Here is a 60,948-nt window from a genome sequence, read left to right on the forward strand (position 1 = left end):
AAAAGAATGTATTATTATGGGGGACTTTAATACTGATATACACAAAAGTATAGGGGATAATTATAATTCTCTGCAGTCATTATGTAAATTATTTTACACAAATGGTAATCAATTCTATGAGAGTATGGGATGGTGGAGAAAGTACTATAGATCTTATTCTGGTGTCTGATGAGAAGCATATTTCTCAAAAAGGAGTAATAGAATATGGCATCAGTGATCACTATATTATCTTCTGTTCAAGGAAACGTAGTAGATTCAAATTTAGTAATCATAAAATAATACGGATTAGATCATTAAAAAATTATAGCATTGGATTATTTGAAGAACATCTTAGACAGGTGAGAGTTAAGCAAAGATCCAGTCCATGGATGAATCAAGAAATAATGGAATTATTAAGAAGTAGGAATAAAGCTCTTTCGATTTTTTGAAGAACAAAGAAACAAGAGGACTATGAACAATTTAAAGCACTTAGAAACTTTGGTCAGAAGACTATAAAGGCAGCAAAAAGTAATTTGATAAAAGAACAAATTCAGATTAATAAAGAAGATCCTAAATCTTTGTGGAAAGTGCTGAATAGGTTCCAGTCAGTTGGTAAATCGAAGGTTATAGAATCAAAATTAGGATTAGATATAGATGGTAAGATTGAATTTGATAAAAGTAAAGTTGCTAATAAATTTAATATTTTCTTTTCATCAATTGCAAAGAGCTTAGTGGATAAGCACCCTTTGTCTAAGGGATTTTATGGAATAGATTTTGTTTAGAGTTTTTATTTAAAAAAGGGGATATTACCTAACTTGGTGTCTGTCACAGTGTCTGGTGGTTCCCTGGGTTAAACACTAGAGGTCCTCAGTTTTCACGGTGTCTATGCATTCTCACTACAATTCCCATGATCCTGTCTGTCACTAATTGTTCATTGCTTTACAGCTGTTTCTCGTCACCTTGTTAGCACTTGTGTATATATACCCTGTCTGTTTTAGTGTTTGTCACGGAGTCCTTGTCTTTGTCCCCACACTTCTGTTGTTATTCTAAGCCTGTTTGCTTGTGTTTACTTTTTATGTTTTGGATTGCTTTGTTGGATTTGACCTTTGCCTGGACTGGTTGTGAGTATGGATTACCCTTAAAATAAAACACTGCTATTGGATCTACCTGTTTCTGTGTGTGTTCGTGACAGTGTCCAAGTCCACTGGGTTAGATGGAATTCCAGCGAGACTTTTAAGAGATGCTGCAGATATTATAGCTCCAATTACATTTATTGTGAATCTTTCTTTTGAAAAGGGTATAGTTCCATCTTACATGAAAATAGCCAAGATCATTCCATTATACAAGAAAGGTAATAGATATGATACTGGAAATTACCGTCCAGTCTCCATTCTTAGTGTGGCTTCACAATTTTTAGAACAGATGTATCAATATGTATGCAAGAATGGTTTAATTTATGATTTTCAATCAGATTGATCGAGGTAAAATGTGTGGAATGGTACTCATGGATCTTCATAAAGCTTTCGACACAGTGAATCATTCGATATTGCTAGAGTGTCATGGGTTTTTCAAGTGTGGTCATAGCCTGGTTGAACTCTTATTTAACAGGGAGAATTCAAAGGTTAGAAATTGATGGGATACTCTCTGAAGAGACAATTAATAATGGAGTTCCTCAGGGAAGTGTCCTAGGCCCCCTTTTATTTCTCTTATACATAAATGACATGCAAGCTGTTTGACTGCAATTTATTTTTATTTGCTGATGACTCTGCTGCTCTACTGGTTTTGGACAAGGATGTTCTCAAAATACAAGTGATATTAGGTGAGCAGCTTTGTAGGGTAAGAGACTGGCTCTCTGATAATAAACTTTTATTGCATTTACGAAAAACTGAATCCATATTATTTGGGAAGAAAACTAAACTGAACAAAGCTCCTATTGTGTAATATAAAATAGAACCACTGTTAATTATCTTGGATGTGTTTTGGACAATGATTTAAGTGGTACAAGTATGACTATGAACATTTTAGGGAAGGTTCATGCTAGGACAACATTTCTTGCCAGATGTGTTAGTTTTTTGGATAAGAAAAATGTAAAAATACTTGCATCATGTTTAGTGGTATGTCATTGGAGTACGCATGCATTTCTTGTGTAGCACCAATCTAGCTTGTTTCACTATAATGAGAGGTGGCTATCCTGAGTTCTTTAAATTTCTTTTCAGTCAAATATGTGAGTTTCACTAATAAATGTATCAGTATTCAACTTGTGTGTGTGTGTGTAATTATTAACTCATTGTGTGAAATACTCTTTCCCTCTAAATCACTATTTAAGCAGTACTATACACTTTAAACAGAAATTAAATGTCTTTCAAGTACTTTTATCTTATACCTTCACATTTAACTCAAAAATGACTCTTTTTCCTTAATCAACTTAAAATATCAGTCAGTAACCACAACTGTTTTATAAAAAAAATATGACAGATTTAGTTAGAAAAAGTGTGTCAGAAAGTAAAAAGGTATTGATAAACTCACTTTTCAGATCACAAAGGCATTTAAATTCACATTCAAACAATAGGGCCCAAGAAAATAAAATAGCCGGCAAAACTCTAGTTTAAATTTGAAATACCCTTCAAATGTTTAAATGATGCAGGCCTGAATGTAGCTCGGGTACGTTGTAGCCTTAAACGAAATGGCTGCTTCACCACACAGGCCAAAAAATAATAAAATAAATGGTACCTTATATAGCCTACTCAATGTAGATGTAAGCTCACACGGACAGGATCAAAGGCGTCAGTAACAGGAAACAGGACGAAGAGAGTTAAAGAGAAGAGAAGATGGTTGACGAGGAAAGTCACATGGTTGACGATACGGGCAAAGTCCACCACTCGGTAACGCTATCCGGCTCCGTCAGGGTCTTTGATCATCCAGTGGCGGTTCTAGACCATTTCAACTGGGGGGGCCAGGCTGGGGCCAGGTGTACTGTTAGAGGGGCCAGTTACATTTAGACCTTATTGTTGTCATATCATTTGCTGCACTGCAGGCATTAACAGGCAAAATACCATGGATATAATCATTCAACAATGAATTTGCATTTCCATTTTATTTTTTACATTTGCATTACATATTCAGTATTAGTCACAGTAACTATTTGCATTTTAATTATTTTTTACATTTTACATTACATATTCAGTATTAGTCACAGTAACTGTAATTGCATTTCCATTATATTTTTACATTTGCATGACATATTCAGTATCAGTCACAGTAACTTACATTTTAATAATTTTTACATTTGCATTACATATTCAATATCGGTCACAGTAACTTGCATTTTAATTATTTTTACATTTGCATTACATATTCAATATCAGTCACATTAACTGTATTCTACGATTTTTGTGTTTTTTTGCAAAAAGATCAGCAAATTCATCTAGATTTAAGGCCTTTGCCCTCCTTGACTCAATACTTAGAACACCTAAATTGCTTAATCTGTCATCTGACATTGTGGACCTGAGATAGGTTTTCACCAGCTTTAGTGCAGAAAAACTCCGTTCACAAGATGCAGTACTAACAGGGATTGAAACAGCTATCTTGCATAGTTTAAAGAGCTCAAAGAAAACTTCTTTATAAGGTTGAAAATGAATAATGCCAGCTCTACTACACTGGAGGGCTTCTGCATGCCACTCTGTATTTTCCTTTCTAAAATTCTTCTGAACTGATGTAGTTCATACCCCAAGTCCTCAATATTTGATTCATACATTCTAGCAAATGGAAACAGGGACTTTTCTTTGAGAAACACATCACTTGTAGGGTTTAGAGTTTGGATGCCAGTCATTATTTCACAGTTTTTTTCTAGAAAACCTTCTGTTAAGCTCATTGAGCATCTGATCTAAAACAGGGCAGAAAAGGGTTGTACGAAAACTATCTTTTTCTCGTTCTGAATCTGACCTCTGACCCACTGTACTGAGTACAGAGTCTGCATTAAATTGAGAGCTCAGCTTTTTTGGTCGTTTTGCAGGGGGCTATATTGCAGTATCACATTGCTCAGCTGTGTTCAACACTTCATTCCATAGGTCATCAAAAAATGACTCATCCCTGTAGTCATTCAAAGTCTGAACTAAGGCTTCAACTAAATCAACAGCCTTTGATAGGTCAAGTGATGAAGACTGTAGCATATCTGATAGAAATTTTGCTTCTCCAAACACTTTATGGAGGGTAACAAGGCACACAATGAACTGTAAATCTATCTGTGCAAGCAGACCTCTAGCCTCAACAGATCTGTCACCACTGTGTTCTTGGACTATGTCTTGCAAGACTCGCTTAATGGCAGGCAATCTATCCATAATAGTATGTAGAGCCATATATCGACATGCCCAGCGAGTGTCACTTAGCCTCTGAAGCTCTCTAGCCGGTGCACCTGGGTACATTTCTTTCTGTATGCCAAGCCATTTTTGATGCACATACTGTATGACCCAGATGTGAAGACATACAGTCTTTCTAGTAAGGAGAAGAACTCTCCTACCTCAGGGATAGCTTTGACTGTATCCACTAAAACTAAATTTAGACAGTGTGCATTGCAGTGGATGTAAAAGGCATGCTTTGCTTGTTCTTTAATGCGTGCCTGGACACCTGAATGCTTCCCACTCATAACTGAAGCACCGTCATATGCTTGGCCTACTAGGTTGTTTTTGTATTCAAGACCATGACTTTCTAATATGTGTATGATTTTGTCAGTAAGCCCTGCTGCATCTAGTCGATCAGCCGATTCAAAGTGGAGAAAGCTCTCATGGACAGCTCCACTGAAATAGTACCTGAGTACTAGCGATATCTGCTCCTTTTTTTTACATATTTTGTTTCATCTGCCATTATGCTATAGACCTCACTGTCTGTCACTTCTTCTATAATTTTAGTTTGAACCATACTCCGCCAAGTAAAAAAGATTTAAGACTTTAGGAGGGCTAAAATGCCTGCAGGCATAACAAAACACAGAGTCTGATTGTTTGGAATATTCAAGCCAGGGGTGGATATGGTACCAGGCTGCTTTGAAGCTCCTCCTCCGGTCTCCCATCAGAGTTCTTGGGTATATATTCATCATTGGCTGCACCGGTGGTTCTTCCCGGGATTTGCTGATATCTGCCAAAGAAAAAAAAAATTGTATTAAAAGTATGTATACCCTTTTCAGCAAATAGTTTTCATTTACATAAATATTGAGAATTAAGTGCACTTATTACTTCGTTTGTCTAACTTAGTATTTTTCAGTTTTTCATTATTTGCTGATGAGAATATATTTATATATTTATTTTACCACCTTCATTTTTACTCTGTCATGTCTTTTTGTTGTTATTACTACTGTTATGATTACTTATGCCTGTTTATTTATTTGTTTACTGTTTTTTTTTCTTCTTAACCTGAATGTATAATGTAAAAAAAAATGGCTAATTTTAGATATACAATTGGTATCAGACAACTTCTGAAATCCACCTGATATCACAAGCTCATAGTATGTTAAATAAGAATTAATTTCAATCACAAATTGATTAATTTCTATACACCATATAACCTGACTTATTGCACTGCTTTACATATGTATTCAACAGCACAAACCTGATGGTCCACTGCTAGTGGACGCACGTGGCTCCTCTGTAGGTGTATCACTCTCACTTTCCTCCTCTAATATTCCTTCACTCTCCGTCTCTCCAATGGACAACTCCTCCTGCTCTTCCTGCTCTCTCTCTGCAGGCTCTCTGCTCTCTCTCTGCAGGCTCTCTGCTCTCTCTTGCTCTCTCCACACCTGAACCATTTGGCTCTGTCTCACTGTCTACCTTATCTTTTCTTTGGAAGAACGACATGATGTCCTTCTTTCTCTTCATTTTGGTGAGAAGCTGAGAACTATAGAGCAAAAGCAATGGGGACCAAGAAGCTTATGAATTAATTTACTGAAAATAACTGACTTGCTAGGAAAACTGACTATGTCTAAACGTTTGATGTTACAACTCGTTTGTTTAAAAACACTCAGAACCATGAGTTTGTTGATCATATATTTGATCCCTTTTCAAACTGCCACACAATAACAAACGGACAGGTTAAAATTAGCTGATCTAACGTTATGCATTTAGGGGTGTGCCGGTTTCAGAATTGGTGATGACGGTTATGACGTGAGTCAAATGTGACGGTTCGTAACATAACCGTCGTCCGGGGGGGGGGGGGGGGGGATTGGATGTTCCGACGTTCGTCTGTTATAGGACAACTTAGTTTGAATAAAATTTATATTTGTGTAGTGTTCAATGTTGTTATCAATAGAGATACGCGGATGGGGTATTAGTTCATCCGCAACCTCATCACAAAGAATCAAATACAGTTGGAAACGACGTAGACCATTAATAACACAGACTGTTAACAATTGTTTTTAAAAACTAACATTCTCTATGATAAAAAAAAATGTTTGTAAAAAATATTTTAATAACACGGTTTTGGCGGTTATAGAGTTGTAATGACGTTGTTCAACTATAACCGTCGGACTCACGGTTATATACTAACCGTCACACCCCTATATACATAATACAACATATTAACAACTTTACTTACCTCTATATTTCCTTCTAGTCCCGAGGTAAATACAGATCGTCAGCTCCAGTTTGTATCCAGCCTCTCATGGAAACTACAGATTCTCCAACACCCGTGCAGAGACGACTCGGCGCCTGTGAAGAGACGACTCGACGCTGGCGATGTTTATGCCCTAAATCAATACATGATTAACTAACTGTATTTCTCTGTGTACATTTCTGAAATGCACTTTCTGTAAAGCTGCTTTGAAACAATATGTATTGTGAAAAGCGCTATACAAATAAATTTGAATTGAATTGAATTGAATTCTTTGCTTGAAGTCTTCAATTATAATATTCGCGCAAAACTTTCACCAACTTCTGAGTAGAAAAAAACCTGCAGATGCATGTTCTACCAGAGAATGTCTAACGGGTTCTGGTTCTACGCACTGTTGTGTTACTCTTTAAAGGGTAACTAAATCCCTGGTCAGAGCCTGACTCCACCCACTGGCAATATTTGAAAAATGCTAGAAAAGTGGGCAGTGCCCAGCGGAGATAGAGGGGACGAACCGTGAGCGGAGGGCGTGCACCTGAGACCTGCTGTCAGACTCTCTAAAATGGAGAGTGACTCACAGGGTCGCAAGACGACGTAAAGTACATGCATCTGATGAGTTTTATCGAGTTGATGTCAATAGCGCGCACTCTCTGTAGGCATTTTCATATTTTGTCGCTATGTGAAAAAATCCAACAAAATGCGTTGGCGCGTTTGTTGACCCCAGAGGATTAACTTTAGCCCCTCTAGAAAATGTGTGGGTGACATTTCTGTTCCGCATTGCCACGGTTTAATAGGTCTAATAACGGATGTAAAAAACTATCGCGAAAAAAAAGAACGGCAGAGATGCGCTGTTTACCACAACTTGCAAAAAGACGTTTAAATTTGAATTGCGTTTCTGTGTGTGAATGAATGTTTCGCTTTTAGCAAACTATTTTGTTATACTGAGTAAAAATCGACTGAAATATGTTGAAATAAAATGTATTTGTATAAGCAACGTATTAAACTGCAAATTAACATTTGTATTCCTTATAATAAAAACGAAAGACCTATGTTACAGACATATGAAAAACAACATTTCGTTGACTAGTTTTGCATAGATTACACATTTTTACTGTAAAATATCTGGCACCTCAAATAAGCTTTTGTTTGCCAATTTTTGCTAATATGTTAAATATGTGACCCGCTCTAGCGAAATGAGTCGGAAGTCGCAACGTTCCATTTTAAGTTATGGGCCGATTATGTGGAAAAACAATGAAATAAGATTTTTTTTTTTTTTGTGCTAATTTCAAAGAACAGACATTCAAAAATAATCTCCCAAAGTTTTGTAGTCCAGATAATTGAGTAAAGGTATTTAAATGACTATTAAAGTTTACAAAGTTTTACTAAATTCGCTGGAAATGAACATTCTCAACTCTCGTCACCTCTGAGGATTTCCCGGGTATCCCCTGAAACGTCACTATCTCTGCTCTCCAAATATGGTGTTGCACGTTGTATTGAACCAATCAAAAAGCTTAGAAATGTACACAAACGCGCTGATCGGCACGCGATTGGTCCAGCCATCCTCCTGTCAGACTCGCGGCGCTCTGTATAAACAGCAGATCTCCTCAGAAAGATAACCGGTAAATAATATTAATAATTTGAGAAATGTCGCTGTCAAAAGAGAGCAAAGTCGCCACAGCGTTAAACTCACTGGAGGCTTCTAACCTAAGCTCTGCTGCTGGTCAGCAAGAGTGGCTAAGGCTTGTCAGTGATTTTTTTGGATCTGGAGACGTGTCATCCTCTGATGACAGCGACAGAGAAAGTGACAGCCCTGTGGAAGAGGATCACGATGATGATGATGAAAACGTTGAGCAGCCTGTGACTGATGTCGGGGAAGTTAATAGGGTTATGTGTGGTTGTGAAGCAGTTAGTAGTGAGCGAGATGACGAGTTAGCAAAAATACGTGTATTTTGCTGTAACGGGTGTAAACTCAACGATGGAGAGCCGTGTTTTCGGTCATTTGATGAGGAGTTCGTTTACGAGATACGTCTGTCTATGGCCTCTCTCACCGAATACGAGAATACCTGGTCCTGTTGGGAAAACTGAGTTGCCACTTTCACAATTCCAAGATGACAAGATGCTCAAAGAAGAAAGTGCAGCAAGAGCGTCAGCACCAAAGGACAGAAAATTACGTTAATGGAAAGAGAGTCTGTCGAGAGACATTCAAGTTTTTACATTGGTAAGTAACTTAAAAATGTAAGCAGCTCTTAATTCAGAACTAGCTATTATGGCGAAATGCATTGCTCTGCATTTTAGTGACAGTGGGTTGTTCTTGTTTTTATTTTAGCATAAGCCAAAACAAGCTGACAGCTCTCCTTAAGCATTACAAAGAACATGGGTTGACCCCCCGTGTAAAAACATCCGGTGGCCGTCAGAAATCAGACAAGCGCCTGCTCACGCATGATGACATCTGTCGTGTGGTGTCATTCATCGTAAACTTCGCGGAGCTTCACGGACTGGTTCTTCCAGGTCGAGTCCCTGGCTACAAGCGTTTTGACATCAAGTTGCTGCCCTCTCATTACACCAAGGCCACAGTTTTTCGTGCCTATGAACAGGCAGTTAGGTCAGGAGGTATGTATTCTTTATTAATGAGCATTTCAGTGTTGAATTGATAAACCTATTATGTTGAAAAATAACATAATGTGATAATGAATGTTATTCATTAGTTTTCACATGTAGCCTATGCTTGCTGAGTGATCTTTAGTGAAAGGCTTGTCAGTTAATGATAGACTGCAATTGATGGAAAAGTTTTAAAGTGCATTGTTTTTTTTTTTGTTTTTTTTACAGTTGCTAAGACACATTGCTCAATACTTAAGTCACTTTTTCAAAACTCTCCACACAGTTCTCCTAACTAACTTTCAGCTCGCCACAGCAGTTAATTTCACATTCAAAATGCAGTAACACTACCAAATCACTTCATTCATGTCTCAAATCAACACATTCTTACACAACACTAGCAAAGGTTTACAGCCAACAAACACTTTGTCACCCACAACACAATGACCTAAAACACTAACAAAAGGTAACTTTATACAATGTTTTCCTCTGTAAATGCTTTCTTTCTTCTACCTCTCCACTGTTTAGAATTCACTGTAATATGTTACTAGAATGAATCAGACATGATGCAGTATACTTTATATATTTTGTCTTTTTATATGTCAGATTTAATTAGTAATTCCAAAGTACAAAATAGTAAATAGTATTTAGTAATTCCAATGTACAAAACATTTTGAGTTTTGAAAAAGTGACGTAAGTATTGAGAAATGTCTTAGCGACTGCAAAAAACTGTAATAGTGCATCAAACCCAAATTGAGGAAGTTCTTCCCAAACTTTTTTTTATCAGAACATCGGGTGGTCAACATTGTGACCTTTCGGCGCCTGTGGAAGACCCTTGTGCCCTACATAGTCCGGACGAAGCCAATGACTGACTTGTGTTGGGAATGCCAAAAAAACAACTCGACCATCTACAAGTCTGCCAACCTGACCGAAGCAGAGAAATCAGAGCGATGCAGAAAACAGGAAGACCACCTCATGAAAGTGATATTAGAACGCTCACTGTACCAAGACATGGTTCAGAAAGCCAAGGATACTGTAAAAGACCATGGCATTCATGAACTCGGTCCCTGTGATCCATGCTCCCGAGAAATCACAATGCATTACTCATTTGATTTTGCCCAGCAGGTGCATTTTCCCTCCAATCCACTTCAGCCCGGTCCTATGTACTTCTTGACCCCTCGAAAATGTGGCTTGTTTGGCATCAACTGTGAGGCTATTCCAAGACAGGTTAACTACCTTATCGATGAGAGTGTATGCATCACCAAAGGGCCAAATGCTGTGGTGTCATTCCTGGATAATTTCTTCACTCAATATGGCATGGGTGAAAAGCATGTCCAGCTACATTGTGACAACTGTGTAGGCCAGAACAAGAACAATACTGTGCTACAGTACCTACTATGGAGAGTTCTCAATGCATTCCATGAAACAATTTCATTGAACTTCCTCATTGTGGGCCATACAAAGTTTGCACCAGATTGGGCATTTGGCTTGGTGAAACAAAACTATCGCCGAAAGATGGTATCATGTCTGGACGATATTGTTGATGTTGTTCGAAGCAGCACACTGACTGGAGTTAACATCCCGCAACTGGTTGGTAGGGAAGATGGGGAAGTCATAGTGAAGCAGCGTGATTGGCAGTCATTCCTGAAGCCATTCTTCCGACATCTCCCAGGAATAACCCGACATCAGCATTATCGGTTTGTAATTTATGGTACTATAATACTAATGGCATATGTCTATTATGCTCAAGTGCTGTGTGTGTGTGTGCTTCTGTGTTACATGGGTATTTGTGTATAAAAGTGAATGGATCTTTTACAACTAGTTTTCCCCTGTGTTTTTCAGAATGAGCAGTGACCATCCTGGCTGGGTATTTTACAAGGCCTTTGCCACCTCTGAGGAACAAGGAATATGCTTGCTCCAAGACGACGCACCACCAATCCAGAGACCCCCTGTCATCAAGCCCCCTGGCCTGGATTTGAAAAGAAAAAGTTATCTGTACCAAAATATCCGTGAGTTCTGCACAGATAATACAAAGGACATTACATGCCCAAAACCGCCAGTAAGTTGTCCCTCTCCCTGCCCAGCTAAGAAGAAAAGAGCTTGAATCTGAGTGAGTGTATTTATTGTGTATGGATGTACAGTAAGTGAGTGCAATTATTGTGTGAGTGTATTTATCTGCAACAAGAATCCATTACAATGTGTTTATTATTTATTTTAACCCAATGTTTAACTGTTGTTATCTTCGTTATGAATTTGTTACACTGTTATTGTCAAATAACTCTCACTTTCTCTCTCTCTCTCACACACACACACACACGCACGCACACGCACACACACACACACACACACACAGAGACACACACAGAGACACCACACAGAGACACACACAGAGACACACACAGACACACACACGCACGCACACACACACACTCTCTCTCAAGCAAAAATGTAGCACCTCTGTTCAATTTTTCTGATTTTTGTAAATTTTTGTAAAAGTGCCTTTTTAATTATTTATTCAAATAAAAACTTAAAAAAAAAAATTGAGCTTCAGCCTGGTTTAATAGCATTTATATATATATTAATGTCTTTGGTCAAATTAAGCTGTAAAATAAATAGTTTATCACTTTAAATGCGATGGATTTTGAAAGATATCAACAAAAAACGGGCAAAAAACTTTAAAAGCGATTTTCTCAGTTTTTCATTTGGAAAAAGAGGGCAGACGACCATAATTCAAATGTGTATATCTTTACAACCGTTCAATGTATGACTTTGACTAGGATATCATTTGAAAGCTTATGGTCTCCTCTTTCCATTAATATCAAAATATCAATTTGTCAATTTGGGTCACTGTGACTCATTTTGCTGGATCAGGTCACATATAGTATATTTTGTCAATGTAGGCTATATTCAAAGTAATGAATCCTTAACTTTGAAATATGTATGATAAAATGTATACTTTAGTTTTTACAAAGAAAGATTACACTTGAATTGTTGTTGTAATTGTAACCTTTTTAATAAAAAAATATATACTTACAAGGTAGATGTAAACAAATTTTAAAAGGTAAATATAAGCCTTTTCTTTAAATAATTTTTATTGTGTTTTATTATTGACAAATTTGGGGAGAGGATACATATTCCAAAACTGAAAATACAGTATGAGAATTAACTGCTCAATTACTAGACATGTTTTCCTTGGATATTATACAATTTGCAAGTACAATTTGTGGAAAAAATAAAAAAAATTTGAGATGCTTCCAACTGTGAACCAATTTGGTAGAATATACATATATATATATATTGCTCTTGCATTCTTTCTTGTGGCTATAGGTGACACACCTGAATGAATGGCTCATTAAGTATGCGGGCCCCATTGTCTCCTCAGGTGTGAATCACTAAATATGCATGATGGTGTTGGATTGTTGACGCCCCTTGCGCATATTGCCTTTACAAACAAAAAGTGTTTTACAAGATTTAAATCAATGTATTGTTATGTGAATGATTAGGCAGGATGATTTTCACATCATTTTGAAGAAAAAACTCTAGGCAACGACATCCATTTGTCAAAAGTCTTATTGACACATATTTAGTATGTGTTTTGTGGCCTTATTTCAGAAACTTTAGTTTTTTGTTTTTTCAAAAACCATGCATAAACATTATTCTCTCAAAAATACAAACATGTACATGCAAGTTGTTCACATATTATGGTAGCCCTGTTTGTGCTATATAGAGTGTAATTACACCTTTGCCATTAATATGTTTATAAGCAACTGAAAAAAGCACAAATGTCAGGGCATGTCAGAACATCTCAAGGACCCCAAAAACCCCTCAGACCCCAGAGGGTTAACATTAACCACGTTTCTCTTATCAGTAAACACACTCATGTCTCTCGCTCCTCTTCCTCCCTTGTACTTTGACCTCAACCGTGATTGGCTCATTAAAAAACTTTCAGAAATAAAATAAATTTACAAAACATTTCTGTAACTCTTTCTTTCTATTCTTACCGGCATCATTAAAGCATCTTCACAAATATTATTAACCAAAATATTTAACCTTTTAAATGTAAAACATGAACATAACACAATATGCATTTTTCTTATTGAGCAAAATCACAACTTCATTGCTGGTCAATGATTCTTAACTTTTTTAACCTCAAATTCTATTTATTAAATTATTTATTGAAATATGAAATTATTTATTCCAACTTATCTAACTTTTACTAATGATAATGATTTCAACAGGGTTACACTTGGATGTCCGATTTGTCTCGTTTATGGCTGGTTAAGTTACAGAGATCTCAAAATAAATTGATAAGGTTGTTTTTAGGTTTTAATAGTGTTACACATGTTGATGCTTCCCATTTTAGACATCTAAAGTGGTTACCTATAGAAAGCAGAGTTGTGCACTTTAAATTAAAGATGGTACACAAGATAATTAATAAAAGAGCTCCTTCATATTTTAATATGTATTTTTCTAGGGTAAGTGAGAAACATTGTTATAATACTAGGCAGAGTCTAATGGATATTACATTGTCGTTTCAAAACAATGTACGGTCGAAGGTCTTTTGAATTCTCAGGGGCACATGAATGGAACAAGTTGCCTCTAGATGTAAAGAGTATGTCAAATATGGTTGGTTTTAGTATGAAGGTTAAAAGTTGGCTATTAGATAAGTTGTTTTTTTGTGATTCATGTTGTATAATGTAGTGTTGTAAGTATAACAGTATGCAGTGCCAAGGTAACCTGTCTCTAGGAGTGAAGTTGTGCTTTACACCAAGAACAGAAATGGAAATAAGTTTTTTTTAAACTTTATTGTGTTATCCTTGACAAATGAGTGTATTTTTCACTATTATTTTGTCTAATAAATCAAATAAAAAATGGCACTGCCATGAAAATCTTTAAAATTTTCACGGCTTTAAAAATCTTTAAAATCTTTAAAAATGGCATCAGCTTCTTCTGACCCACAATTTTTTTTTTTTTTTTTTTTGAAGTTGTGCCTTTCACAAGACTGACAGATCCCTCTGTTGGGGGCAGTTACACCTGGCCACTACTGGATATAAATCCGTCTCAAATGCGTTTCTGAGAGCATTTGGTCTTTTCACGATCGGATAGCTATCCGATCACAGAAAATGCATGAAGTGGCCAGGTGTAAACAGCCCCTTGAAGTTCAAAAAGGGTAATCACATTTTCTGGTCTGCTAAGGCACCTAATAGTACTATTGTTCTTATAGCTGTTTTCACATGGATTGATTCTTGATTGTGTAAGGCCACCCATCGGCCCAAGGACGGAACCCAATAATTTGGGTGTGCGTGTCTTTTCAGCGCTTCAGTGAAGTTCACCTAATTTATTAGAATTTAGTTCCAATATTACTTTAGCTCTACGGTAAATCTGACTCCAATTTCAAATGATAATCAAATTTAGATTGTGATTCTTATTAGAAAATAATCATAAATATTGATTATGAATTAATTTAGATTTTTGATTACTCTAGGTATCCCATATTTTCAATTATTCATTCATAAGGGACCCGGTGTCGCTTTGAGACGTCACGTCATGAATGTGCGCTCACGATCACAAACTAGCCAGTTCTGAAATAGTCAGAGAATGCAGTGCGACCTATTTTGTGTTGTGCACCATGCTCCATTCATTAGTGCCTTTGGTTTGATCTATCCTGGAAGAGATTTGTGGAAACACTAGACTCCACATTAATCCATACTAAAAAAATGATTTCAGAATAATGCAGAATAAATCAAATATAACATTTTAAGAATTGGAAAAAAATCCAGGTCCAGGCACTGAGTAGGATGCAAACGTTAAAAAGCCTTTATTGTTTTAGAGGGCTAAAGCATTAAAACACCAACGCGCCCACTGGCCTTCATCGGGGTGTTGGTAACAAACAGATAGAATCAGGTGTGCCACTCTGGCACTTGCAACACAATTTCTTTGCCACTAGAGGCAATAGTTCAGGTCATGTCTAATAGGCCTATGTCACACTTCCTGCTTCCGGAACGCAGAGTAGGGATTCAGAACTTCCGGTCAACAGTATTTCTCGATAAGGATTTAGATTATCAGCCATAATGTCTAAACCATCCGAGGTAGACTGACCACGAGCTATGAGGTTGTGAAACTAAGGTTTTTGCTCCTGTAGAAGCTATAAGTTCGTATGAAATCAACCTTGTTTTAAGAAAAACATGTTTCATCCGCGATCTTATGAAAAAAAACCTACACTACCCACAATCCTAAGCGTAGCAGCAACGTCTGCTGATTGGTCCAACTCACTGTTACCATAGAAACGTTTACCTTACTGGCGAACGGCTAGAGCTATAACAACAATGGCACGCTACACCCGCAGCTGTTGTTGTAGTGTACCGGGATGCGGTAAAAAAAAAGGATGTTTTATCTGACACACGTATTACACTTATCTGATACATTCATGTGCTAGCTTTATAAATACACTTTGACATTCAAGCTAGCTAGCGACAGCGTGTCAGCGGAATTCAAACACTTACCTCTGTAATTGAAAATGAATTTCTCCCAGAAGAACTTGTACCCTTTCCTCAGTTTTGACGTTTCCACTTGAGAGTTTTCATTTACCATCAGAACCACATCGTCATATGTGACTTCAGGCAGGTTGCAGAGAGATTTTATCCAGCGGTATCTATCGGACTCCGCCATTGTAAAAAGCTAACCGGAAGAGCCGTATCCCTACTAAAAGACGTACTTCCGGTCTTCAATTTTTTCGTGACATAGGCCTATGCCAGAGGTTAAAACATACAAGACCAAATGAGAGATCTCCAAGTGGAAAAACAGGAGTGACACCACTGCAAACATCCAATGTACGCCACACAATATGCACCAAAAGTTAATAAACCAGTTACACATCATAATTCTTAATTCATAGTCAAGATGGTATAAAACATCATGAATAGTGTACAAAAATGGCTATTGGGTCTATTGCATTCAAAAACTAGTCATCATTTACAAACAGCAATATACTGTCCTTATTGAGACGCAACAATTACAAAAAGGGTGAAAGGTCAAAACCTTCATTGAGACCTGGATGACTAGTGGCCCTCAAGGATGTCTCCCTCTGTTTAAGGCGTTTGATTATATCCCCACCCCTGGCATCAAGGCGAATAGCCTCAAATGCCCACTACTTGAATCATTTTATTTGTCAGGTAAAATTGTATCATGCAAATTACACAAGTAAATGATTAAAAGCTAATTCAGAAACAATAAATACATGACATCAATTGCTCAAAGATGAGTCTAAGAGTAAGAAATGCATTCCTGACAAAACCACACAGTTGTGTGTGAGTAGGGTTGCCAACTTATGGAAAGGAAAATAAGGGACAATCGTGGTTCTTTATAGGAAAATAAGGGACAGAATAAGGGACACTCAAAATATTTGTACAGTACCACAAAGTGCATATCATTTCAGCATATGCAGATAAATATGTGTACAAAAGATGTATAAAGGTTCTCCTCCCGAACTTTGTTAATAAAACATCATTTCACGAGTTCACACACATACAATTAGAGGGGGTAAAGTTTAAAGCGTATTTGGCGTGTTGTCCGGGGGGAGGGCTCCGAGCTCTGAGTTCGGCATGAACCCAGAGTACTCCCCCCAAAAGGCTAAGAGCAGAGGACAGCCGCCGGACTAAAGACCCCCCAAAAACTTTTTTGATGTGGAACCGGTTGGTCTCCGAGAGGAGATGCGATATGAAGGGCCAGCCCTGCAGAATGATGCAATGCAAAGTTTAAGTGGCCAAGCAGGGAGAGGAGTTCACGTTTTGAACAATTTATTTTTTTAAGAAAAGTAGATGAGACTAGAATTATTCGGTCGATTTTCTCTCTGGGCGGGGACGCTTGGAATTTAACTGAATCCAAATTAATTCCTAGGAACTCGATGGATGTTGCAGGGCCCATGGTTTTTTCCTGTGCGATGGGAATTCCGAGCTCAGAAAAAACTTTTTGGACTGTGAGGATGTGGGCGGCTGGGATGGCATTGGGAGGCGAGATTATTAAAAAATCGTCTAGCAGGTGAATGAGGTGGGGAATGGCGTAGTTGTTCGACAAAATCCCAATAGCGTCTAGCTGCAGACTTGCACTTGCACTCTCAGACTTCATCATATACTGTTGTGTACCAACATTAACACAACATTTCCCCAAAATCATGTTTAATCTGAGATATGAGATTTATGACTCGGGAGCATATACTGTAAAAAAAGATTAACGACGCCCCTTTGCTCTCTTCCATTGGTGAGAACTGAAGCCGCCAGTGTCCCGATATGGTGCTGAAATCTTGGAACTTGAGTCTGCGCAGTAGTGATCTCGGGACCAGACCTGCGCTGTAATGAGCAGGAAGTAAAGCCGCGAAATTAACGCTCCGCCCTCACTCACGCAGAAGGCACTCTCCCTGAGTGCACTTTTTTATAAATTGATTGCAGTACGACAAGAGGCTTGTTAAAATAAAGTAAATACAATCTCCTCAGTCCTCCAAAGATCCCGAAAAAAATGTCAGTTCTTCGCTCAGAGAACCTGTCAATCACAGCTGTCAATCATGAAGTTACACCACCGTTTTTATAGCATCACGTAACTAACTAAAAACCAACTTATTTTTGAAACAGACACTTGAACTTACATCAGTGTGATAATAACGACAGCAAATGAAAGAAACCAAAAAGATATTTGAAGTGTAATTTAATTGTTTAGTTGGCCTCACGTCCCGTTGAATAACACGGGGAGGCGGGGCTTATGACGTATACTAGGACCAGTCACCGGGGGGGCGATCGAGACGTTTTGGCTTCACTTTTCAGGGCTTGTGCGGCACGCTTGCTTGGGAGCTGGGAGATACGAGGTTACTGTAATGATTCATGTCTGTGTTCCTCTGTCTTGTCCCGTGTTTAGCAGTTCTCCGTTATGTTGATTAGTCTCCCCAGGTATTTCTTATTTACCACGCCCCCTTGTTATCTTGTTTAGCTTGTTTGCATTTGTATTTAAACCTCTGTGCTTCAGTTGTTGTTTGTCGGTCGTTGTAGCTGTTTCCTGTCCTGAGTTCCGTGTTCTGTTGTCTGCCTGGATTTCCTGTTTGTTCTATTAAAGGTCCCGTTCTTCGTGATCCCATGTTTCAAACTTTAGTTAGTGTGTAATGTTGTTGTTAGAGTATAAATAATATCTGTAAAATTATAAAGCTCAAAGTTCAATGCCAAGCGAGATATTTTATTTAACAGAAGTTGACTACAACGAACGGCTCGATTGGACTACACCCCTCTACTTCCTTCTTTAGTGATGTCACTAGAACCGTAACCTCCGCCCACAGGAACACAGGCGTATTGATGGCGAAATGTCAACAGATGTGGTTGATGTTTATCTATAATCGGATACCGCAAAAGTTTAATTCGAAGTTGTTAGTTTGCTCTGTCCATTTCACCACGGACTGTTTTTCTAACCTGGGATAATATCAAGCAGGCTTCTCTCAGCGTTTCATACTGACGAAGGGGGCAATTTCAACTATATTCCAGCAAGCGGTAAGTAGTGATTTACTATGGAAGTAGCGATCAACTTCACATCGTTTCTCTTAGTAGGATGAAAATAATCTTACTTAAACTGTGATTAATATACAGAAAGCGATCAAAGAACAATCCCTTTCCAATCGCCCAAGCTGTCAATCACACAGCGCGAGTTTATCTGGACACTTGCCAAAACTCGTTATGAAATCAATGACGCTGTTACACTGCACAACGAATCTCTTACTGTATTTATATACCTCATGTTTGCATTGGTGAAATCATTAGTGAGAGTGCAGAAACTGCGTTGCAATGATAAGATCTTTCACGCGATCAACAGGCTGTCATCTGCTCAATGCTCATCATCACTGCAACCTTTTATGTGATGGGAATAGATCTAAATACTTAAACAACTTCTCACGATTCGTTAATCCAGATAGCTGTAATAGTAAAAACGTATAATAGCTGTAATAGTAAAAGTTTTCCAGATAGTTCCACATGTAATGCCAGATATTTCATATGCAAGCATGTCAGCCAATCACAGCAGAGGGCGTTTACATTGAAGTCTCACAGCAGACACGCCCCTTCAAACAGAGTGTTCAAACCAGGGAATGAAATCAGGCTAGGAAATATGCCTTTTATTTCTAAATTATAACAATTTTTGATCTAAAAAACATACTAACATTATAAGGGCACCCCTGGAAACATTATAAAATAATAAAAAATAATCCATGGAATGGGACCTTTAAAGTATGCTTGCATATGGATTCTCTCTCCGCTTCATTCCTGCCTCATCATAACAGAACGACCGACCAAAGATGAATCCAGCAGCATTAAAGGGGAATCTCCAGCCAAGTAGGCGGCCACGCCTGATTCTGGTTCCCAGGATGGCCGGAGCCATGTCGCCTGAGTGTCTCCAGCCAAGAAGGCTGCCACGCCTGATTCTGGTTCCCAGGATGGCTGCCTCCACGCTTCCTGAGTCTCTTTCTGTTCCTGAGACCACGTCTATTCCTGAGTCTGAGCCTGTTCCTGAACCTGAGCTTCTTCACGTCAGCCCTGCCGAGCCTGAGCTTCTTCACGTCAGCCCTGCCGATCCAGAGACTGTTCACGTCACATCTGCCGATCCAGAGACTGTTCTGGTCACGTCTGCCGATCCAGAGACTGTTCACGTCACGTCTGCCGATCCAGAGACTGTTCACATCACTTCTGCCATGTCTGAGTCTCTTCACATCACGCCTGCCATGTCTGAGTCTCTTCACGTCACGCCTGCCAAGTCTGAGTCTCTTCATGCCATGTCTGCCGCCGAGCCAGTGTCTCCGGATAAGATGGCCGCCACCGAGCCAGAGTCTCCGGACAAGATGGCCGCCGCCACGTCGCCTGAGCCTTCAGCAGAGATGGCCACCGCCACGCCTGAACCTGAGCCCTCAGCAGAGATGGCCATCGCCACACCTGAACCTGAGCCCTCAACAGAGGTGGCCACTGCCATGGTGTATGTTCCTGAGCCGGTGTCTGTTCCTAAGCCAGTGTCTGTTCCTGTGCCCTGGTCGCCTGCACTGCCTGCTCCGCCCTGGCTGCCTGCACTGCCTGCTCCGCTCCCTGGTCGCCTGCTCCGCCCTGGTCGCCTACACTGCATGCTCCGCCTTGGCCTCCCGTCTTGCCGCAGTCTCCAGGTCCTCTTCCGCTCCACGGGCCTGGCCCTCCATCCCGCCCCCGGGTCCGCCTCCGCTCCACCACCCTCCTGGACTATTGTTTCCTGGGGAGTGTCTGGAAACCACTCTTAAGGGGAGAGGGGAGGGGGGAGGGGGGGTTATGCAATGACTCATGTCTGTGTTCCTCTATCTTGTCCCGTGTTTAGCAGTTCTCCGTTAAATTGATTAGTCTCCCCAGGTGTTTCTTATTTACCCTTGTTATCTTGTTTAGCTTGTTTGCATTTATATTTCAGACTGATCTCATGAAATGGCGTATGTATGACATGCCAATTCGTATTTCCATTTTTGGCGTGTTATCAACACGCATAATCGCTTTTCAGCGTGTTTATCAACGCCGTTGATTTACGTTACATTACTGTATATAAATATATATGACCTACCCCAACCGCGTCCCTAAACCTACCCATCACTCGGGTTAATACCATTTATGAGTGTTCCCCTACCATCCTAGGAAAAAAAATATTGCTCCCCAGATGTAGATATACATTTTCCTCCGTTTCGCTCGGACATTTAACGGCGTACACATACACGCGGAATCACTCTGACGTTTAACGGCGTACACATACACGCGCGTGGACATACACGCGGAAAGCTCAAAATGCGTATAAATAACTTGACTTGAAAGTGGCGTGTATGTTTACGCAAAGTCATGATGTCATGTTGTATATTTAAACCTCTGTGCTTCAGTTGTTGTTTGTCGGTCGTTGTAGCTGTTTCCTGCCCTGAGTTCCGTGTTCTGTTGTCTGCCTGGATTTCCTGTTTGTTCAATTAAAGCATGCTTGCATACGGATTCTCTCTCCGCTTCATTCCTGCCTCATCATAACAGTTACGCTGTCATTGATTAGAATGGAACGGACACAGACGTCGCTGCTGCCAGCAGTGTTCATCAAAGTCTGCAGTCGCGTTGAGCCTTTTGACAAGAGAAAAGGCTTCAATAGTTAACCAAAGTTAACGACTGTGGTTACATACATCTTCCTAAACTCCATTTTAAAGGTTTAAGAGATATAAGTGAAGCAAAACAAAAAACGATGAGCTGACTAACGTTAGGCTGTCTAATAGGCGGAAATTAGCCTAATCTGCACGCAAACTTACCTTCGTGGCTCACGGGCTTCCTTCTGCACCGAAACATTACAGCTATCGACTTTTAACAAAACAGGCCTACTCAAATGTATCTAACCTAACTATTTCACTCGTTATTGTCTAAAAAACAGACAGAGTTATCCAAAGATAGGCTTTCTTGGCGCCAGTAACTTAGACAGCCCTTTTTTCTCCCATAAATAAAACCTGCTACTTGGGGTATTTTACATGCACAGTGCCAACTTCGAGTCAGTAAAATAATAATAAAAACAATAATTTAATGCTGGTATCCAAAACATTAAATTAAATTTGTGGTATTTAAGTGAAAATTCGTCGAGAGGGCTCAAGCTGTTTATGCTTGGGAACGGGGAATTGTGCGGGGCTGACAGGTCGATTATTAGGCGTTTTTTGCCCGAGAATTTTCTTGTAGCCAATCCAATTGGGCTAATACGAAATAGATTAGCCCTCTGGGGTCTGAAGTGTATTCTGGGCCTGGAGGTGTTCTGACATGCTCTGACATTTGTGCTTATTTTTGTTACTTGTGACATTTTCATGGCTAAAGTCTGATTACACTGTATTCAGCACAAACTCTGCTACAATAATATATCAGCAGCATGTATGTAAAAGTTTGTAGTTTTGAGATTGACATTTATGCGTGGTTTGTGAAAATACAAAAAAAAAAAAAAAATTGTCACTGAAATTTAAGGCCATGAAACCCATACTGATTATTTCTTCACAAGACTTTTGAAAATTGTATCATGTAGCCTAGAATATTTGCTCCAAATCTATGTGAAAATTACCCTGACAACTCATTCAGATAAGACAATATATTGATTTAAAATTTCTAAGACGTGTTTTGTGTATGAAAGCTTTATGCGAAGAGGCGTAAACACATCCTGAATATTTATGGCTTTCACACCTGAGAAAGACAAAGACCCTCCCCTAATGGCCCTATTAGGAGCTATCAGGCCCTGTCATTCTGAGCAACCTTGCACAAAGAATGAGGAGATTTAAAAAATAATGGCTTTTTGATTGTTTGGATTTATTTACAACATAACATAATCCAAAGATACACAACAAATGACAAAAAAGCACATTATTGAAAACAATGATCCAAAGACAGAGACCTTTGTCCCATTCCTAATAACATTGTACATACCTTTCATTTCCAAGGTGTTTGATTTTCACTTTACCATGTTCATGTACAGAGACGAATGTTGAAGTCAGCAGGACTCATCAGTGGGGCATCTGGTCCCTTTAAAAAATAAAATAAAATAAAATCTGAACATACTGATATCAAGAGAAACTATAGGGCTGCATGATTTTGGGAATAGATTTTAGATTTTTCTGGATAAAATTGCTTTTTAAAATTCACAGAATACACACACACACACACACAAATGTTTCAAACAATATAGGCCTACCATATAATACATATCTACATTTGAGCAGATATCCACAAACACAGTATTTAACAGTAAACACGGGTCTAAATATTTTAATATTCACCATATATCTAGCAACAGTTCAACTGCAATGTGAAGTTTATGCAACAATAACATTAACTAATATAATTAAGAATTTCTTACCTTAACCCCTTGCTCATCACCCCCAATTTTGGCAAGTGCTGCATACATGAAATGCCCAAAATAAAAAGGTTACTGCTCATAAGTAATTCTGAATAGAAACATAACACACATACATTTAGAAAGCCAACCCTTGAGAGTTTATAGTTCAAGACTCAAAATTAACCAGACTGTTATTAATATTGAGATATATAAGCTCAAACATATTTTGAACTAAAATAATCTGGGATCACCAGTGATCCCTGTCAGGTAAGGGGTTAAATCTTTCTTGTTGTCAAATCGCGTTCTTCTTCTTCTGAGGTAAATCCAATGTAAGATCACGGCGTGTCTTCCAAACTCGACGAAAAGGAGAGACTGATGAAGTTTGGTGCTTTGTGTTTGAGGTAATGAGCGCGTTTGTGTGACGCATGGACGATTTGCATGTCAATCTCTTTTGCGCGCGTGGGCGTGGTCAAATTAAAAATAATGAGCAAGGTTTTGAGAAACTGGACATCTTGTTGGTTTTATACAAATTACTTAAACAGAGAATATTAGTTTTCAGTTTGAATCCGATCATTTAAAAGTACACACTTATATGTTTATAAAGATATATGGCTCATAAATGTGTGACAAGTGTAATGGAAAATTTTGATTTTCATTGATTTGCAGTGTTGATTTTCATTTACTTTCAGTAAGACATTGAAATGACCCTTGCTAGACTGTACATGGTCTGGCCACTGATGGATAATGTGTGTGTGTGTCTCTTAACACTGGGTAACAGGTGAAACGTCAGGAGGAGGCAGATTGAAAAGGGACCCCTGACCCCTAGGGGTCAGAGGTCGCCCAATTTAGAACTTGTGAGTTTGTTCAACTGGTAAGAATAAACTCAGCAGTATTAGATCATTGGCAGAGAAAACCGTTCCTTGTATAGATAAGAGCCCGGCCTTGAAAATAGTATAAGAGCTCTTCTGCCCTTCCTCCGTGGTCGCACTTGCTTCACAAATCGTACTTTGTGAATTCTGTACGGCAACTGGGCCTTCTTGCAAGAATAAAATACTTTTAATGATCATAAGAATTTCAGAGTGTCTCTTACGCAGTGTTGATTGTTTAATGAGAATTTTTGCCACAACACAAGTGAGTTCACTGAGTTTTGTTTCAGTTTATAGACAGACATGCTCAAGAAAAAAAAGTTCACAGAGACGGAGAGGCAGAAAGCACACCTGTTTATTTTCTTTATTTTACAAAAGCACAATGTTTTGACTTGATTGTAAGTAGACACATACAAAAGTAGACATCTCACAGATTCTTTTTTTCATATTTCTTTTTTTGTATGACCATAAATGACAGAGTAATTTAAGTTTATTGTGCTACTAAACAGCAGTGCAAAATATGAAAAGACAATGCAGAAAAGCAGAGCGCATGTGGCGGAAGACAAAACTTGTAGTCCATTATAACATCTACAAAGATAGCCTTCATGTTTTCAATATGGAACTAGGCAAAGTTAGACAGTCTTTCTTTTCAAATATTATAAACAGCAATTTAAACAACACATGCACTCTTTTTGCTACTGTAGAGAGACTGACAAACCCCCCAAGCCAGATTCCCAGTGAAATGCTCTCAGACAACAAGTGCAGTGAGTTTGCTTCTTTCTTCTCTGAGAAAATCAATAATATCAGAAAGGTGATCAGCACATCCTTGAGTTGCTCTGGGGTCAGTCAGATCAGACCACCTGAGAAAGTAGTTACTATGTCTGATTTCAAAGAAATTGATGGCAAAATTTTGGAAGAAACTGTACAGCACCTTAAAACATCAACCTGTGCTCTTGACACACTTCCCACATCTTTTTTCAAAAGTGTGTTAAACAGTTTAGAAGCAGATCTTCTAGAAGTGGTAAATGCCTCACTTCTCTCTGGGAGTTTTCCAAACTCCCTGAAAACTGCAGTTGTCAAGCCCCTCCTGAAAAAGAGCAATCTGGATAAGACCATATTAGGCAACTATAGACCGATCTCAAATCTTCCTTTCATAGGCAAGATCATTGAAAAAGTTGTCTTCAATCAGCTGAACAAATTCTTATGCTCGAATGGATACTTTGACAATTTTCAATCTGGTTTCCGACCGCACCACAGCACAGAGACAGCGCTCATAAAGATAATAAACGATATTCGCTTAAATACTGATTCAGGCAAATTATCAGTGCTGGTGCTACTCGACCTCAGTGCTGCATTTGACACTGTCGATCATAACATACTTCTTGACAGGCTGGAAAACTGGGTGGGGCTTTCTGGTATAGTCCTAAAATGGTTCAGGTCATACTTAGATGGGAGAGGTTATTATGTGAGTATAGGAGACCATAAGTCTGAGTGGACATCCATGACATGCGGAGTCCCTCAAGGCTCAATTCTTGCGCCACTCCTGTTCAACCTGTATATGCTCCCAATGAGCCAAATAATGAGAAAGAACCAAATCTCTTACCACAGCTATGCAGACGACACACAGATCTACTTAGCCCTATCGCCTAACGATTATAGCCCCATTGACTCCCTGTGCCAATGCATCGATGAAGTCAACAGTTGGATGTGTCAAAACTTTCTTCAGTTAAACAAAGACAAAACTGAAGTCATTGCGTTTGGAAACAAAGATGAAGTTCTCAAGGTGAACGCATATGCCTTCACTCTAGGGGTCAAACAACTAAAAATCACGTCAGGAATCTTGGTGTGACACTAGAGTCAGACCTTAGTTTCAGTAGTCATGTCAAAGCAATAACTAAATCAGCATACTATCATCTGAAAAATATTGCAAGAATTAGATGCTTTGTTTCCAGACAAGACTTAGAGAAACTTGTGCACGCTTTCATCATCAGCAGGGTGGATTATTGTAATGGACTCCTCACTGGCCTTCCCAAAAAGACCATAAGACAGTTGCAGCTCATACAGAACGCTGCCGCCAGGATTCTGAGCAGAACCAGAAAATATGAACACATCACACCAGTCCTCAGGTCTTTACACTGGCTCCCAGTTAGATTTAGGATTGATTTTAAAGTATTATTACTGGTATATAAATCATTCAATGGCCTAGGACCTCAATACATTGCAGATATGCTCACTGAATATAAGCCCAACAGATCACTCAGATCATTAGATCATATCAGTTAGAAATACCAAGGATTCACTCTAAGCATGGTGTTATTAAACTGTTTTAAATTTTTTATTATTTTAATTTCTTCTATGTAAAGCACTTTGAATTGCCTATGTGTATGAAATGTGCTATATAAATAAACTTGCCTTGCCTTGCCTTGCCTTGCCTACTATATGAAGAAAATCCAGCAAAACACGCCGGCCTCAGAGGGTTAAATGGAGGATTGTCAAACGGGCCGATCATGAAGCCTGACTCGACTTCTTTTTTGATCAGATTGTCTATGACTTCAGGTTCTATGAGGGCAGATTGAAGATTACTACATGTGATATTTTGGGAAAGCAGGCATTCTAGGCCGGGTTTAAAGCCGTTTTTTAGGCCAGACAGCAAATAATGAGTAAATTCAGCATCCGGGTGATGAGCTAGTTCGAAGTGCATGCGCAAAATATTTACTGGAGTCGTCAAATCATTTTTCGATTTTTTTATTCACAGATTTGCACACTTGACATACAATGCGGGCGTGAGCACCGCCACAAAAGCTACAGATGTGCATGAACCGGCAGTGTGATCTGGTACATTTACCCGAGTTAAAATTGTTACAGGGCTGTCTGCTTTCGTTGAAAGAGTCCTGGTTTGTGCTGGTGGTTGCTGCGCAAGGCACGTAGCTGGTGGATTTAGCAGTGCTTGTTCCCGAGCCGGGAAGAGAAGAGGGGTTAACCTGCGGGCACGATGCAGTTGAGTGCGTCACTGACCTGCAGACCGCGCAAGAAATATTTTTGCAGCCTAAAAACACCCTGCTGTGGAGATCTGGGTCGAGTGCACCCCAGTATGTGCACTGGTTCCACTGTGCAACTCGCACGGCACTTTTGGCTGAAAAAATGTTATGGTACGTATAGAAGTTTACCCATAGGACAGCGCGAGCTCGGCTATGATTGCCAGATAATCATTCAGTTCGCGCCGCCTGTGGGGGAAAGCTGAACAGATCATTTCAGTGAAACGGGAAAAAGCAATTGAAAATTCGGAAAATGAAAGAATGCGGGATGAGTGTTTTTCAGGGTAACGGAGAAATCTCCACAATCGATTTGGCATTCTGGTTCGGCTGCGGGGAGCAGAGAGAGAAGAGAAGGTCTACATCTGCATCTGAGAGGATCTATGCGCGGATGCTTTGGGACACTGGTGGTGGTTCCATGGCGATGGCATTGGACAGAACGGGCATCGGTGTTGCTGTGAAGAGAGAATGTTGTGACTTAGTTTGAATGAGGGAGCTGGGGAGGGTATAAGCCGGGGCTGCAGATGTTGGCGGCGGCCTCACATTTGGATTACCCGCTGTGGCTTGAAAAGGAAAGTTAGTTGGAGGATAGAAAGGAAAGGATGGCAGTATGAAGTATGGGCTTGTGTTGCAAACGGAGGCAGGCTCGCGCTTGTTTGAGCTACTGGAGCTGCAGGCCACTGGATGTGGGCGGGGTTGTAACCTGTTGGGTGAGACTGTTGAAAAGGTTGGGCCTGTGATGTTAGCGGCAATAGCCTCGCGCTAGTGTCTGCGACTGGAGCTGGAGGCCACTGAAAAGGAAAAGGGTTATGAACAGCGTGAGTATAGAACTGAGAGGCTGTGGGGAGGCCGCTGGCCCCGGGTGCATGCGGCTCTGCGGCAGCAGAAGCTGTGGTGGAGGGCTTGACCTCGTCAGAGGTGGGAGTGGCCCTGTAACGGCGGAATCTGGGGCACGGCTCAGGCTTGCTGAAGGCCTGTTGCTGCGGCTCGATGGGCGAAGCGAGCCGGATCTTGTGTGGGAGAACGACGGTGGTGACAGGGCAGGCGACTTTTGGGCCCTGCGGGCTTTGCTCTGCCTGTAGGTCGTCTTGGGAGTTGACTGCAAGGAGATCATACAGCTCCGCTTTGTTCATTTTTCGCGAAGCCTGTATGTCTGAATTACCCAGCGCTTGCCTCAATCCAGCTACGGTCCATTTCCCGATAGGTGGGATCATCGGGACGACCGAGCGGTAGGAGGAGGCCGGGGAGGAAGATGGAAGTCTTGCCGCGGGCGGCGAAGACTGGCCTCGACGTCTTGGTTAGCGCAGGGCTGTTCGGGCCGGTGTGCGGCCACGTGAAGAAGCCTGGGGCTCAGGTGCGATGTCCAGCGTAGGAGGAATGGTCATGGGACCGGCGGAATGCGAAGAGGCATCTCTGGTAATGTTTGCTTCTTCGTCAGATGAAGAGCTTAGTCGCTGAGACATGGTAGCAGAGTGGCAAACCAAGAAGCTACTAAACTGCTGCTAAACTGTCAAGGGATTGAGGTGATATTGCTGAATCTATATATATACCTCTTGTCATTGATTGCAGAGTGCTCTCCACTCGTGTTAATTATCTTAAAGTGCTCCTCCCAAAGTTTGTTAATAAAACATCATTTAGATGAAATATGATATCACTAAAAAATGTATGTATGCCGTCTCTGTGCTATCGTTCAAAAACCTCAGGAATTTCTCTGCCTGAAAGGACATTTATTCTTGTTATCTGTGATTATTTGCTGCAGAAGTTACCTTGAGGTGTTTGTCATTGACCTAAAAGTAAGCATGTTTGCCTTATGTTTGTGTTTATAGAGATTGGTATTTAGTTATTTATAACTGTGTCACACACACATGTCCAGACATGCCCTCAGTTGTTGTTTCTGTTAGTCTAGCTTAACAGAGGCGGAATGTCTGGGTCATCAGTTGTGTGAAGATGTGGTTTCTTCGACTGAAACGGGAACATCCCATCCCAGTACAGGCTCTCTTCTTCTCTTGGCATTGACTACATGAACACCACTGGGTCTTGTGTATACGTGCTGTCTGACTGTAGCTTCTGCCTCAGCTTCTTCTATCTCTCTAAGCTTGATTTTCCAGTACTCTGGTTCATAAAGGTACGGCTGAGCATAGAAATACATATCCTCCTCACAGTGAAAATCTTCAGACATGTATTGTAAATTGCATCCACAGATTTGTGTATATGCGTGAGCGGCTACTGACAGCTCACATGCACTCTCTGAACACTTTCCATATGGTGCACGTCTCATTGTATCATTTTATGATACTTTTGTATTCTTTTTGTAAAGTTTAAAACTTAAACTTTTAAACTTTTTAAACTTTTAACAGGACATTTTTCTAAATTTTTGCTTCTGTGGTCCAAAAAAGAAAGGACATGGGGCATTAGAAAAACACCAAAATAGATGTTGCGTTAATTGCGTTAAATATTTTTCATACGTTAAACTGGAAAAAAAATTACAAGTTTTTAACCAAAGTTGAACTGTTTTCAACTCTAAGCTAAAAATAAAAATAAAAAATTATCAAAATGCAGCGTCATCAGTTTGCCAAAATAAAACGCCCCAGAACTTTCAAATGTTTTATGCACCATTTGCACGAGGTAGGGAGCAGGTGTAAATTTCTTTTGTACCAACTAACATTTTGAAAATACAACAATATTCAGGAATCTGACAATTTAAGTCAGAACAGTTTTATGAACAATTTACACAAAAAACACTTGTGTTTCATGAATGAAGCCAATGTTTTTGGTTTGGTCTGATTCTGTTCCCTGCATTAGTAAGTTGACCCAGTTTCTGTGTTTGCCACTTAATGACACTGTTCCATATGTGATTATTTCTTCTTTATTGAAATGTATATCACTGTTTTTTGATGATTCCTTTGGGATGTGAATTCAATATTTTGAGCTGTTTATACCAAACGAGCGATTACAATCTGATGTGCTGTGTTATCTATATATAGAGTGATGTTTATCATGTTAGATGATTGATTATGGTCTATAATGTACAATGTGATACCTTATTGGCCTTTATTGGATTGTATATTCCATGGTGAAATGTTACTGATGAGGTTTTAGTATGCTTTGGCTGCCTTTTATGTACCAATGAATGTTTATTATATATGCCCAGCTATTCTTGTTATTCACTATCCTTTATGGTATTTCTTGTTTTCCAGACTAATGCCTCTACTGCCTGTAATTGATATCTACCTGTGACATACCTGTACCTCTGCGGCTTGTTCTTTTATCAATACATCATCTAAACCTGCTCAACTGTTTCCTCATCCTTATATTAAAAATTACAAATCAGATCCAGACAGTCTCCCAAACAATCATGTTGTTCTGCTGTCATTTCCTCCAGCAAAGGCTCAAAAAAGTGATGTTGCAGACCAGAACTCACGTGAATAAAGTTTATCAGCCTCATCACACTATCCATTACCTTTCATTTTTCCAGACAGTTTGGCACACAACACTGGTTTATGAATTATACAGTGCTTGTAAGCTGCTACCAATTATATTAGCTTCTGTTTGCGGCTCAGAATGTTATGGATAATTGCTGTGCAACGCATTGAAACATTGCACTGTTATTATTGATGCATTGTTTGATGTTATCAGGCTTACAGACTGCCACTACATTACATGCATAACAAACACATTGGCTTTGCGTTGTGTTAGTCAAAATAAAACAAAACGTATCCACTTTTTTCTTCACACTAGCCATGTTATCGCTGTCAATGACAAATCACAACATTCAAAGACCGCTGATGTTCAGTAAACTGTAAGCTTGTGCTTTTCATCCAAGAACAGTAAAAATTCTGTATACATAAAATTGACAAACAAACCATGAAGTCTCATAGTCACTGCATCTACATTGAAGAGTTCTGTTCAGAGCTTCTACAAGATGGCATTCAGTGCTACCTCTCTCTTGTTGCTGCATCATACTTGTGCTGACCTTCTGTAGGTTGCAAACCAAACGAATGCATTTAGATGCAGTTCTACCAGAAAGACTCGGGAGAATAAATACTGTGACAATTATCCATTTATTAGCAACCCAGCAAGCAATAAAGTTCTTTGGCGTAGGCCCCGTCCGTAGCTCGCAATCTGAGGGTCCGGACTCTGCATATCCTGCCTGAAGATCAAGGCAGGGGCGCAGCCGACCCCCGTGAGGTATGGAAGGGACCATCCTGGTGGTGGTGGTGAGGAGGATGGAGGGAAGGATTCAATTTGGAGGAGGTGGGGAGGATGGTGGTGAATTGAAGCGTCAGCATCTGCGAACTCAAACATGAGTAAGTACCGATCTTTTATACCACAAGTGTTGGAATGTGATTGGATAGATAAAAAGTAGAGTGACGTAACAATTAAGTTTTCCTGGCAGAACTTAATGCTAGAGCTTTCATTTACATTGTGTTCTGCAGAGATCTCCTTTGTTACCAGAAAGAATGGATGAAGAATCTTCAAAAGAAAATGAGTAAAATTCTACAGGAAGTATATGGTGAATTATATATATTATTATGAATCATAAAATGTATGCAAAAGCACATTTGATCAAGCTAAGTGTTGTAGTATGACCAGCAGGGGCGGATCTAGAAAAATATTTATGGGGTGGCGAGAGGGGGGCAGGAATTTTTGAGGGGTGGCAACATATGGCAGACATATATATACTGAATTTAATCACAGTTAAATTGGCCATAACTTTTAATTCGTTGCTGCCAATATAGGGATGGGTATCGTTAAGGTTTTAACGGTATTACTACTCTTACCGATACTTATTGATCCGGTACTTTAACGGTATTCTTATCGGTTCTTTTTGTTATATTAAAAAAAGGGGGAAAAAATTATTTAGAACACAATTAATATTGCTTTATATTTTGAAATGTAAAATAAATATCTATAGCAAAAGAAAAAGCAATGCTTTAACAAAACAAATAAAACATGCATGTTATGCAGAAGGGTGCAGGCTTTTGTGTTTTATATACAGTCAGAAGACATAGGACACCAAACACATGGTCAAACAAAAAAAGTATACAATTAAACAAATATAAAAATTATATACCCAGTGCTTTAATTTTAGTAATGTCTACTGACATTATACTGTTCAGGAGTAATATGGGCTAAAAAGACATCTAATAAAGTCAGATTTAAAATTACACTGCATAGTTTATCATACATAGATTAAAGCTTATATCATTCCAGAGCTGTGACTGATTTTCTCTTTGCCTTTTGTTGTTTGATTCATATTAATGGAGCAATCGTCAGCAGGTTTATTAGACTGCTGCCTCTTTAAGACCAAATGCAGATCTTATTACGCATCATATTTTCTCCCAACTATTTACGCCCATTTAAGACATAAACTGTATTTAAGTTAATAAACTGTTTAAGTGAATCTCCAAGACAGCCATTTTGACATATTTCATCGTTTAGATGTGCAAACGAAGCCCAAAATATACGTTGCTTGTCTCGTTGCGGTGTGTTTCGGAGCGCGCGCCGCATTTGGAACAGCGCCTATTGCGTCAATTTTGGTACTTTTAATAGCCTTTTATTATCAAACGCGTCCCGCAGTTTAGCAACAGTCGGGTCAAACTTGCCTCTAAACTCACTGCTACTGCTTATCAGCCTCTCTTCTCCGAGACACTGCGTACTGCAGACAGATGCACTGTGCAGCTGCCCTGCTGCCACTGGTGGTGAAATTTCGCGGGGGTCGCTGCCGTGCTGGTGATGGGTGAAACCATTGTGAGGGGGAGGGGATTCTAAATCGGCGATTTCTGTTTGAGAGGAGTTTGGTGCGGGTCTCCTTGGCCTTCAACGTGTAGGCTATGAACATAAAATATACTTAAAAAATATTATCTGATTTATAAATGGGGTGGCAACAGGGGTGGCAAGACTGTATCCCAGGGGTGGCAACTGCCACCCTTTGCCACCCCGTAGATCCGCCCCTGATGACCAGTAGGAGACCATTGATGTGTAAAATGAATTTGGTGGCACGACAGTATGTAACATTGAAGTCAATGACTATTTTTGTAGTAGCGCTTTTCGGGTTTTGCACTTTGCAGATGGTCCCTTCGGACATTAAACAGGAAGATTTTTAGAAGTAAAGTAAAGTTAAGTGGCTCCTCACTTTTGTTGTGCAAAGTGTCGGGAAAATAAAGAGGATTCCCCAGTTGACAAATGCCACCTTAGCATGAAATCTGCTGCCGATTAAAGTAATACCACCCTGACTGAAGATGCCAATGGGAAAAAGGACATCTGTCAAGCTGACTCTGCTGTAACAGTGGATATCAATAATGACAATCTTCAACTGCTATATGTCCAAAATGTGACTGCATTCAGGAAGATCACGGCTACGACCTAGAGTCTCCGAGGGCTTTGAAATCAGTCCACAGAGCAAGTTTTAAAATAAAATACAGGAAAAGGCTTAGAAGTCAAAAGTCCAGGTGTGTAAAGAAATAAGTTTGCACTTTAAAGGGTGTTTTTCACCAAAGAAGCCTCACTCACAACATGTCACAACTGTGAAGCTCAGAAATGAGGATGCAATAATGCAAGTAAAATGGATTTATTGGATGTTCACAGAAAAGTCAGGTTTAAACAAACACACAACACAGTGGCGGCAGAGTGGCACAGGGACCTCGATGGACAGCGCGGTGGTGATGGATGTGAGGCTGGAGAGGTGTCCTTTAAGTGCTGGGTGAGTGACGTAATCCAAATGGTGAATGATGAACACAATAAACAATCCAGACGGGAACGAAGAACACGGGGAGAACATCCAGACTGGAAACACCGACCACGAAGACGCCAGACAGAAACGGGAATGGGAAACAACACCGGGAAACTCCACAATGATCTGACAACACAAGACAGCGTTCACTGAGCATATAAAGAGGCGTAGATAGGCTGGCGCTGATAATCAGTGGGTGCTGATGCGCGGCTGGCGCTGATGAACAGGGGTAACGGCAGGACACACACACACACACGAGACAAGGAAGAGACAGTGAATTCATGAACCATGACAACAACTCCTTTTGAAACTGGTTCTACTAGTTTTCTGAAAGATTTCTGTTTTAACAGGTTTAAGTTCTGAAGAAAACTTCCCCCTCCACAGTCCTTTATGACTTTCAAAATAACTTCTGCTCAAGACAGTTCAAGGTTCAGTGGAGGAACAATCGTCATGGTTAGTAAATACTACTTTATAAAATACTAATAGATTTAGATTTAAAAGTGTCATTGTATGGATTCACATTGATCTAAACTTGATCAACACAGCTTTCTGAAGACTCATTTGTCTCTGTATCTCTCTTCATAAATAGCCTCATTCATCTCACAACATTTCTCATTTAGATTAGGAGATTTTTTTTCAAAGATTTTTCACTACATGATTGTCGTGGCCAAAATAATTAATAATTGCATACAAAGGGAATTTTTTTTAGCTTAGCACATTTTTAGCTTAGCACTAGCAGGGCTGCCAACTTTTGAGTTTAGCTTGGTGTGAAAATGGAGGGCCAAAACTGTTTGTAATAAAATTGACAGAATTTGAAAGCTGAGATTTTGTTTCATATCATAGTAACCAGTTCTGTCTTGTCTGTTGATATCAGTGTATTGTAAAAAGTGCTATATAAATACAATGCATATTATAAATACCATGCAATGCAATGTAGCATAGTTTCCACTGATGCATAAGTATTCTCTATAAGGACTGAGGATTGTGCAGCATGAGATATACATTCGATTTTAAACATGAACACGTTTCTCTACCTTGTAAGGATAATGTAAGTTCCTTTGGACTGCATATAAATGCCAAACCTTTGTGTGCTGGAAATGAAGACCACCTCTCCAGTAAATTGTCTTTCTTTTCTGTCTTGACATATAATAATAAATAAGAGATCTCATGGCAAAATAACTGGTGTTTGCTTCCGTGATTCGGGGAGAAATGCTTAATTACAGGTCTAGACTTGTGCCAGGGCTGCCAACTCTCAGGCATTCAGTGCGAGACTCACGCTATTGACACTGTTCTCTTAAACTTTCTCACGTCAGACAACCATATTCTCACGCAGTTTTAGTAAAAACTTTAGCTGCTGCGTTTTGGACGAACTGGACTTTATGCGTGCAGGGCAACCACCCAGTAGAGCATTACAACAATCTAGCCTTCAGGTCATGAACTAAATGTTCCTCATTTTTCATTGAAAGCATCTGTCGTACTTTCGATATATTTTTACGATGTAAGAATGTGGTTTTACAGATGCTAGAAACGTGGCTTCCAAGTGAAAAGTGAAAGATTGGTATCAAAGAGCACACCCAGGTTCCTAACCGACGACGAAGACTTGACAGAGCAGCCATCAAGTGTTAGACCGTATTCTGGGTTAATACGTGCAGAGTTTTTTTGCCCAATATTTAGAAACTGTTTTTTTTTTTTTTTTCAGAATTAGGTAGTAAGAAATTGCTAGTCATCCAAATTTTTATATCAGCTATGCATTTAAACTTTGAGTATCATCAGCATAACAGTGAAAACTAATGCCATGCTTCTTAATGATATCTCCCAAGGGTAGCATGTACAGAGTGAACAGCAATGGTCCTAGTACTGAGCCTTGTGGTACTCCATACTGAACTTGTAATCGATCACGCATCAAAGAGCACCAAGACTTTATACCCCAACAACTCTCTTTGCATCTGGGGTTCAATAACATTTTTGTCTTCACTAGTGATGGGGTGCCTTTGAAGCACTATTTTGTGAAGCTTTGAAACCTTTGTGAATCGTTTGTTTTGAACCAGGGGTCAGGAGCATTTATCAAACTGCCAAAGTCACATGATTTTAGTAAACAAGGCATTGTTACATCACAACTGTTCCCAAATGTTTTGAAATGTCAATGGTTCGCTGTTGGGGGTCAATCTCAGTGAACCTGTGTTTATGGTTTTTACCTGATCTGGGATCAGTTTTATAAATTTGTAGACATTTTTAATGAGATTATGTATTTTGTCATTTGGTGATGGACAGCCAGCATTTAACAATCTGGGCTATGTTTCCCGTACAATGACATAACTCGCTGCTAGCGTAGTATGATGCATCATCGAAGAAATCAACTAACTAGTTACGACTATTTCCTGAAACCGTATCAAATTTGTAGTTCAACCATGTTAGATATAGTTAATGATGTCATGCCGGTAGTTGATTAATAACTTCTTTTAATAAATCCATTTGAGATCAAATTAATGCCACATAAATTATGCACATGGCATCTAAGGACTAATTCAAATTTTTCTCATTTATTGTGCTTTATGTCCAGAATCATTCATAAGCTCGTTCTTACGTACTAAAGCACATGTGCAAACTTCAAAAATGACAAGAATAAAATTAGTATATATTCGAAATGAAAGATATTGTATTGAATGTCAGCTTGCTTATTTTGCTCAAGATAAGAATTTAATAAGTCCACATGTTATAAAAACAAGAAACTATGCTTCTAACCACAGGCGGAGAGCTGTAATTCCAACCACACAACTTTGTGATGCTTTGTGATAACGAAGAAACTTGTGACCATAGTGCTTTCGTGAAACGCATTAAATGATTTGTTCAATCTGAATGGTGCAACCAAACTGACAATTCTGGTATCAAAATGATAAACCTGCCAGACAACTTGTTTAGAGTAAGAGTATAGAATTGAATTGAGAATAGAATTGCTTAATGAGACAACAAATTGCAAAAGTGTTAAAGGGAAAGGGGAAAAAACAGGCAATATGAGGTGGTAGAGTAGATTTTCACAATGACTTTTGGAAATTCCAGTTGTACTAAATTACAGGGTGAAACTTGTGTTAAATGCACAATTTTGAACCATTGACAAAATCAAATCTTTACAGACTTTAATGTCTTTAATGTGGTTGATTACTCCTGAGACAACAAACTGCTGTTCACGAGTAGTGTATGTCACTACAGAAATTATTCTCATTAACATTATAGTTCATGGAATTTGACTGCAACAGTGCTGATTCTAGCTATCAGTTTGCTCTTAATGTGAAATCTGAAGGGAATAAGTGAATTCTTCCTGGTGCCTTGAAGGGAAAATGGTAGTGAGCAATTATAAGGCAGATGTGTGAATTTTCCAGATGTGACAAAACTCCTCAAACAATGAGAAATGGAAACACTTGTTGTTCTAATGACACACTTTGTTTACGGTAACAAAGCTCATCTATTCTTTTGTAAGTGATTTTAAAGAAGATGCTATTTGGCTTATTTATTACTGGAAATGCGAGTAATGTCAGAAGATAGGATTATGTGAAGCATATTTTAATCATAACACAGCCCTTACGAAAAATATTTTTTTCCAAGTGTTCTATTAGTATACTTCTTTTAAACTAAAAATAAGAAGGTTTACTTTCAGTCTACATTTTATATACTTCTCAGAAATATACTTAAAATTACACTTAAGTGTACTTGACTTATACTGAGGGAAAAGTCCTAAAGGAAAAGTATATTTGGCCTATACTTGTACTCAATCTTTTGATCGAGATATACTTAAAGGGTTAGTTCACCCAAAAATGAAAATTCTGTCAGTAATTACTCACCCTCATGTTGTTCCAACCGCGTAAGACCTTCGTTCATCTTCGGAACACAAATTAAGATATTTTTAAATCTGAGCTATGTCTCACTCCTCCATAGGCTGCTATGTGACCGAAACTTGCTGGCCCAGAAAAGTCATCAAAGAGATCGTTAATATAGTCCAAGTGACTCCAGTGGCTCAATCTTAAGTATATCAAGCGACGAGAATACTTTTTGTGCGCTTTTCGTAGTGTTTTTGCGCTGCGCGTCTGTGTTGCACGTCATCACGCATCACACACATCGGCGTCGGCCAATAGTGAGCCTACGTGGTGACGTGAACACAGACGCGCTGCGCAAAAAGACTACGCGAACCAACTAGAGGCCCAGAGAGAAGGAAATGAAAAGTGGAATAAAGTCGTTATTTTTGTTTGTTTTTGCGCTCAAAAAGTATTCTCGTCGCTTGATATACTTAAGATTGAGCCACTGGAGTCACTTGGACTATATTAACGATCTCTTTGATGACTTTTCTGGGCCAGCAAGTTTCGGTCACATAGCAGCCTATGGAGGAGTGAGACATAGCTCAGATTTCATCAAAAATATTTTAATTTGTGTTCCGAAGATGAACGAAGGTCTTACGTGGTTGGAACAACATGAGGGTGAGTAATTACTGACAGAATTTTCATTTTTGGGTGAACTAACCCTTTAAGTTTTATTATTCAAAGTATTCTTGGCTTGTAGTTGTGTTAACTCTTTTGATCGAGTAGCGTATTAAATATACTTTTTTTAACATAGTTTTTCATATTGTGAAAAGCGCTATACAAATATATAGTCTTATGAAACTTACCTTTTTGAAAATAATTTATTAGAATATTGATATAAAACAGATATGTTTCTAATTCTGCGTATCTGAATTTTTGTGTAGGCTAGTCCACTGGTAGTGTACATAGGAATTTACTTTAATTCTACTTTACTCTTTCCCCATCATTGACTGAATTTTCCAGCTTTCCATGTTTTCACTGTTATACGGTAGGGGGCGCTATGACACATCTTCTAGTACAGAATCTCCGGATCAAAACACAGGAGAAGAAGCTGAAACAAGTGATAGAAGATTGCTCATGCAAATGTAAAATAACATAATATACTGCAAGTGCAAAAATAATATATAAATTGTAAACTATAAGTATAATGTTATGTTCACTTAAAGAAAACTTACAAGTATACTTGCAATATAAACTACTAAACTAGTAGTTTACTGAGAGTACACTTCAGTGTGTACTTTCATAAACTAAAACATTTACTACTTGTATTAAAATTAGTGGTGGGCCATTATCGGCGTTAACGCGAGACTCTTATCGCGCGATAAAAAAAATATCGCCGTTAATCTATTCTCCAAGTTGGGTTGGGAGCTGGCTCAAGCTACACAAGCTATGATGACGCAATATACCCGCGGCCGCGAGGAACACCCGGCTGCAACGCATCATATTCATCGTCATCTTAAGTAAACACGGCTGAAAGTGAAAGCTGGTGTAAAAGATCGGTGCAACATCCATTATTTGGACTTGGTTCGATTTAAGCCGTCCGACGTAGACTGTGTGGGGTAACAGTTCGGTAAGTTAACACACGACTAATCCGTTCTAGCACCTCAAATTCAAAACGAAACATATCACTGAATACCAGCGCGCGCGTATTATTCCCAATATATCTTAGTGAGTGGTGTAGCACATAATCTCTTTTTATTAAAAGCGCCCGATTTTAAGAATCGTTGTTGTGTTTCTTTTTAACTGAACAGACATCAGTTAGACAATATTATAATTTTAAATTTGGGGTTTCATAAGTTCCAAGTCATAAACATTAGACCTACTTAAGTCTCTGCAGCTAGTGTACTTAAATTTTATTTATCTGCAAAATTATGTTGTATACTTACAGTTTTGCACAATATATGTTCTCAAAACTACATACACCCTTTCAAAAAAAACAAAAAAAAAAAAAAAAAAACATTTAGCTGTTGTTTAGCAGGGTCTGTGTAACCTGTTCTGAAATGGTTTTATTATAATATCGTTATCGCAAGAGGCTGCAATGTATATCACAGTATGGATTTTAGGCCATATCGCCCATCCCTAATTGACAGTAGTTGATAACAACAGGCCTACCTAATGTTGCCTACGGATGGTAACAGTACAGTAGTAACCTTTTACAGTCTATGAGTAGAACAGCTTTCTCAAGCAGTTTGTGATGCATTTTGGAAACAGGAGATGAGCCCCTGGTCTAATGCGCCACCTGGCTTGAGAAACCCGTTCTCAAAGACTTACTTTTATAGTCATTATTTGGGTGGCACACATATTCTGAATGCCTTCGGCAGAATTCAAATGAACCATTTTAATCTAGATTAATCTAGATTAATTTCAAAATTAATCTAGATTAAAAAAATTAATCTATGCCCACCTCTAATTAAAATAGTAAACTACTAGTATACTCAAGTTCACTTGTAGTACAGATGCATTACAAATGAGAAACCTAGTTGTGTACTTAGTTTACTACTGTTACACTTAAACGTACACTTTTATATTCTAAAAGTGGGCCAATTTAGTCCCAAGCAGTATTGAAATAGTACACTTACAAGTTTACTACAAGTACACATTGATATTAGTATACTTACTACATAAAGTATACTTAAAAATATACTTGAACATTACTTAAGTATACTTCATAAAATTAACTTTTTCATAAGGGAGACCAAGAATTTAATCCCTGAAACTGAAAATATGATCAATTTATAGATTGAAGGTACAGGCACTACATGAGGTGTTTGTGGCCACAGCAAAAACTCACTTATTTCTATTGCTGACATTTCAGTGGAAGTGCATGTGATGAGGAAGGATGCTTTACAAAATCAAATGACTCTTGATATACTCTTATGCAACTGAGTGTTGTTCATATATCCCAGACAACACTGGAAGAGCAGTGCACAATTTAGAGTTCTGCATAAACAGGTAGCTAAACTTAATACGGATCATGTCTTTTCTCCTCCGAGTGGGGCACATGGTTTGGATCAATATTGGGGCCACTATGGAATCATATTTTTATATTATTTATTTTACTTATTTCCTGGCTCTTGCAATGCTTGCTATTCTTGTTTAATCTCTTGATTGTGTGGTTTGATGGGATGTTTGTCTCCATGAGTTAGAGATGAGAGAATGTCTCCATTTCAAGATTTTTGGCATCACAGGACGGTTTTGTAAATCAGTAATTTTCCATTGTTTTCCTCTCGATATAATAACACTTGTTGGAATTGTACTGGTCAGGCAAAGTGTAACATCCAGATAAAGTCAGAGCATTGAAACATACGCAACTAAGATTATTCAATAAACTTATTTTATTATCATCATTGCTTTGTCTCCTGCTTCTGCTCTTCCCTGACTTTCTCAGTCAAACTCTCATGATAGAAGACTTAGAGCATTTTTACACTGGCAGTTTTGGTTAAAACTTTCTTTTTATCCTGCAGCTGTGAATCTGTGAAGGATGATGGCGTCTGGTAAAGTTGAAGATCTGCTTGAGAAATCACTGAATGAACTGGCAGAAGATGAACTGAAGAAGTTTAAGTGGCACTTAAAGAATGATCATGAGTGTATAACAAAGTCTGAAATGGAGAAAGCAGATATCTTAGACACAGTGGATAAGATGGTAGGACGTTTTAGACCAGAAGCAGCTGTGGAGATCACTGTGAAGATCCTGAGGAAGATGAACCAGAATAATCTGGCTGAGCAGCTGGAGAACAATCACAAGCAAGGTACCGTTTAATTTACAGTGACTGTAATGTGATTGACTGTTTACCAATGAGATGGTTTGACATAAACTTTGCTCTGTGCAAACTACAGTAGCAGCTACTAGATAAAAACTAGGTTGGCTTGAGAAAGATTAGCACGAAAGTTGTAGTTTTAAAAGCTTGAAGTTTGAAGTTTCAAGGTTTTCAGTTTTCAGTTTTAAATGCCAGATGGATGGATAGCTTAAAGCTTAAATAAGTATCAAGGGCTTCTGGCAGTTAAACAGTTGGTGTTCAAATAGCATGTTGCTAGCATGATTTATCATGTTGTTAGCATGATTTAGCATGTTAACATGTTGAAACTAATATGTTGCTTACATGATTAGAACATTACTAGCATGTTAGCTTAATTAGCACATTGTTAGCTTGTTGCTAGCATGATTTAACACAATTTTACCACTTTGCTAGCATTATTTTCCATGTTGGCAGCATGATTTACCATGTTTCCAGCATGATTTAACACGATTTAACGTGACGATGGATACACTGAACAAAATTATAAACGCAACACTTTTGTTTTTGGCCCCATTTTTTATGAGCTGAACTCAAAGATCTAAGACTTTTTCTATGTACACAAAAGGCATATTTCTCTCAAATATTGTTCACAAATATGTCTAAATCTGTGTTAGTGAGCAGGTGTGCCTTAGGCTGGCCCCAAAAGGCCACTCTAAAATGTGCAGTTTTATCACACAGCACAATGCCACAGATGTCACAAGTTTTGAGGGAGCGTGCAATTGGCATGATGTCCAGCAGAGCTGTTGCCCGTGAATTGAATGTTCATTTCTCTACCATAAGCCGTCTCCATTAGGCGTATCAGAGAATTTGGCAGTACATCCAACTGGCCTCATAACCACAGACCACGTGTAACCACACCAGTGCAGGACCTCCACATCCAGCATCTTCTGAGACCAGCCACCCGGACAGCTGCTGCAACAATCGGTTTGCATAACCAAAGAATTAAGCTCATCTGCATGCTCATCGTCCTCATCAGGGTCTCGAGCTGACTGCAGTTCATCGTCGTAACCGACGTGAGTGGGCAAATGCTCACATTCGCTGGCATCTGGCACTTTGGAGAGGTGTTCTCTTCACGGATGAATCCCGGTTTTCACTGTACAGGACAGATGGCAGACAGCGTGTATGGCGTCATGGGGGTGAGTGGTTTGCTGATGTCAACGTTGTGGATCGAGTGGCCCATGGTGGCGGTGGGGTTATGGTATGGACAGGCGTATGTTATGGACAACGAACACATGTGCATTTTATTGATGGCATTTTGATACTGTGGCGAGATCCTGAGGCCCATTGTTGTGCCATTCATCCACGACCATCACCTCATGTTGCAGCATGATAATGCACGGCCCCATGTTGCAAGAATCTGTACACATTTCCTGGAAGCTGAAAACATCCCAGTTCTTGCATGGCCAGCATACTCACTGGACATGTCACCCGTTGAGCATGTTTGGGATGCTCTGGATCGGCGTATACGACAGCGTGTTCCAGGTCCTGCCAATATCCAGCAACTTCGCACAGCCATTGAAGAGGAGTGGGCCAACATTCCACAGGCCACAATCAACAACCTGATCAACTCTATGCGAAGGAGATGTGTTGCACTGCGTGAGGCAAAGGGTGGTCACACCAGATACTCTCCCCCCCTCCATATATATATATATATATATTTTTTAACAGTAAAACTGCACATTTTAGAGTGGCCTTTTATTGTGGATAGCCTAAGGCACACCTGTGCAATAATCATGCTGTCTAATCAGCATCTTGATATGTCACACCTGTGAGGTGGATGGATCATCTCGGCAAAGGAGAAGTGCTCACTAACACAGATTTAGACAGATTTGTGAACAATATTTGAGAGAAATAGGCGTTTTGTGTACATAAAAAAAGTCTAAGACCTTTGAGTTCAGCTCATGAAAATTTGGGGCAAAATCAAAAGTGTTGCTTTTATAATTTTGTTCAGTGTAGATAGTAAAATCACAAAATTTGCATTTACACATTTTCACAAATCGCGTGAAACAATGCTTTGAACATAACTATTTTAAAACTACAGAAATGAATTTAATAATAATGAAATAAAAAATGTATTAAAACTTGAGACAAATAAAAAAATGAATTTGATTTGAAAAACTGAAGTGCTATATCTCACTCTTTGAGGTTTGTCATAATTATGTGGTACTGATAGTTATATTTCTTAATAAAATTGTTTCAGATTGAGCAAATGCTAAAAAGAAATTATGAATTATTACACCGGGTAGATCACTGCAGCATTAAAAGAGGTCAAAAGTTGTTTTTTTTAAAGAGCCAGAAAGCATGAACAATTATGCTAGCGTTAACATTTCAGGCAAGACAGCAGATGTCACCAGACTGTTGTGTGTGGGTGATATATCATCCTCAAGGAGATGATTTTTGGAATATAATATAACAATGTATTATCACAGTGACGCCAAATAAGCATTTATCGTATCTGAGTGAAATGTAGCAGCGCGTTGATCTTCCAGTCTCTTCAAAGGAAGATTACAAATGGCGAAAGCCAAATGATTACACACTACGAGTCAACAATTCTGTTATTTTGGTGGTTTGCTTCACGATGTGAGCACAGGACTCTTTTACTTTATTGACCCTTGTTGGCAGACTTTTTTTTTTATTTGGCTAAAACAATATGGAGCTAGGCCAAATTACGTTGTTTAGGGCGCCACAAGTTTGCTTTTCATTTACACTGAACCAAACGTTTCAGGGGCTGAGGTGGGTCAGACCCGTCATATTTTAAGTATTTTATGTGGCATTGCGTCTTTACACAGAATTCAGAGCTGACTCAAAGCCGCTTTAGAGCAGCCTAAACTCAGCTGTGTAAACTAAACTCAGATGCCTTACTGTGCGTTCACACCGGACGCGAATAGCGCGTCAAATTCGCACCTGCCGCGTCTAGTTATACGCTTGACCACATTGTGTCCATTCGCGCGTCAAGAGCGAAATTAAAAACAAAAGTTTGAAGCGAAATTTACGTGCATCAGAGGCAAAAGTTTCGAAACCCATTGGCGGCCATCTTTTTACAAGATGTCTGATGTTGATCGATCATTTATCGAGAGAGTCACTGCTCTGTATTTACTCTGGAGAGCAGAACAGCAGCGTAGGGATAATCGTTTCCGTATTTGGATCCACCAGACCCTTCGGAGGCGAACCCAGTTTGGCGAGTTGCTCCAGGAGCTGCGCCTGGATGACGGCCGCTATCAGCGGTGCTTCCGCCTGTCCTGCGCCCAGTTTGATGACCTGTTGTCCCGCATCGGAGTGAGGATCACCCTCGCCCTCACCCACATAATCTGTAATTTATTTTTGTATTGATGATAAATGGAGCCAGCCTCCGAAAGTAATTAACCGGTCCTGTGATTTTTTTCACTCACATAACACTGTCCAGACACGAACTATGTTCTTATACACTAAAGTATATTGGTTGTCTTTACATTAGAATAACAATATTTCATATAATCTGGATTTAGATATGGAATAGCATTCAATACAAAATGAATATGTCTCATATATTGAAATCAAGTTTTTATGTGATAAAAATTTACTTTGTTTTTAGTTCCCCACGTGACAGCAGCAAGCAGGCTCCTGATTGGTTAACGCGGCGTGAATTGACGCAGAAGTTCAGATTTTTCAACTCGGGCGGCAGACGCGAATTCGCGTCAAACGCGTGAATGCACAAAAAGCACTACATACGCTACGATATGTTACGCGCGTAAAAAATTCCTGCGGCGCGAATGAGGCGTACTCGCGTCTACCGCGCCGCACTCTACGCCTCATTCACGCCGCAGGAATTTTTTACGCGCGTAACGCGTCTTTGCATTGACTTAACATTGAAATTCACATTGGTGAGTGTGAACGCACCATTAGGAGGAGTAGCAGTCAGTAGTTTCAGTAATAGTAATACGTTTAAATAGGATTTCAGTAAGTTGGCTTTCTCAAGCCAACTTAAGTACAGGGCCAAGAACAGCAGCAGATCTTATATAAGTACATTTATTAGAACATACTGTCTAGTCATGATTTTACGAATGGTTAAATGGTTTACAAGAGTTTTAAACCCTGAATTAAAACTTCTACAAGCAACTCCTATATACGCAGGGTTATTGCAATAACCCCAACCTAACCCTAATACAGTCTCATGTCTTGATTGGTTTGCTAGATGTCAATGGTTTGATCAAAAATCTTGTAATAAGTTTGGTCAGCATGGCCTTAAAGGAATAGTTTACTTAAAAATGAAAATTCTGTCATTTACTCACCCTTAAGTTGTTTAAAACCTGTATGAATGTATTTCTTCTGCTGAACACAAAGAAAGATATTTTGAATAATTTCAGTAACCAAACAGTTGATGGACCCCACAGACTTCCATAGTAGGGAAAACAATACATTCATAAAGATTTGAAACAACTTGAGAGTGAGTAAATAATGACCAATTGCATTCGAGTCAGCATTTATCAAAGCACTTCCATCACCATATATGTCTTCAGCATAATCAGTGTAAGACGTGCATATAAACACTACTGCAGTAAGAGTGTGATTAATTTGAATATAGTAGAAGCATGATTTTATGAAAAACATGATCACTTAGTCTTTGCTGTCTTTTTCCCTTTTTCTTAAAGGCTCAACTGCAGACGATAGAGAAGTTACTCTTCATGATTACACAGAGACCAGCCTCAGACTGAAGAACAAATTAAAACAGGACTACGAGCAGATATTGGTTGGTAATTCAGAGACGGGTCATCTGGAATACCTGAATGATATTTACACTGATTTATATGTGGTGGGGAATGAGACTGGAGGAAGAGTGAACGACCATGAGGTGATACAGATCGAATCAAATCACAACCGATTGACTGCCAAGGAGAAGCCAATCGTGTGTAATGACATGTTTAAAGTCCAGTGTGACACGGGTCGACGAAACAGAAAAGTGCTGACAACGGGAATTGCTGGAGTGGGAAAAACTGTCTCTGTCAATAAATTCATCTTTGACTGGGCTAAACGAACAGAAAATCAGGATATAGTCTTCATATTTCCACTTCCATTCCGTAGATTGAATTCGATTAAAGAAGAGTACAGTCTCATGGGACTGCTCAACAAATACTTCTTTAGTAGTCCTGAAGAATTGCCCTCTCTTCCTGAAGGTGATGGTAAAGTTATGTTCATCTTTGATGGGCTGGATGAATGTCGCTTTACTTTGAACTTTAAAGAAGATGACACATTTACAAATGTAAATGAAAAAACAACTGTGAGTAAGATAATAATAAACCTTATCAAGAGACATCTGGTTCCCTCTGCTCTCATCTGGATCACATCCAGACCAGCAGCAGCCAGTCTGATACCCCGAAACTACATTAATCAGGTGACAGAGGTGCGAGGATTTAATGATGAACAGAAAGAGCAATACTTCAAGAATAACAGCAGTCCTGAGGTTGCTGGAAACCTCATCAGTCACATCAAGAAATCCAGGAGTCTGCACATCATGTGCCACATCCCCGTCTTCTGCTGGATCTCTCTTATTGTTCTTCAGCCTCTACTGGATCGAGAGAACAATGACAAAACTCCCACAACTCTCACAGGGATGTACACAAGCTTCTTAATTTCTCAGCAGCATCAGATGGAAGAAAAATACTGTGATGAGCCCGAACCTAATTCCAATGCAGAGTCTTTTGATCAGATTATTCTGAAGCTTGGGAAACTGGCTTTTCAACAGCTAGAAAAAGGAAACCTGATTTTCTACAAAGAAGATCTTGAGGAATGTGGACTAGATGTCCAAAAAGGGTCATTGTACTCTGGGTTATGCACTCAAATGTTTCAGGAGGAAAAGGTTTCAACAAGAAACATTTACAGCTTCGTACATCTCAGCATGCAGGAATTCCTTGCTGCTCTTTATGTGTTTATGATGGGCAAAGATGAGAAAGCTAACCTATTTCTTCAATCCTGGAGAGAAAAACTGACATGGAGACTCTCCAAAAAGCCACTGTTTCAGCTTCATAAGGCTGCAGTCAAGAAGGCTTTAGAAAGTGAGAACGGACACCTGGACCTTTTCCTTCGGTTCCTTCTGGGTCTGGAGTCCAATCAGAGTGACCTGAAGGGACTACTGCCAGGACTGGAACTCAGAACAGAGAACATGAAAAACACTGTTGACTATATCAAAAAGAAAATAGAGAAGGAGAAATCAGTAGAGAAGACCATTAATCTCTTCCACTGTCTGAGTGAACTGAAAGATAACTTTGTGGAGGAAATCCAGAAGAATCTGAGCTCAGGAAAACTTTCAGCACAGAATCTGTCCTCTGCTCAATGGTCTGGTCTGGTGTTTGTGCTACAGATGTCAGAAGAGACTCAAGAGAAGTTTGAACTGCAGAAATACAGAAGATCTGATGAAGCACTGATGAGACTGCTGCCAGTGATCAAAAACACCAGAAGAGCACTGTAAGAGTCTCCTTAACATTCATTTTTATACACTATTAGTCCTTTGTAATTGCCTTCATTTTAAATGGGTGACTTGCTGGCTTAGACTGTTCAAAAAAATGAATAAATGTAATGTATGTGATATAAATGCTGGTTTGATGTTTTATGAAGAGAAAATTGTTTTAGCTTTGCCTACATCATTACAGTTAAAGGTATTTTAAAGCTCCAGATTATAATAGCTAATAAGCATTACTATTGATGTTTGTTTTGTTCTCTACACAGGTTACAGTGCTGTAATCTCACTTTTCAGTCTTATGAACGTTTGTCTTCAGTTTTACAATCCTCAAACTCCTTTCTGAGAGAGCTGGACCTGAGTAACAATGACCTGAAGGATCCTGGAGTGAAGTTTCTTTCTGATGGACTGAAGAGCCCAAACTGTAAGCTGGAAATACTGAGGTAAATGGTTTTAAAATAATTAACTATGCTATAATCAGAGGCGGACTTAACCAATAAGTGAGGTAAGCGGCCGCTTAGCGCCCCCAAGAGACAAAACAACATTTGCAGGAATGTGATTTTTTTTTTTCATATTTATACAGAAGTATGACCCACATGGACTGCACAAGTCTGGGAAAAATATTGCTTGGGGTGGGGGGACAGGAATTGACTGTATAAAGTTTGAATTTGCAAAATGACTTATGCTTCTATTTCATACATGGATTGCTTCTGACAGCACTGAACAAGCTAGCAGCGCCATCTAATGGCTCGGAATGCTTAGCATCTCAGCCAGGTTTCAAAATTAACACCACACACCAAATGGCGATTAACTTGAAACAGTGTTACTCATCAGTTGGCTGGGATTTTTTTTTCATGAATTCTAACAATGCATGTTTGAAAGAACAGGATATGGCTTAGTATGAAAATCAAATTGTGAAGGTTGTGATGTATTCATTCATATAAATATACATTCTGACTGTAAGGACCAAGATTATAGCTAGGCTGTGAGGGCTGAATGTAGAAGGCTAATGATAAAGTAATTCCAAAACTGTAACTCCAATTTTTTTCCAAGGAGTCAATACAAAAAGCCAAGAGGGTGAGTGTTTCCCAAAAAGGTAAATTAAAAAACATCTAAAAATGTCAACAAAAAAAAAGCAAATGTCAGAAAATCAAACACAAGAGTAATTTATCAAAGACTGAAGAGGTTGATCTCAAAATATATAAAAAAATAATTGGAACAGAGCTACTTACTACTCACGGGAAACGAAGCACAAGTAAGAACACTAACACATGAATGATGGTAGGAAAATAAAAGGAAACACAATGAGGGCCTTTAGTGGCCAAAACTACTTAATAAACCTAGCACTGACATGCTCTGTGTTTCAGAGTGAAGCATGGCACTGTATTAATTTATACACAAGCAACTCATGATCCTGTGTTTTCAGTGTTTCAGAGCGACTCAGTTCACAGTAAATCAGTGGTCTCAAACTGAGCTCCTGGAGGGTCACTGTCCTGGAGAATTTAGATCCAACCAGCTCCAAAACACCTGTCTGGAAGTTTTTAGTAATACTGTTGACTTTGATTAGCTGGATCTGACATGTTTATTTAGGGTGGAGCTAAACTCTGCAGGGCGGTGACCCTCGAGGAACTGAGTTTGAGTCCACTGCAGTAAATGCTACTCCACATGAACTCCTGCAAGTGAGTTTGGCCTACTCATAACATGGATCTGAAAATGTTAAAATCAACAATTTTAATCCCAATTTTGTAATGAGAATTGTTTATAAATCTCTCAACAATTAAGAAATATTAAGGTGTATAATTTGTGTTTTATTGTAATTAGCTCTCTGAGGTTTTCTGCTAAAATAAAATCTTAAGTTAGTTTAAATTTGAAGATATTTAAGGAAAATTAGGAATTTATTAGCTACTAGAATTCATTGTAAATTAATGCATTTGAACTACTTGCAAACAATAATTTATTTTAAAATATGCACACATTCACTCTTATTTGTATGATTGTTACTTCATGTTTCTTATCTAAATGTAGATTATATATTTTCAATTCAAAACAATAAAATAAAATATAAAAAACAGAATAGTCAATTGAAATTACTGCTAACAGTTAAAAATAAAAAATACCTAATGAAAGGTTGAAATAGGTATAAATATTTCTGTAATAAAGTCCGAGGCCATGGTACTTTGTCGGAAAAGGGTGGCTTGCCTGCTTCAGCTTGGTGGAGAGTTCCTGCCTCAAGTGGAGTAGTTCAAGTATCTTGGGGTCTTGTTCACAAGTGAGGAAAGGATTGAACGGGAGATTGACAGATGGATCGGTGCAGCTTCTGCAGTAACGCGGTCGATGTACCGGTCTGTCATGGTGAAGGAGCTACGCTGCAAGGCAAAGCTCTCGATTTACCGGTTGTGGCAAAGGGGGCATGGTTCCGTGAGGTCTGTAACGGGAGAGAGAGAGAGAAAGGAGACGAGCGGTGCGTAAGTAGGTCAAGTGCAAAAGACGAACACCTGTGTCTTGTTGCAGTAATTGGCATGGAGAGACCTGATATAAGCCATTGTGGAGTGAGAGAGAGAAGGACTGAAGACTCGTGCGCCGTCATCAATTGGAAAGAGTGGCCGACAACATTGTGGAATGATTCTGAGCTGATCAAGTGGAAAGAGTTGAGCACAAGCTGTGGAAAGAGTTTTAATGTGAGACTATTTTTGGTGCTGTAGCGAGGCTATGGTGAATGCGCTGTGTGCACGCCTTTTGCTTTGTTTATTGTTTTGAGATTTCAAAATAAAACGTACAAGTCTCAGTCACGCCAACCCTGTCTTCTTCCTTCCAAACACTGAACCTCATCACACCGGTCGATCTACTTTCCTACTCTCACCTATGGTCATGAGCTGTGGGTCATCACCTAAAGGACAAGATCCCGGATACAGGTGGCCTGTTTTCTTCACAGGGTGGCTGGGTGCGCCCGTAGAGATAAGGTGAGGAGCTCGGTCACTCGGGAGGAACTCAGAGTAGAGCCGCTGCTCCTCCTCATCGAGAGGAGCCAGCTGAGGTGGCTCGGGCATCTGTTCCGGATGCCTCCTGGACGCCTTCCCGGGGAGGGATTATGTCTCCCGGCTGGCCTGGGAACACCTCTGTATTCCCCCGGAAGAGTCTAGGGAGAGGGAAGTCTGGGCTTCTTTGCTTAGACTGCTGCCCGGCCCCCCTGGATAAGTGGAAGAAGATGGATGGATGGATATTTCTATAATGCAAATAACCATAAATGTGTCTGACGACTTAACTTCATTTAGAAAAGTCATATTTTTACTCTGGTACATTTCCACAGACACTTTTTTGACTCTATAGACAATAACAGTTGCAAATACAAACTGCACAGGGATGAGTTTCACAAAAGCATCGTAAGCCTAGGTTGATCGTAGAACAATTGCCACCAATGGTCTCAACGATCAACTTAGGCTTATGATGCTTTTGGGAAATGCAGCCAAGGTCAGTGTGTGATAGTAACGCCTGATTGCCAAACTAATGTCATGAGGACTGTTGCTGTATGTCTTTGTAGATTGTCTGGCTGTATGGTGACAGAGGAAGGCTGCGGATATGTGTCTTCAGCTCTGAGTTCAAACCCCTCACACCTGAGAGAGCTGGATCTGAGCTACAATCACCCAGGAGAATCAGGAGTCAAGCTGCTCACTGATAAACTGGAGGATCCAAACTACAGACTGGATAAACTCAAGTAAGTAGAGTTTTAAGCAACAACAAAAACAGCATTACAATCTTAACCAGTATTACTTATTACAAACCAGTTACACTTTATTATATATATTACATTACTACATTTACAAAAGTTTGCAGAGGTTTAGCTCTAGATATGCTACGAGACTATTGAATGCTTCATTCTGATTGGCTGACGAAAATTCTAAAGTGTGCAATTATTTCCAGTAAACGCACAGGTAAAGTAGTTCTAGGTCTTTATATATCAATTTTGCAGAATTATTTCATTTATTCAGAGGTCCTGACAGCCTACAACAGCAAAAGAACCAAAACGCACAAAGACTAAGAAAATATAACAAAGAATAGGATATAAATCACAAACCATTTCCAAGTTACAAAATAATTTTATTCACTTTCTCCCACTCTCCCATAAAAACGCATACACATAGAGTAAAGACACACTCATACCACAGAAATTTGTTGTCACGCTGCCCTGCTATTTCATCAGTAAAATAGTTTTGCAGCTTATGTAGTATGGGGCTGTGTTTGGTGAGGTTCAATGAGGTGATGCATGTGCACATACCCGGCTTTTCTTATTACAAAATATATTTATTGGCATTTTGTGCAGATACAACATCTAGTATATATACAAATTAAATGAACCACAGCTCTGCTTTTCTCTAACCAGAGCATGTGAGTGTGATTGGCTGGAGATTTTTTCCAGTATTGCAACTGTCACTTCTGTCTGTGTATATTTTGGCTAGTCTGGCATTGGTGTAGTGTACTCTGTGAAGAATCTTGCATTGCATCAAACTGTGCCGGGCACATATAGAGTAAGAATGTTCTAAATCAATTATATAATCCCACTCTATTTCAAGTATAGTGACCACCAGCTCTTGTTCCCAAGTATTTTTGAGTGAAATAGAGGGGTCAGAATTTAATTAATCTATTTATTCATAAATTAGCCCTTTCCTGTGAAGGGTGTCCATTTTAGAATCAGGAGGAAGATTAGAAAACTGGGCAAACTGATTTTGTACAAAATGTCTGATCTAAAAAAGCAAAAAATGTGTTTTGGGAAGATCAAACTATCTAAAGGATATAAATATTCCTTTATCATAAATGTCATTGATGGTACTGAGACCCCTAGAAGACCAGTCACGAAAAACTGGATCAGAACATGATGGTAGTAAAGATAAATTGCTTACTCACAGAATGAAGGGAGAATTATGAGGATGACAATTCCATTCGGGCCCAAACAGGGTGTTCAGAAACTCTTGAGGAGTTGGTCCAATACAAAAGCTTATTGATATTACAGGCCCAGTAATACTGTTAAAAATTAACAGTAAAACTGTTAAAAAAGCGAGGCCCCCTTTGGGAGTTTGAGTACATTTTGCCTTATCCGTGTACACGTCAAAAATTGACTCCAAAACTGGCCCACCAGCAATAATATCTGGCCCGTGTCCGCAGCCAGATTATTTTGATAGCGGCTGGTTCTGAAATAGATCTGTCATGACTGCAACTGTTACTCACAATCACTTCGTTGTTGGTGATTTTGCTTTCAAAATAAAAGTATGAGAACGTTTTTGCAGCAATGTTTTATCTTGAAATGAATTGAGAGCTTTTTTTAACTTTTTAACTTAAAACTTTTTAAAAGTTTTGAAAGACATTCAAAAGAGTCTGTGGATCGCTAGACACACCTCTAAAATAGCAGTCATGAAATGTGTGGTATGAAAAAACTAACAGTGAACCATTGAAATGTTTGCTTATAACGCAAGGCTTCAGCACCAACATGTGAACAATAACAAAGTTATTCCTTTTTTGTCAAATTAGATTGACAAGACAGTCAGCAAACAACTAATTTCTTGATCATGGATGCAGAACAGCTGGGGGTGCAAATGCTTATACTCCTGAAATGACAGAGTAAACAGGAGTAGGCTACATGAATTAAACTTAGATTAAATTCAGTAACTACGTTCAAAATACATTTTGGCTATTACACTGGCTTAGTAGGCTACTCACTTAATTTGAAAACTGGCATCTTCCATCAGTCATGATTTTTTGGATGTTGGATGATATGGATGTCACTTTAATCCGCAGACAGTTCTCCAGGTTTTTATGCGTGTATATTTTTATACCAAGGATTTTTTTTTTTTTTTTTGGCCCCATACCAAACTTACTTGCCTTCCCCTGGTATAAACAGTAGCTGGTCACAAGAGCTAAGACTATGTAAACATTCACACATAGTTTGACTCTCAGTAAGAAGATCAAAGACCCCCTCACTTGAAACTATACTGAATCTAATCAATAAATTTATACCATCATTTTCACCTTGAATTCCCAATACAGTGTAGTTTACCTTAGTTTTTCATGTGATGTTATATCAGGATGTAGGATCAGCAGATCTTAAACAGATTCTTAAATGTATAATCACAAACCATCTCAGGTATTTTCATAAGCATAAAGTATATTTATGATGCAATGGTAATCGACATAAATTTTATTACACAAAGAGTACTTCAAATTAATATACTGTCTGCCTCATTCTGTAATGAGAAGCCACTTCAGATCCCAAATGGAAATTATTTCAAACACTCGACTGATGTTATGAAGTGAGTTTGGAGTAAAAACATCTAATATTTGGCGCGTTTTGCTTTTCAAATGCACATCATAAGTGACTCAAACTCATAGTGCTTGCAGAGATGTAGAATGTAAACATTTGAGCAGTTTGAGCAGATATTCACTAACACAGTAAACACTGGTCTAAACATTCTAATAATCATCATATTACAGTGTAAACACTCATATTAATTTATTTTATATTGTAATGTTTTATATTATGGAGCATAAAAACATCCTTGTGTCATACACTTATATTTAATTAGCATTGAAAGGTTGCTTACCTTCCTGTATTTAATATTTCAACATGTATTTCATGTTTCAGTCTATTTCACACACTTTCACAAACAGTTCTATTATACCTAAATTAAACTCAGTACAAAAGGGGAAAAAATATATTCTCTTTTAACCCCCTGAGGTCGGCTATCGCGCCGGCGCGATAGGCTCGTTTTTTTCCGTATGAGTGCAAAAAAATAATAAAATAAAAATATAAATTTTTATCTTATATGCTTGTGTTATACATCAATCTATCCTGTTAAGTGTGTATTATTTTTGTGTACACTCACAATAAAAACAAAGTGTTGTGCTTTTCGCCAAATAAAGAAAAATAAACACGAAGCGAGTTCTGCCTTCTCTCTGTCCGTGTAGTCCATTCTGAAACGCGTCCGAAAATGAATCATAACTCAGCGAATACTTCTCACACAGGCACGTGAGATATGTCTTTATGAAGCTTGAAATCTCCTCTTTTAAATGAAGTAATTTATATAAAAAACAAATGTATTCAACTCATGTAATCCGTTTGAAAGCAAGGAGAGGTACCGTTTTTCCTTCTGCCTCATTATCTCTATAATCAGCTGCGGCCGCCCCGCCCCCGGCGCGATTCACATGTAAATAGTTAGATGATCTAGTATGCAGCGCACCCGCCCCCCGATCAATGCCATAAAAAGTTTCTTCATCAGACTTACTGATAGTTCATCGCGTTTTGAGTATGACACGCTTCTCCGGTAATAAAGACGCCCTTTTCTTGCAATGGAAAAGGAATAAAGAATGCACCTTTTCCTCAGAGGAAGATTGTAACTCAGACGACGAACGGCAGCATTTTGAAGAGCGAATTCCACCGAGAACACAATTTCGGAGTAAGTTTTACTTAAAAGTCTTTTGTCTTTTATTTTTCGTGTTCGCATTTATGAGGAAAAAACAATATTACGTGACAGTTCTCCATTATGGACACGAGCGCTCTAAAAAAATCACTAAAAGACTTTCAAACTTTCACAGAGACCTCAAAACAGAAAGTACAAATCCTTTCTTTAAAACGAATTTCGTTTTGTATCAATTGTATCTTACTTTTAATAATTTTTTCATTAACAAATTTCCTGGATTTAAACTGCAAATTAACATTTATATTTCTTATAATAAAAATGAAAGACCTATGTTACAGACATATGAAAGACAACATTTCGTTGATTAGTTTTGGATAGATTATACATTTTTAATGTAAAATATCTGCCACCTCAAATAAGCTTTTGTTTGCCAATATTTGCTTATGTTAAATATAATATGTTTTGTCAAAAATAAAGTTATCAAATAATCAATCAAATCCTTAACTTTGAAATATGTATGATAAAATGTATACTTTAGTTTTTACAAAGAAAGATTACACTTGAATTGTTGTTGTAATTGTAACCTTTTTAATAAAAAAATATATTTACAAGGTAGATGTAAACAAACTATTAAAAGGTAAATATAAGCCTTTTCTTTAAATAACTTTTATTGTGTTTTATTATTGACAAATTTGGGGAGAGCATAAATATTCCAAAACTGAAAATACAGTATGAGAATTAACTGCACAATTACTAGACATGTTTTCCTTGGATATTATAGGCCAAATTGCAAGCACAATATGTGGAAAAATAAAAAAGAATTGAGATGCTTCCAACTGTTGCTCTTGCATTCTTGTGGCTCAGTGACTCACCTGAATGAATGGCTAATTAAGTATGCGGGCCCCATTGTCTCCTCAGGTGTGAACCACTATATATGCATGACCGTTGACGCCCACTCCGCATATGGCCTTTCCAAACAGAAAGTGCTTTGCAAAATTCAAATCAATGTATTGTGTTATGTGAATGATAAGGCAGGGTGATTTTCACTTCATTTTGAAGAAAAAACACTAGGCGATGACATCTTTTAGACAAAAGTCTTATTGGCACATATTTAGAATGTGTTTTATGGCCTTATTTCAGAAACTTTAGTTTTTAGTTTTTTCAATAACCACGCATAAACATTATTCTCTCAAAAATGCAGACATGTACATTCTTGTTGCTCACATTTCATGGTAGCCCTGTTTGTGCTAAATAGTGTGTATTTTTTTTTTTTGCCATTAATATGTTTATAAGCAACTGAAAAAAGCAAAAATGTCAGGGCATGTCAGAACATCTCAAGGACCCCAAAAACACCTTAGACCCCAGAGGGTTAAATCCCTATGTGCAAGAATGTTAATATGGGCGGAAGTCAACAGCACATAATTGCCAAAATGTAAAATTAGTTGTTTTATGCATTTAAATATGATACTTTACAAATTAATGTAAAATTAGCGCCTATCTTCTATTACAAATGCACAGTGCTAACATTTATTTGTGCATCAAAAAATTACATATCAGAACAGTTTGGGAAAAAACAGGAATAGAGAGACAAGCTGCAAGAGAGAGAGATTGAGAGAGAGTGTGTGCGTGTGTGAGAGAGAGTGTTTTTGTGTGGGTTAGTGTGTTTGTGTGTGTGTGTGTTTACTGATTAACTATGACACTGTGTGTCTTTTGTAGTGTGGATCATGGAGGAGAGATCAGGATTAGAGCAGGAGTACACAAATGTACGTATACACACAAACACACTCTCTCTCTCTCACACACACACATTCACACACATATTCACTCACACATAACACTCACACTCACTGTCTCACACACTCACTTTCTCACACACACACTCTTTCACTCACTCACACACACACACACACACACACACACACACACACACACACACACACACACACACACACACACACACACACACACACACACACACTCTCTCTCACACACACACTCTAACACACACACACACACACACACACACACACACACACACACACACACACACACACACACACACACACACAGGGCCACTTTTCAGCCCGGGAGTTTCAGGCCCAAGACCGGCCCACTTTTTCCATGGTGGAATTCCAAATTAGCACTTTTTCTAAATTGGATAAATGAAGCAACAGTTCAGCTCGTACTATTGTGTAGTTTGTATTAATACCATGGGTTAACAAATAATGTAGCCTAAAGGTTAAATAATAATTCACTTAGACTTTAAGCAATTGCGACTTTATTTCACACAATTCTGACTTTATATTTCGCAATTCTGACTTTTTAACACGCAATTGCGACTTTATATCACACAATTCTGACTCTATATCTTGCAGTTCTGACTTTATAAGCAATTGCGACATTATTTCACACAGTTCTGAATTTATATCTTGCAATTCTGACTTTATAAGAAGCAATTGCGACTTTATTTCACACAATTCTGACTTTATATCTCGCAGTTCTGACTCTATATATCGCAATTCTGACTTTATAACACACAATTGCGACTTTATATCACCCAATTCTGACTCTATATATCGCAATTCTGACTTTATATCTCGCAATTCTGACTTAATAACACGCAATTGCGACTTTATTTCACGCAATTCTGACCTTACATCTCGCAATTCTGAGAAATAAAGTCAAAATTGCGAGATGTAAACTCGCAATTGTGAGATAAAAAGTCGCAATTATCTTTTTTTGATCATATTCACTGAAACCGACACTATGGTCTGACAGAACAACATAATCAGCCAGTTTTAGAAAAAAAACTCGCGCTTCTACCTCCACCTAGAGCCTGTTATATGTTTTGCAAAAATCCACCGCTCCCGGTTCTTCTGGTCCAGCGCAGGGCTGTGTGAGATCTGACTGTCAATCACAGTTTGTGCACACGCCACAGATCCCCCCCCCCCCCATGCTTCTGTAATACGAAATTGTGAAAAACCCTAAATGAACTTCAGTCAGATCTGAAATTAAGACTCATGATAGAAAGTTTCTGTAATTCACTGATGTGTTTTCTCTCCATCAGATTCTCATCAGTTCACTCTGGATCTGAACACAGTGAATAAACTCCTCTGTCTGTCTGAGGAGAACAGAGTGGTTACATTCACTAACACGGATCAGCAGTATCCTGATCATGCAGACAGATTTTATTTATATCCTCAGGTGTTGTGTAGAGAGAGTGTGTGTGAACGCTGTTACTGGGAGATTGAGTGGGTCAGGAGTGTATTTATATCAGTGTCATATAAGAGCATCAGCAGGAAGGGATCGGGTGATGAGTGTGTGTTTGGACGTAATGATCAGTCCTGGAGTTTGATTTGCTCTCCCTCCAGTTACTCATTCATACACAATAATATAAAGACTGATCTCCATATAAAGTCCATCAGGCGTAGAATAGGAGTGTACGTGGATCACAGAGCAGGAACTCTGTCCTTCTACAGCGTCTCTGACACAATGAGCCTCATACACACAGTCCAGACCACATTCACTCAACCGCTCTATCCTGGGTTTTGGGTTTATTCTGGATCATCAGTGAAATTGTGTTGATGAATCAGAATAGACTGTAGAGAGATTCTACCCATAATGCTTTAAGCTACATGATAAATCAGTAACAAGTCAAGTCATCTTCATTTATATAGCGCTTTTAACAATGTAGATTGTTCCAAAGCGGCTTTACAGAGATACAAGGATAGCTTAAAGAAACAGAGATTGTTTTGGCTATATAAAGTTAATTTGATTGATTCACTTCCGTCGCAACGATCATTAGTTATTAATTTAGGGGCCGCTAACACAAAAGGCTAACACCGTTTTAACAGGAAACTCTACACAGACTTTAAACGCGAAACCTGTGAGAACGCTGATGGCGTGCACATGCGTATTCAGTCTATTGGTATTCGCGTTTGAATATATGTGCGCAGGTTTGTAATTCCCTACAAACCAAGCCTTAAAAAACTACTTGTCTGGCCTTAACATTTTGATACAGAATTTTATCACTTCGGGGTAGATACGCAAACTGAATTTTCTGTTGAACAGTGAGATGTTATAGAGTCTCTTATTTTCTCTTCATTACATTAATACTACAGTAAAATAACATGACAGAATAAATGTGTGTAATGACTCCTCATATAGACAGTCAGATCAGTGTGTGTTTGTGAGTCTGTGCTTTTCTCAAACTATACTTGTGTTTATGGAAATCAGTCATTCAGTTCTTATTGTAGTGTCATATAAATCATATTTATTATTACTATCAAAATTACCCTTCAATAAAATGTATCATTCAATAAAACATGTTATTTGTTGTAAATTTGTTGTATTAATAAATGTGAAATATATAAACCCAAAGCATCTGATCATACTGTAAACAATTGATCAGTTATTCTAATATAATCCAGTTTAATTTAAATAAAACTCCTCCTGAACAGAACTGATTTACAGACCTGCTGTTATTGTTAAAATGTCTTATTTTGAAGTATGATTTTGGTCATATTGCCAATGACACATAATTTGAACTTTTCTTTATTAATTCATACACTGTTTTAACATGTATTTTTAACTTGTTAACAACATTTGTAGCTATTTGCATATTAATACTGTAATATCTGGTATAAATGGTTTCTGCACCCAAACATTACAGTTTTGCCTTTTAGACAGAATCTCATAATCTTTCTGTCATGAATCCTGTCTTGTGTTCCCCTTGTCTTGTGTGGACTTTTGTTTTTTCCTGTTCTGTGCCATGTTTTGTAGTCCTTTGTAGTTTTTCTTGTTTATTAGTCTTCCCAGGTGTTTCTGATTAGCCACGTTCCCCTTGTTATCTTGTTTGCCTGTGTATTTAAGCCCTGTGTCTACTTCAGTCTTTGTGGGTTCTTAACTTTGTTTGTGGGTTGTGCTGTTATTTGTGAAGTTTTGAGTTTATTTAATAAATACCTATTGCACGTGGATCCTGCTTCCTCCTATGCTTCAACTATGGGGGTATTATTGTTGCAATATTCCAAATAAATAGATTAATATTCACAAATAAATGTAAAGAGATTCACAAAAATTTATCGAATTCTCAAATAAATAGATTAAGATCCACAAATAAATGTAAAGAGTTTCACAAAAAAATATAAAATACACAAATAAATAAAATGAGATTTGCAAATAAATAAAATATTTACAAATGTTTTATTATTTTACAAACACAACTCTGCCTGGCATTTATTTGTGAACCGCTTTCTGTGCATTTGTAAATCACTGCACACATTTGTGAATCGGTTCCTGTGCATTTGTGAATCCCCTCACGCATTTGTGGATTTTGAAACACTTCTAGCGTGGACGTGTAGACAGATCCACAAATAAGTGGACTCCACCCACCGCCTACTCAAGCCAATCAGATAACGGCCACATCAAGCTGGCCAATCGTAGCACGTTCTCGCTTCAACCAATCACGTTTGGCTTTACACTGAGCGATCTTGCTCTGTGCTCATTCATCATTCATCTGCATTTCAAAAAGTGTACGAGTAAAGGCCCATAAAATATGTTTAAAATTTGGATTTTGTTAGAATTACACCATTAGACTGCTTGTCAAGCCAAGCCACAATTTGTATGAGCCTTGAAAAAAGCCAGAGAAACAGCCCTTTACATCTCTGTTATGGGAACAACGCATTATGGACGCGTCACGTTATTCAAGATAGAACAGAAAAGCATCAAGTAGCTGACTAATGAATAACTGGGTTCAACCCATAAATAGCTACACGAGTTTTTAATTTGCATTGCAAGATTTTTATTTTCAGCACA

The 60,948-nt window shown here is 38.7% G+C and overlaps 2 protein-coding genes across 2 annotated transcripts; both read left to right on the top strand.

Moving 5' to 3' along the window:
- Nucleotides 1-8,678: 8,678 nt before the first annotated feature.
- Nucleotides 8,679-10,589, top strand: LOC307157624 (uncharacterized protein; the record flags this gene model as incomplete). Its single annotated transcript, XM_079869551.1, has 4 exons — nt 8,679-8,788; nt 8,897-9,180; nt 9,953-10,486; nt 10,555-10,589. 4 exons carry the CDS (start codon nt 8,679-8,681, stop codon nt 10,587-10,589), a joined length of 963 nt encoding a protein of 320 aa, XP_079725677.1.
- A 23,095-nt stretch (nt 10,590-33,684) lies between these two features.
- Nucleotides 33,685-60,124, top strand: LOC307157322 (protein NLRC3-like). The gene is made up of 7 exons (XM_079869191.1): nt 33,685-34,106; nt 40,966-41,250; nt 45,927-47,736; nt 47,998-48,171; nt 51,267-51,440; nt 56,851-56,897; nt 58,202-60,124. The coding sequence occupies exons 2-7, from the start codon at nt 40,983-40,985 to the stop codon at nt 58,717-58,719; spliced, it is 2,991 nt and encodes a 996-aa protein (XP_079725317.1). The 5' UTR covers nt 33,685-34,106; nt 40,966-40,982; the 3' UTR covers nt 58,720-60,124.
- Nucleotides 60,125-60,948: the final 824 nt, after the last annotated feature.

The sequence above is a fragment of the Squalius cephalus genome (genome assembly GCF_949319135.1).
Source record: "Squalius cephalus genome assembly, chromosome: 4".
Classification (NCBI taxonomy): domain Eukaryota; kingdom Metazoa; phylum Chordata; class Actinopteri; order Cypriniformes; family Leuciscidae; genus Squalius; species Squalius cephalus.

Coding starts and splice junctions, on each gene's coding strand:
- LOC307157322 (XM_079869191.1), top strand. CDS start 40,983: ATGATGGCGTCTGGTAAAGTTGAAGATCTGCTTGAGAAATCACTGAAT. Junction 47,737..47,997: donor AAAAACACCAGAAGAGCACT/GTAAGAGTCTCC, acceptor TTCTCTACACAG/GTTACAGTGCTGTAATCTCA. Junction 48,172..51,266: donor TGTAAGCTGGAAATACTGAG/GTAAATGGTTTT, acceptor ATGTCTTTGTAG/ATTGTCTGGCTGTATGGTGA.